The sequence below is a fragment of the Gossypium hirsutum genome, chromosome D01 (genome assembly GCF_007990345.1).
Source record: "Gossypium hirsutum isolate 1008001.06 chromosome D01, Gossypium_hirsutum_v2.1, whole genome shotgun sequence".
In the NCBI taxonomy this organism is placed as follows: domain Eukaryota; kingdom Viridiplantae; phylum Streptophyta; class Magnoliopsida; order Malvales; family Malvaceae; genus Gossypium; species Gossypium hirsutum.
This window is the reverse complement of record NC_053437.1, coordinates 52,480,366-52,552,454: the sequence shown is the minus strand read 5'-3', so window position 1 is coordinate 52,552,454 and position 72,089 is coordinate 52,480,366. Positions and strand designations below refer to the sequence as shown.

Below are 72,089 nucleotides of genomic sequence, written 5' to 3'. Positions count from 1 at the left end.
TTCTGATCCAACAGGCTGACCAAAACTATTTCTGCATACCTTGACACACTCGACTGGATCTAACTCGTACAACTCTTTAAGTAGCGTATGTCCTCGACCTCTGCGCGTCCCACCATTTTCAACTACAAATGGTATATTATAATATAAGAATTTGAAAAATAAATCAACTATAAGTTAACACGCATGTAAATTAAATGTAAAATTACTTTGAACTTCTATAGGATCCTCAGCTGGAATCAGAACATTCGAAGATCCAATTGCTGTATGTTGTTCAGTACTATTTGTTTCTGTCGAGTTTGGATCATTTTGAGCAATGCTTCCCCTTAGAATTTTTCTTCTAGGCATTTTATCTGCAATACACATAAAATAGTTGAAAACTTAATAACTAATTACAACAATAACAGCACATATAAAACAGTTGATATGATATAATAAGACCAAGATTTAAATGATGATATTACATATAATTAAACAATCGTAAAATCTTACTACATCATTATTCGTAAATATCTTCATCCGTATCCTGACGAACCCATTGAAATTGTGCACTAGTACTAGGGATATTATCGTTTAAGTTTTGTTCTGGAAATGGCAAAGTTTCTGATCTGTCGTCGATGTTATCTCTACTTCCACTGCCCATGTCAAACAAGTCTCTAGGGATGTTACGAAGTACAACGTACCAACCCTCATCAGTTGGATCTTTTGAGTAAAAAACTTGTTTGACTTGGCTTGAGAATACATACGGCTCATCTATCAGTTGTTGTCCTGTGTGAATCAATCGGTCAAAGTTCACCATTGTAAAACCAAATTGATCTTGCTTGATTCCACGAGCTGTATTAACATCGGCCCAATCACCTTGAAATAAGACAACTTTCCATTTGCCGTAGTAATCCAACTCAGTAATGTCAGTAAGCTGTCCGAAATATTCCACATTTCCCTCGATAGGATTATTGTCCCTAGCGCTAGCATAACTTGTAATTACAGAATTAACAACTATTCCATAATTTTGCATTCTCCTCAACCTCTCGTGATATTTTGTATAAAATCTGAATCCGTTGATGAAGAATGCACTATATCTTTTAACCACTCGATTTGGACCTTGGGATAGCCATTTAACTTCGTCGTTTACGCTCTTCCCACTCCAAACCTATTGAATGGAAAGTAAACTGACTAATTAAAAATCTTATGAGAAAGCATTATAATTTGTAAGCGGAAGCTCGAACTGCATACCGTTTGACACAACCATTCATAAAAAGATTCTGTAAACAACTTATTGATATCTCGATGTTGTGTTCTTCGGGAGTGCGAACGAGATCTCAATATTTGTTTGTACTCACTATGTTAAAAAAATGTGATCTTTGTTAGAAGATAAACAATTTTTAATTTGATAAATATTTATAAAATTTGTAGAACTTACTTCCGTAAAGGTTCTAATGATTCATGGTGAAACAGAACATATCGATGTGCTTGTACCCACGATAAATGATCTAATTCTGCAATTTCAACTTTACCGATTGGTTATCCAAAACTTTGGAACAAATAAATATCGGCTAAGTTATAGTCCGTGAGTCCAGCATTCCTATTTGGTCTGTTCAACCTTGTTTCGACATCTTCCAAATATCTTGAGCAGAAGGTCATACATTCCTCTGCCAAGTAGCCTTCAGTAATCGATCATTCTGGATATCGCTTGTTGCGGCAGTAAGACTTTAATTTGGATAGGAACCTAAACACAATATACAACATTATCAAAAGTTGTAACTAAAGGCATAGAGGCGAATGAAGAAAAATTTTAAAAATACTTCTTTAACACCTTTCTATGGGATACATCCATCGATAGAAAACGGGTCCGCCAAGAATTGCTTCGTGCGGGAGATGAATTATCAAGTGAACCATAATGGTGAAGAAGGAAGGTGGGAAGATTTTCTCCATGTTACATAAAGTCAAAGCGGCTCGATCTTGTACCTTCTGAAGTTCTTGAACATCCAATACTTTGCCACAAATAGCTTTCATTATGTTGGATAGTTCAATGATACAAGACGTCACCTTCTTGGACATACAACATCGTAGAGCAACTGGCATTAAATCTTCCATCAAGATGTGATAGTCATGTGATTTTAGCGAATATAATCTTCAATCTTTAACACTAACACATCGAGATATATTTGATGCATACGCATCCGGAACCTTTATATCCTTCAACACCATGCAAAACAGTTCTTTCTCCGTCTTGGACATTGAGAAAATAGAAGGCGGCAACCAATTTTTCCCATTCGGAAGTGGATTGAGATGAAGATCATGCCGAATTCCCATTTGGACTAAATCAAGTCGACTCTGAAGATTGTCTTTTGATTTTCCGTCGACGTTCAAAATTGTACCCACAATGTTCTCGCAGACATTTTTCTCAATGTGCATAACATCAAGATTGTGTCGTAAAAGGTGATGCTCCCAATAAGGCAACTCAAAAAAAATACTTCTTTTTTTCCACAAGTCCGCCTCATTAGGATCGTCCTCTTCGTCGGAGTTTTCATCAGCTTCATCATATGATCTTCTGTTTCTCTGCGTGTTTGGCGGTTGGTTCATCTTCCCATAAATGAAATTCATATCTTCTAACATGAACAATATTTCAGAGCCACTGGTCTGGGAAGGAGCTTCTCTGAACTCTTCAGTACCGTCAAATACAGAACTCTGAAATCTAAATCTATGATTTTCTGGTAACCACCGACGATGCCCCATGTAAGAGAACTTCTTCCCATTGTACAACCATTGCGAACATGTTTGTGCAGCACAACAAGGACACGCGTAACGACCCTTGGTACTTCAACCGAATAAATTGGCATAAGCAGGAAAGTCATTAATGGTCCACATCAAAGCTGCACGTAAATTAAAGTTCTCTTTTCTCAGCACATCGTATGTCTCGACACCAGCCCATAATTGTTTTAACTCTTCAATAAGTGGCTGTAAATAAATGTCGATATCATTCCCAGGCCCTTTCTCCCCAGGGATAATCATAGATAAAATAAGGGAAGATTGCTTCATGCAAATCCACGGAGGCAGATTGTAAGGAACAAGCACTACTGGCCAAGTACTGTACGCAGTACTCATGATCTTGAAAGGATTAAATCCATCAGATGCTAGCCCAAGCCTCACACTCCTAGGATCGCTTGCAAAGCTTGGATATTTATTGTCAAATGATTTCCAAGCTAAAGAATCTACCGGATGCCTCATCTTCCCATCATCGGTTCGTCCGTCATGGTGCCACGTCATAGACTCCGCTGTCTTCGACGACATGAAAAGCCTTTGAATCCTTGGTATCAGCAGAAAATATTGTAAAATCTTGACCGACTTCTGACTTGGTTGTGCAACATTTTCATCGTCGTTCCCACCTTCTGTGTTTTTACTTATCCAACGGGAGTAGCCGCATACATAACAGCACTGTTGATTTCTCCGATCGCCCCAATACAACATGCAGTCATTTGGGCAACTATGGATTTTGTTGTACCCAAGGCCTAAATCTTTTATCATTTTCTTCATATCTTTGCATGACCGAGGGATTTTTGCAAAAGGAAACATTTCTCCCAAGAACTCTAACAGCATTGTCAAAGAGTTCCCGGTCCACCCTCCCAAACATTTTAATTGAAAAAGACGAACACAGAAAGACATTTTTGAAAATTTGGATCCCTCATACAGTTCTTCGTTCATGTCATTAAGTAGCGCATAGAACTTTGCCGCTTCTTCATTCGGCTCTTCATGAGGTACACTACTTCCCGGTTCGGTAAAAGCATTTCTCCCAATATTACAATCATCAGAAGCCACAAAGTCCGCTGGGAACAACTGGACGTCATGATTATGCATATTAAATGCATCCCGCAACATACCTTCCATGTCATCCCCTCTATCAGACTGATGGTAAGCAGTACCAGAGTAAGATACATCCATCGTTGAAGAGGAAGTACTACGCGGGCATTCTCCATGAAATAACCATTGTTTATAACCCTGAACAAACCCATCAACAATTAGATGCTCGTATACAACCTCACGATAATGCCAGTTTATGTTGACACACTTCTTACACGGGCAAAGAATCATGTTCTCTTGGCTTTCATATTGAAATGCAAAATTTAGAAAATACTGTACTCCATTTCGATAACCATTGCTAACCCTTGACAAATTCATCCAAGACCGGTCCATTTCTTAATTCTTGAATTCTGACGTTCACAATAATTTGCACGGGTAAGTTAAAACGCCAGTTATAACCATAAATGAATTTCAGAAATTTGTGATATGATATATTTTTATGTATTATGTAAGTTTACCAAATTAATGTATGTTATGTAAGTTGTAAGTTATTATGTATTATGTAAGTTATGTATTATGTAGGTTATGTAAGTTGTGTAAGATATTTAAGTTATGTAAGTTTTGCATTATGTAAGTTATGTATGCTATGTATAATGTAAGTTGTTATGTATAATGTAAGTTAATATGTAAGTAATGTATTATGTAAGTTTATATAAAAATTTTATATAAGTTATGTATTATGTAAGGTAACATATACGTTTATGTAAGTTATGAATGTAAGTTATGTATTATGTAAGTTATTTAAATTATTTAAGTTGTGTATTATATAAGTCATGTTGCTATGTGTAATGTATGTAAATTATGATTTATAAACGCTTTAAATTTTTCAAATATATCAATATAATTTTAATAAATATATTAAAATTGTATATAAATATATATATCAAAGATGTTTTAAAATATAACTTTGAATACATTTCATTTAAAATTTAATTTTGTAGCTATAATCTCCGGAAAATTCAAAGATCGTTACGATATGATGTATATTTTGTAGCTTTTATTAATTCAAACAACAAATTATGTCAGTATTTATAAAAAAACATTGACTTCGAATTACAAGATATAATTAATTTGTTTATATTTATGAAAACAATTTTTGTTATTAAAGAAATAATACTTTGAATTGCCATTACAAAATAAATATATTTCGAAAAAGTATATTTTTATTTAATAGAAAATGTAAATAAATATACAAATTTATTTGTATGTAAAAGATTATTAATCATTAACATAAAACCATTATGTAAGTTAAGATCGATAATTAACCATTAATTTGAAGTAAAATTTATAATTGCAACACATAATATCGGAAATCGATGATTTATAAACACTAAACCGATTAAACGATTCACCCATAATTTATTCAATTACTCAAATATATAAAGTTGTTTAAGAGTTGTATTCCGAATTTTAATAGTTTAAAACATTTGCCTTTGCCGAATATCTTGAGCAGAAAATTTAAACATCAAATAATGTAATAAGCTGCAAAGTCAAATGCAAATTTAGCTAAAATGGTAATTAAAACTCCCATCTAAAAATGAAAAATAATAATTAAACTATACAACTAAAATATAACAAAAAAATTTAACAATTTGACTTTTTTTAATAAGAAACCTAAATAGAGAAAAATAGGAATAAATACCTTAAATTGCCTCAATTCCGAAGCAAATCCTGGAAAAAAAAAGACTGAAATACATTAGTACCAAAAAAATAGAAGTAATTAAAGCTAAAAAACTAAAAAAAACAGGAGTTTATACTCACAAAGTTAGCTAAACTAAAAAAACTAAAATTGAACATATATATGAATACATATATGAATTTATGTTGAAACATGATAGTGAATTAGATGATAGTTTTTATACTCACAAATTCCGCTAATGCCCATTTTTCTAGCGTTTTCTACAAAAACGCCACTAAAAAATTAAATTCTTCTCCTGAAACGACACCGTTTTTTAGATATTTTAAAACATTTTTTTTAATTCATATTTAAAAACACAATATATAATTACAAATTGCGGCGTTTACGAATAAAACACCGCTAATACCGTTAATATGCAATAGAAAACGACAATGTTTTGATTAAAATACAGAGCAACTTTGCGGCGTTTTCTTCCTAGCGCCTCTAATACCCAACCTTAGTGGCGTTTTTGCCCTTGCGCCGCGAACGCCGTTAAATTCTCAGCCAAAAACTACACCGTTTTTACCAAATTATTAATAACTTTTGTGGCGTTTTTGCTCAAAACGCCGCTAAATCTCACATCTTTTACTTAGTATTATTTGTTTCTTTTTTTCTTCTATGTTTCATTAGAATTTTAATTAATTAATTATTAAAATTTTAAGTAATGTTTAAAACTATTTGATAAAATTATAAATTTTAGTTTTTTTATTTCATTTTTATATTTTTTTTATTTTTTCATATATTTTGATCCTATCCAAATTAAATATATATAATTACTATATATATATAAAATATCGAATTGTTAATATTAAATATTTTTAAATTTAAATTTTAGTAATTAAATGTATCATTTAACAAGCTGTCTAAAATAAACCAAAACCCTAATTAATGATCACTGAACCTCCACCAATTGTAGGATTCTTGACATGTGCTATCGGTGCCCTAGGAACATTGCCAAAATACCGAAAGGGGGCATCTGCTAGCTTCCAACCCTCCAAATCCCGTCGTTCATCAATAAATATTTTTAAAACGATCATTTCTACTATAAATTAGAAGGCTGAACCAGATTTTGTAGAGTAGTGAAAAAGATTTGGAGAAACAAAACCGGACGGTCACTACTTAATATTAAATTTATTATTATATATTTTACAAACATATAAGAACATATTTAATATATAAATTAATAAAACTAATTAATCTAAGCAACCATGATCCCTAACTTGAGTAGTACCCTTAATTGACACCCTAACCCCTAAATCCCTAACCCCTAACCCCTAAATCTCCTAGCCCCTAAATTCTTAACCCCTAACTCCTAACCACTAAATCCCTAACCCCTAACCCCTAAACCTTATATCCCAAACCCTAATAATCATATATAGCCCCTATATATATACCTTCCAAAAAATTCCCTAAATCTTTAATAATCATATATATATATATATAGTTGAATTGGTGAAGTGATAACAAAAGGAATGATAACGAGTTAGGACGTATATATATATATGCATATATTTTAATTAATTGAATGAGATCAATTCAAATTCACAATTTGATTTAAGTATTTAATTAAATGTTTGTCATGAAATATTATAATTAGTTGAGTATTACGTACTATTTCAACCTTGAATTTAAATTAAATAATATATATTATCCATCAAATTTTTTAATCCTAATAAAAAAACATAATTTTAAAATTTTAACCTTTTTTTGGATGTTGATCACATCCACAATATATAATCAGATCATTTGAATTAATTAGCTTAATACTATATTAAATTAATAATCATATATATATATACCTTAAACCTAATTAAACCCTAAATTAACTATACTAATAATTCAATAATTCAATATTTTAAATTTAAAATCATACTATATCTGTTTTTCGATTATATAAAAAAATTTTACTATATATAATAATGTAAAAAATAAGCAGTATTAATTCATGTATCCAAAAATCTTAAAAATTATTTTAAATAATAGTATTTTAATTTTTTTCCATGTGATTTATTTCAAATTATTTTTATGTGTTTTTTTTCTGAATATTTTAAATATTTAATTAAATTTAAGTTGAATTTTATTTAATTAATCTAAATAATAAACCAATTAAGATAAAATATTTTTTTGCGGCGCTTCAACAAAAACACCGCTAAAACCTTAACATTAGCGGCGTTTATCATAAAAATGCCGCTAAAAATCTTAACTTTAGCGTCGCTTACATAAAAACGCCGACTAAGACCAAATATTCGCGGCGCTTCAAAGAAATCGCCGCTAAATACCTTAACTTTAGCGGCGGTTGATTAAAAACGCCACTAAAACCCCTGACCATTAGCGGCGAGATCCTAAAAACTCCGCTGAAAGTAAAAGCATTAGCGGCGCAAATACAAAAACGCTGCTAAAGCCCTCCGGAGACCACCAAACGACGTCGTTGGGATTTTTTTTGGCGGCGTTGTTGACAAAAATGTCTCTAATGCATATTTTCAGCGGCGTTTTCTTAGTAACGCCGCGAAAGCTCATTTTTTAGCGGCGTTTTCTGTCAAGCGCCGCTAATTCCTGACTTTTACCGGCGTTTTTTATCGAAACGCCACTAAAAGTGCCGCTAAAACCCTGTTTTGGTGTAGTGAAAGCAACTGCATACCTTCACATAGATAAAAATCAACCCTCCAAACTGATCACTGACAGGTCCAACAAGAACACCGTGAATAAACCTGCATGAGTTGGGATATAACAGGCTGTCTAGACCATCAAAGGCAAATAAAACTGGTCCTATGATCAAGCACATCAATCAAAGGCCAAGAGTCGTAGGACATCAATACGGCTAGAAGACAAAAACAACCGTGGAAGATAAGCATGCGTTGGAATTTAAAGATGTACGCACGAAGAACACTTGCTAATACATACGTAAACATAAATAGAGGCAGAAAGGATAGATCTAAACAAAGATGCAAACTTTCAAGTAAACACTTCATAAATTACAGTTCATAAGTAGAGATAATGATCCAACATACATCTAGCAGCAAAAGAGCCTTGCTACAAACATTGCATGGTTGATAAGGTGCATATTTTATTTATCTAATTTTCTCTCCATCCATTGCTTAGTAAAGTTGAAAAAAACATATTAAAGAAAATGAAAATTTCAAAAAATAAAATATGCACACTTACTTTTTATCTATCTAATTTTCTCTCTTATAATTCCAATTTAGAAAGATTTATGCATTAAAAATAGTCATCTTTCATATTTTCTTCTTCCTTTTCTCTCTTATCACGCATGCTTAAAATTTATTACTTTTCCATCTTCCCACTCTACTCTTTCCATCCTTCCACTTCCCCATTCAATCAAACACACCCTAAATATGATTGAATGCAATTTTTTTTATCAGTCAACAGTGCAACTCTGCAGACTCTGGACAGGGCTCCTTTCACTCACTTGAAATTCATATTTGACAATTCAGGCATGTAGACTGTTGGAATATGTGTGTTTCTGCACACATCTCATGCATGAATGTTAAGCTTTATTTACTAAATAAATTTAAGACGGTGCATTACCAAAGAGGGAAACTTCATGTAAATATTAATTGCAAATGTTTCCAAATACTGACGAACAGAAGGTAAGTTGTTTCTCTCCAAAAGAGACATGACCAGAAATTAGTGGAGATATGTTACACAATCCAAAGTCAAAATAATTAATTAAAGACCATTCAGTATTATCAGTTTCTTCTAACTAGCAATGGCAGCCAACGAATTAATCTACAAAGTGCACCATATAGCATAACAAGTACATTTACCAGTGATATGCAACAAAATAAGAAAATTAATGTGTTAACACTGCCTGATTTATGGAACCACCTAACAATAACCTCTGTCGACACCAAATAGAAGCATTCAGTGTTTTGGAAGTATAAAGTAAACTAAACATTACATACACGAACACAGAGCAGACATTCAGGAAAAGGAAAAATATTTGAGATAGGCTTTCATGAAATTTCTATCAAAACCAAAAAATTACTTGTTATTCTCTCCTAAACAACTTATCAAACTTACCATATTATCAAACTTAAGCGAACTATAATAAGTTAAGAAAGAACTATCAGATTTTCTAAAAGAAGCAACAGTTACTTATATAGAGAGCTATTTGCAAGCACCGTGTGACTTCTCCAACTATATCATCATCAACAAATTGTGACAAAACACATATCATTTTCCAAGCACATATTTTTCGCCTATGGATCTGTTGAAACATTCCGACCAATATGAAACATAGAATTAGGAACCCTGAATTGAATGAAGAGAAAAGTATCAGCTACCGCGCTATACTTCTTATACAACTCTTTTGCAAGCTCCGTATCAATTAGCTGCATAAAAAATGAATGCCATGAGAACTAGCATCCAAACATATTCTGAGGAGAATTTTCTCCTATAAATAAATGTAGAAAAGTAGAATGTACTTTCTTTTTAAGCAAGTTTGGATCGAAAATCCTTTTGCAATGGACGGAGCAGCGCCAACGAAAGAGACAGAGATCGATGGCAAATGCACTGTCGACGGCGATGCAGCAGACGGATGACCGGAGAGAGACCAGCAGTAGATGGATGGGAAAGAAAAAATTTAGGAAATTGAGAAAAAAAATTAAGTTAGGAATTTGGAGAAAATGATTTGGAGGAATAAGGGTTGCAAGGGTCAGCTATCAAAACGGCGCCGTTTCAATAAAAATTAAAAAATATTTGCAGCATTTATGGGTAAAACGCCACTATTACTTTACCTTTAGCAGCGTTATCGTTTTTAACCTTTTGCGGCGTTTATGGGAAAAAATGTCGCTAATGCTGCTCCCATTCGGTGTACCTTTGCGGCGCGTAGCATAAAACGCCGCTAAATATGTACTATTTGCGGTGCTATTTCCACAAACACTACTATATAACGACTTATTGTGGCATTTTTCGGTTAGCGCCACTAATGATATATATTTGTGGCATTTTTCAATACAGTCATCGTTAAAAGTTTGACTTTGCGGCGTTTTCGATCCAAACACCACAAAAAGTTTAATTTGCTGTAGTGCAAGCTTCTGATGGTTGGCAATCTTGTAAACAAAAAGGGAGAGAAGTATTGGAGTAAAGGGGAGAAGAAAAATGTTGGTTTATATTTTGAACTTCTTTATTTTTTAACAGTTTTTGGATGATTTTATGTTGCTAATTTTCTATTGTTTTGATGGTGATGAACTTAAAAGGTTTTCTTCTATGAATTTCGTTTCTTTGATGCAATTTTACATTGCTTTCTTAACTTGCTTAATTATAATTATTTTTGGTTAGTTGTTAATGCAATCTTACTCTGACATTTGATGATTAATTACTTAATTATTTCTAACTTGAGTTGAGTTAAGCTAATGGGAAAATATACTAAAGGGGAGCTATTCTTGATTGATGATTCAAGTTTCCTACATTTTGTGTGTTTTGTTCAACAACTTGCCAAAAGGAGAGATTGTTGAAAAATATGAAATTGACTATTTGGTGTCAAAGGAAGTACCCACTCGCCTGCCAACCAAATTTGTGGAAGACAGTTTCCATATTTAAGATGTTGCCAAATTTATTGAATCAATGATTTGGGCTATACTAATTTTATGGTTGATATCTAGTCCATTATGGAAGACTCATATTACTTTGGGAATATAATATTAGTGATTGGATTGATTCGAAATTACCCAATACAATCCCTTGGATCATAAACTTTGGATTGGATCGTTATTCTATTGGATAAGTTGCCAAAATTCCATATTTTCTTTATCCTATTATAATGTATTATTCTTGTTGTATTATTGTTTTAATGGGATTGGGATTGAATTATATCTTCATTTGTAAGCAATTCTCAAAATTACAGTTTATGTATTTGATAGACTTGCCTAGGTGGATGCACTGAGAGTTAAGTACTTAACTTGTTCTTGTGATAATATTATCATAAAAGTGTCATTTTGATAGTAAAACCTTGTGTTGTCATTTTACTTGCTAAATTCACAATGGGTAAATTTAGTGGTGAGAGTATCAATTCTTCAAAGTACAAAGGTAAGGGAAATTATCATGGGGTGTGATTGAGTAGGTTCACTTTATGTAACTGTTAAAGAGAGTGAATATTTTTCACTGTGCTAGACTATGCAAAAGTAGGGAAACCGAACTGTATAAATAACTTTTTTTGTCTTGTGTGTTTTCTGTTTTGCATTTAGTGCTTGAAGAAGTGTCCGCTATCTTAGGCACCATTTTAACCATATAACTTTGATTCAAAGCAACATAGAAGTTATTTAAAAATCTTTATTTTATATTATTTTTATTTCTTTTAATCACATCATGAATGTCACATAATCTAAGGATTAATTTTTTATGCAGTGGAATAAAAAAATTTTCATAAGCAAAATTGTAACGTTGTCACATGTATTTTAATTATATTAAAATTTTAAAAAAAGAAAAACACATAACAGATAGTTTTTTTTATTGGATTATGCACCGGTTTTTAATTGTTATAATGATTTTTTTACCCTTCAACTTTATAAAAAAATCATTTTAGTCCTTCATTTAATTTATTATTTTTTAGCCCTTAAATTTGTTCTTTTTGCCAAATTACCCCAAAATGAATGAAAAAGTTAACGTTTTTTAACTTTGCTAAGGTTGCATACACAGTTGCCACGTGGGTGACACATCAATATTTAATTAATTTTTTAAAAATAAAAAATTTTTAAAATTAAAAATCATTAAAATTTTTAAAATTTTTAAAAAATTATAAATAATTTTATATAAAATATTTTTTAATATTTTTAAAATTCTAAAAATTAATTAAATACTTAAGTGATAATCTAAGTGTATGTCATGTTAGCAAAGTTATCAAACGTTAAATTTTTCATTAATTTTAAGGTGATTTGAAAGTTTAAATGAAAAATTAGAAGAGGCGGAAAAATAAATAAATGGTTAAAATAACTTTTTTTTTAATAAAGTTGAAGGGCTAAAGAAATTATTATACATTTTTTATTCCACTGCTAATTATAAATCCACCAAAAGGAAAATGAAGAGAGTAAAAAGTTATAAGGATTATAGGATATCCAAAGTTTACACAAAATATGGGTTAATGGTAGAGAAAAGTTATAACGAACAAAAACTTGGCATGAGAAAATTAAAGGTGACAGGTAGTTGTTCAAGCCCAATTTGCCCGGGCCATACCAGCAGAACAAACCAAAATAATGGGGTCAACAGTAGTAAAGGCCGAACGCATTGCGATATACTTAGATGAATTTGGATGGGCAGTGCGTTTACCTACGGTTAGTGTAAAAATAGCGGTGGCGATGAGATTAGACACTGTAGCGATACTGTAGCGTGAGACAAAAAGTAAACTAAACGCACCGCACCACACCCAATCGCCCATCCAAACCCACCCTTAGAATTTTATCACCTATTCAAAGGAAAGACTAGCCACTTGGATAGGTTAAGAAAAAGAGGTTTTATCTGAATTCATTTGGAGCCTTCAATCCATACTTTTCAAGACGTTCTAAAAATGGAATAAGCTTAAACATGCTGTCAACTTTTCCTAGATACGTTCCACTGCTCTTCATGTAACGACGCACTTCGGCTAGCTCAGTCATCGCTAACTCCGCACCTGACAATCGTGTCAATGCGCCAGCAGACTATGTATTGCCGGCAAGTTGAGCTGCCAACACACGATCATGGACCAAGAAATACTAATCAGTAACCAGAAAAAAACATGTAAAACGAACATTAGTTTGTCTATATATATACATACATAAGTATGAATTGTATGAAACTGTGATTCCATGTCATCCCTATTTCTTTCTAATAGAAGAATGACAAATCAAATTTTTTCTCCTGATTTTTAACTTTTTCCTATTTTTTCAAATTCAATTAAAAATACTAAAAATAGGAAAAAAAATCAGATTTGTCATTTTCCTATTAGAAAAGGATAAAAATAATGTAGAATCACAATTTCACACTCTCAAACTGTGTTGGTCTAATTTATAATCCTTAAAAGACCGAAAATTCTTCTTCTTATTGAAGGAACGGAAAATTCTGTTCGTGGTTAAGCAACCGGCTTGAAAAATGATTAATTATAATACCCAAAGTTGCTTTCAACTACGTGTATATTGATGGAATTCTTTTTATCACCTACCAAAGTTGCTGGACAAAAACATCTAGTTTGAAATATTATCATATTATCACTTAAAAACCATTAATGGAGGTTTAATTTTTTTTAAAAAACAAAGTTTTGATTTTGATTTCATGGATGAATAATAAAGCATGCAATTAAGATTAAATGACATTTTCTTTAATCTATATGATAGGCTTTATCATATACGCATGGCATGCTTATTGGTTTTATCAATCATTCAATCAAACACAATATTCATAGATATCATAAATACAATTGAAAATTAAAATCAATTATGATCACTCAAAAATTTCTATCCTAGAAAAAATAAAATAAAGTTATAAGAGTTTTCTAAAAACATTTTTTTGGGTCTTGAACCTTTTTGGTTATCAATGCAAATAATCTCTATTTTTTTGTGATATTATTTAGATACTATTTGTTTAAAAATACTTAAGTGTCTAATGTTATTTATAACGGTAAATCTTAATTTTCATTAGTATATTTATAACGGTAAATCTTAATTTTCATTAGTATAAAACAATAACACTAATTAAACGATAATTAAAATAAAATATTTTTATTGCAGATTTAAATTAAAAACAAATATAGATCTTTCCATTAAGTAGTCTGCTTTCTTAGCACGTTTTTGTCTGCCACCATTGGCAAGTTCTTATTTTTAGGTTTATGTTTGTTTTATGGTTCTCTTGAAGGATTTTGACGGTGCTATTTGTATCAGGGATTCTGCTTTTATTATCTTCGTCGTTGGCCAGTTTAGTGATAGATCTAGTTCAATGGAAAGAAATTTGGCTGCGTTGTCCTTGGATGACGAGGAAGAGGAAATTATGCATATTCAGAAGGAACCTGATTCGAGTATGGAGGAAGATGAATTGTGTATAGCGGGGTGTTTTTTAACAACAAGCGTTATACACTTTCCAGCGATGAGGAGTACAGTGGCAAATCTCAGGCATCCGGTAAAGGGGTCCAGATCTCGGATCTAGGGGAGAAAAGATTTTTGTTTAGATTTTACCACAGAATAGATCTAGAGAAGGTACTTAAGGGGTCCACGTGGACTTTTAATAATAATTTGTTGATGTTGCACCATTTGAGGAAGGAGAGGATCCGTTGAAGGTGCCACTGATCTCTGCGAATTTTTGGGTACAAATTCATGAAGCACCCCCGGGGTTTTTCTATGAAGCGTTGGGAAGTTAAATTGGGGATTTTCTTGAAAAAGTTTTAGAGTATGATGGTTCAAATCTGGGGAAGGGAGTACGAAATTATTTGTGAATGAGGGTTCAGCTGGATGTGAGACGACTTCTGAGGAGAAAAAAAGAAAGTTCTATTTTCAGCAGGACTTTGCTCTTATTTTAGTTTTAAATATGAACGATTAACTCTATTTTGTTTCTTTTGTGGACGGTTAGGGCATAGTAATACTTTTTGTCATTCTAAGATGGAGTTAGGATTTAAAGTTGCTGAGATGGGATGAAATTTGTCACTACAAGCTCAATCTAGAAGAGCTCTTGCAATGAATAGCGTGTGGCTACGTGATGATAGGGGAGGAATTCAAAGGGGAGTTTTATTGAAGGGTATGACTTGGGGAGATGCGCATAATAGAGAAGTTTCATGTAATTTGCTGAGGAATTTAAGTCAATCACAGGGTTTACTTGGATGGTATATGGCAATTTTAACGAAATTTTGTATTCTTTTAAAAAGGTGGGAGAGGTACCAAGGGACGAAAGAAGAATGGAAGCTTTTAGGGATGCTTTAATGGATTGCCAGTTATTGGATGTGGGGTATACAGGAATGTGGTTTACTTGGGAAAGAGGAAATCTGCCAGAGACTAACATTCGTGAAAGGTTGGATTGAGGAGTAGCGAGTATGGAGTGGCTTAATTTGTTTTTGTTTGCAGATATTCAACATATGCCGCATTCTTTTTCAGATCATTGTTCTCTTCTTATTCAAACAGACACAAGAATGAATAACTTATCTAAAAGGAAAGCTCATTTTGAGTCGTGATGAGTGAAGGAGTATTCTTTTGACGAATAGGTCAGAAGCTTATAGAGGTCCACTAGAGCCAAATTCTAAAAAATTTGAACGAGTTACAACAGGGTTTGGTATGATGGGCAACCTCAGTTAGACACAGAAGAGCAGGTCGTAAGAAAGAGTTGACAGTAAATTTGGAGATTCTGATGGGTAGAGAAAGAACTGATGAGAACTTAGCAGAATTAATTGATGCGAAAATCCATCTAAATCTCATGATTGATAAGGAGGAGATGTACTAGGAGCAAAGGGCCCGAGCTAATTAGTTGAAGTTGGGAGACAAAAATACGAATTTCTTTCATAGTTACGCCTCGCAAAGGAAAATAAGGAATACTATTCAGAGTTTAAAGTACGAATATGGGAGAGACAAGTGATGTGGGGGATATGGAGAATATTGGTCGAAATTATTTTCAAAACCTTTTCTCATCAAAGGGGTGCGGAAACTTTGATCACATCCTTTCAGGAATTGAGATATGCGTCTCAGAGGAGGTAAATTCAAAGCTAATTGCTAAATTCACGAAGGAGGAAGTTGTGATGGCACTGAAGGAAATAGGTTCTACAACGACTTCTGGGGATGATGGATTTTCGGGTTTGTTTTTCCAATAGTTTTGGCATATTGTTGGAAAGGACGTTGTCGACTTCTGTTTGGGCATCTTGAACAAAGGTATGGTTGTGGATTCTATTAATGTTACGAATATTGTGTTAATCCTTAAAGTTTCCCATTCGACGAACCTTGGTAATTTTAGACCAATTCGTGTATGCAATGTTTTGTATAAATTGATAGTGGAGATGATTGTTAACCATTTTAAACACGTATTGGAGGATTGCATTGAGAGCGCTCAAAGCGCCTTTGTACCAGGTAGACTTATTTCGGACAATATTCTTTTTGCTTATGAGATCTTGCATACGTTTCGATAAAAGAGATTAGGCAAGAAAGGGTTTATGGCACTAAAGCTGGATATAGTAAGGATTATGATAGAGTTGAATGGTCTTTTCTTAAGGCAATGATGCTACGAATGGGGTTTCATATTTCGTGGGTAGAGATTATAATAAAATGCATCTCGACTGTCTCTTATTCTGTTATTGTGAACAAAAAAGTAGAGACAATTTTTAAACCGATTAGGGGTCTTCAAAAAGGTGATCCTCTTAGTCCTTTTTTGTTTTTTATTTACAATGAGGATCTCTCATCACTTATGAGACTAGCTTCGAGGGAAGGTTTGATAAAAGGTGCAAATGTTAGAAGTAGTCCTCCGATTTCATATTTATTATTTGCTGATGATTGTATTTTGTTTGGTGAAGCAAGTGAAGGGGTGCAAAAATTTTGAAGTCAATTTTGAGGGAATACAAAAGTTGTTCTGGGCAATGTGTAAATTACGAAAAATCCACTGTCTTTTATAGTACAGATACTTCTGAAAGGACCTAAGGTGTTGTTTATGATATTCTTAGGGTTAGGCATTCGAATAATATGGAGTGATATCTTGGCTTGCCAAACGTGGTGGGGAATAATAAGAAAGCTTATTTTTAGATTTTAAAAGATCGCATGATGCAAAGAATTAATAATTGGAGTGTGAGATTTCTTTCGCAAGGGGGAAAGGAAGTCTTTATAAAGGCGGTTTTGCAAGCCATTCCGGCTTATTCTATGGCATGTTTCCTGCTTCCAAAATCTTTTTGTGGTGATTTAGAAAGTATAATGGCTCGATTTTGGTGGCAAAAAGGTCATGAAAGAAAAGGGATTTATTAGTGTGGTTGGGACCGGCTTTGTGATTTAAAGAAGAATGGAGGATTGGGATTTCGTAGTTTGACCAAGTTTAATGTTGTATTATTAGCTAAACAAGGGTGGCGTATTATTAATCATCCAAATTCATTATCATCACGAGTCCTAAAAGCTAAGTATTTTCCAAATACTGAATTTTTAAATGTTGAGTGAGGGAATCTACCTTTGCCTGGAAGAGTGTGTGGGCTACTAAGGGCTTGCTGAAGAGATATTTGTGTTGGAGGGTAAGAATTGGGGAGAAATTTTCAATTATGGCTGATGCTTAGCTTCCGGGGACTTTAAACAATAAAGTGTCAACAAACATTTATAACGGTGAGGTCAGTTTGGTTTCAGACTTAATTAATACACAACTACGAGAATGGAAAATTAAGCTTATTCATTCTACCTTCTCAAAGGACGATGCGAATAGAATTTTGAAAAGCCCATTGGTTGTAGAAGCTCATGATGATATGAAAGTTTGGCGAGGGGAGCCTTCAGGGGAATTTTCTATGCAAAGTGCTTACAAACTATTACATGAGGGTAATATTGATCCTAATTATTTACAGATCGAGATGAAATTTTTTTACAAAAAACTATGGAACAGTAATATTTTAACCAAAATTAAGATTTACATTTGGAAAATTTCCTAGAATTTCATTCCTAATCTAGCTAATTTATCCACAAAAAGAATGGTGATGGAGACTGTGTGCCCAATATGTGGAGGGGTTGATGAGAATGTTGATCACCTTTTGCATGGCTGTCCTGTTACACGAGAAGTCTAGGTAAGTTTAAATCTTGATTGGGTATTAACAAGAATAAATATGAATTGCTAGGAATGGCTTACCTAGGTTTTTAAATGCTATACCAGGTCACAATGTCATTTATTCTGCTGCTTCTTGTGGGCGATCAGAAATAAGGGGTTATTTGAGGGGAAGAGAAGTAGGGGCTGTGATATTGCTGCATGGGTTTTAAGGTATGCCAAGGAAACAGAAGAGTGAAAGACTAGTAAACTAACCAAGGAAACTGTGACGGTGGAATGGTGCCCCTCAAATGGGTCAGATATTAAATTGAATTTTAACGCAGCCTTTGACAAGGCACAAGCTAAGTCAGCTTCAGGGGTGGTTGCGAGAAATGCTTCTAGAGAGATTCTCACCTCTAAAATAGTGGTATACAAGGTGGTTGCTCCTACGTTCGTAGTAGAGACAAATGTGTGTCTCCAAGAAGTTTTATTGGGGAAACAAAAAGGATTTACATCAGTTATAATCATAGGGGATTCATCTTCAGTTATAAAGAAAAGTAAGCCAGATCTGGTGGACAGACGATGATAGGGGCTTTAATAACGAACATAAAATGTCAAAAATGATTCTTCCGTTAGATATTATTTAAACACATTCCTAGATCAGCGAATATAATGGCTCACGAACTAGCCAGAAAAGCGATGAGAAATTGGTCATGTGTAATAGCCCGTTTTTAAGGTTAACTGGAACAGTGGTTTCAAGACCACAAATCCAAAGTCAAAATATTTATTTTATTATTTTATTATGGTTTACAGCATGATAGAATTATTGTGTGAAATTTTCGTAAAGAAATTTTACCGTTTAAAGGCTTAATTTGGTAAAAAGGACTAAATCGCGTAAAGTGTAAAACTTGCATTCTATTAGAAAAAGGTGTCTAATAGCTATGGATTATTAAATTAAATACCCTTAAGTGGTAATAAGTCCATTAGTAAGATAGTGGAAGTTAGTAGCATGGTATTTGGAGTAGTTATTAAAGTTATTAAAGGTTAATATTGTAAATTGGTAAATAAAAGCTAAATAAAATAAAACAAAATAATTTCTCCTCCATTCATCTTTTCTAGCCGAAAGTTGCTAAAGAAAACAGCCATGGGAGCTTGAATATTTGGCCATCTCCAGGTTTAATTGTAAGTTCATTTTTGACTCGGTTTTTAATAATTTCTATGTTTTTGATATCGTTGCAGCTTAATCTAAATAGCCCGCATCTCCGATTTCAAAACTGTTAAAGTATTTAAATGTTGTCATTTTTGAATACATATGTGTTTTGATGTTTGATGATAGATTATGAAAGTTTTTTGTGAATTATACAAGTTCTATAAAGTGATTTTTAGTAAAAATGCAAGATAGGGATTAAATTGATAAATGTGTAAAGTTAGTGGTTAAAATGTGAAATAAATGAAAATTATGGGCTTCTAGGGGCATTATGGTAGTTCAGCTAGCATGGGTCTGTTGGGAATTTAATTAATTTATGATTTTTTTGTAATAAGGACTAAATTGCAAAAATGTGTAATAATAGGGGAAAAATGTAATTTTACCAAAATGTGTAAATTGTGCTAAATGGAATGAAATGTTGATTAAATAAGTAAATTTTTATATTATATAGATTGAGATAAATGAGATTTGGATCTAGAACTGGGGAAAACAAAGTATCGGATTAGTCGACCTCATTCGTCGTTTCAGCGAATAAGGTAAGTTCGTATGTTTAATAAACATTAAATTATACATGTTTAAATGCTTAATTGAGATAATTATGGTGAATACTTGAATATTTAATTCAATTGTGATTACAATGCTTTTCGAAATGTTTGACGGAGATTTGACAAAGTAAAAGTCCCAGTTGAACCTTAGGAATAGAAAGGATACAAATGTCATGACATTAGGGTTACCGAGATTACGTGTAAGACCATATATGGGATATGGCATCGATATGAGACTTTATGTAAGACCATGTCTAGGACATTGGCATCAATATGTGATTTCGTGTAAGGCCATGGCTGGGCTATTGGCATCAATACGAGATTACATGTAAGACCATATCTGAGATATGGCATTGTTACGATACTATGTGTACAAGATTCTCGAGTATCCTTTAGTATTCCAAATGGTTCAACGAGAAAATTGGATGAAACATGGTTATTAGTGATGGTACAATGAAAGCAAGGTATTCGTAACAGAAATCAATAAATAAGTGAAAGTTGAGAATGAAAGTACAATCGAGTTAAGCAAGACAGGTACGTACAGAACCTATGTGAAAATCGAATGAAAATGAATTGGTGAGTTCATACAGTATCATGTATATGAAATGAGAATTAAATTGTTTAAATATGTTGTATACCAAAATGTGCTCATTTGGCTATATGGAAGTATGAATTGAATGTTATATGAGAATTAAATTATTAAACTTGTGAAAGCTAAGGTTAGCTATGTAAGTGATTATGTGATTGAATTTCTGAGATCATATAAATTGTATTATATTTTATATAATTACTTAAAATGTGTTCAGTTGTTAATATGAGTTTATTAGCTGTACGAACTTACTAAGCTTTATAGCTTACTTTGTGTTATTTTTCTATGTTTATAGTGTTTCGAAGGCTCGCTCGGGTTGGAAGTCATCGGAGATCCCATCACACTATCCATTTATGGTTTCTGTACTTAAAATATTTGCAATTTTGGTTACGTGGCATGTATAGGCTAGTTTGTTTATTAAGTGTATAAGTGATTTTGGCTATTGGTGCTTATATGTTTGAAATGTATTGAACCATGATATTTGGCTTGCTTATAATGTGAGGTTTGATATGTAGATGGCTTTATAATTGGTATGTGATTGTGTTTATGTGATAAGCTTTAGTAAAGTTATTGATGCATTAGTAGAAGTGTCCAAATTGATATTCACGATTGATGAATAATGGTATTTATGTGTTTGTTTATATTGGTATTGAGAGGTTAGGTTGTAATTGAGATGATGAAAAAGGAATGGAGTATTTTAGGTCTAAAAGACACTGATTTACGTGCCTTGTTAAATTGGTTTAAATGATGATCGTTTGGTTAAATAATAAATCATATCAATTTGGTATGTTTGTGTTTAGGTAAAAGTTTATGTATGAATAAATGAAATGGTTGGATTGGTATGGCATGTTTGATGAAATTGTGGTTAATGTTTGATGCATGAATTCATAATGTTTAAGCTACCCATTGTGTATAAAAATGGTATATTTTGTGCTTGTGTAGGGTTGACCCTTTTGGGTGGCAAATTGGCCTTGCAAATGGCCTATATTCTTCCACCCGACTGTTCACACGGGCATGTGAAGTCTGTTACTTAGAAAATTCTTAAAGTTTTGAAAATTTTTATGTGTAACCAGTTTAGTCCCGAAAATTTTTATGTGATATGATGATACATGATCAATGTATATGAAATGGTTGTATAATTATATGAATTGTTCAGTAATTCCTCTTAACCCTAGTCCGGCGACGGATACGAGTTAGGGGTGTTACATCACAGACTTACTTTTTCAGAGAATTGCCTGAGCGAGACGCAACGGAAGATGGATCGTGCAAAAGGAGAGAACCAGGTTGAAGATTGACTGATGAAGGCATTTGGTTTTAGGAAGAGATAAAGGAAGTAAATGATGGTTTGTTGGTTTTTGGAAACTACTTCGTGGGGACTAGAACCATCGATATTAACAATGATGACATTTAGTAGGTGCTAGCTATGAATCAGACTGAGGCGTTTTCTTTATTTTGTTTTGTTTTATTTCTATTTTTGTTTTTTTGGTAGGCTTAGTTCAAAGCCCAAATGTTTAGTCTTGTTCTATGGGCTTCATTGTTTGTGGACCTGTTTGGTAGGCTTCTTTGGTGTTCTTTTATCATTTAATTATCAGTCTAATAATTTCAAAAAAAATTAAACGATAATTAATTTAAAATAATATTTATTATCAATAATTAATCAATATACTTAATTTTGTAGTTCAAACCAAAATAATCTATGTAAAAAATAAAAAAAAATTATTGATATGAATTTTTCTATTATTAATAATGTCGAAACCATTTTTAATATTTGAAAAAAAAAACGAGGATCGACTTTGAAAATAAAATGGGAGTTGCCACCGATCCTTTATTGAGGTGTGATCGGATCACCTTGAAAATAATTTTAGGTCTGCGAATTTTAAGAAAACAGGCTCGAGAGTCGGTTACGCACGAGGAAGGGTTAGCACCCTCGTGATGCCTAAAATTGGTACCGAATCGATTGCTTAATGTCTTAATGTCAAAATTTTGAAAAGACTTTAAAATACGATCCTTTAAAAAGAAAATTCAAAAAAAAAAGAATTGGATGATAAAACTCACTTATTTCGAGGGGATAAATTGCTACACTCAGTAAGTTAGAGTGCGACAGTTCAATCTTCGAAATTAGGTTTGTCCCTTTTTTAAAATTTAAAATTTCATACATTTTAAGAAGGATATCTGATTATTTGGGTCAAATGAGAAAATCAAAACCTAGTAAGTTAGGGCTCGATTTCACAAAATTCCTAAATATCGAATATTGCCTTTATTTTTATTTGTTAGAAAAATCCTCGTCTCGAGAAAACAACATGTCATATCCAATGCGTTAGGACACAACATGTCGAATTCCCGATAATGAGCTTTTTATTTATGTTTTAATGGTTTCATTGCAAAATAAATACTTGGCTATCTAAATTCGTTGTAAAGAATTGAAGCCCAGTAAATTAGGGAGCAATCCTCTCGAGAATCGTGAAAACCGAGCACTTTAAAAATTTATGAAAATAAAATGATTTGAATGCTTCAATGAAACACCATTTTAAAAAAAATGTAATATGATTGAATGTTGAAGTATGATGTACAAGAAAGTTGAATGAGCAATAGATAAATGCAAATAAGAATAGCAAAAATGATTTTAATCACATTATACAAATAATAATATCAAAACTCAAAATCTAAATAAACTTATCATCCATTTTGAAACGTACACTAAGACAAAAACAATATAATTAATATATTCTATATATAAGACTTTACAATAAATTATATACATGACTTCCAAATAGACTTAAGGAGAAAAATAACAACATTGAATAATAGCATTTAAAAATAAAAATTATTATACAAACATTTAGCATATAGATATACAAAAATGAACATTAAGATATAACCTAAAACAAAACATTAAAATATATACAAATTATATCAAATTCTTATAGAAATATATATATTAGTAAATAATGAATCAAATAATAACATGTTAAGTTTGAAAATAAAAGTATGTAATGGACTAAAAAAATAATGCATGATAAACTTAAAACAAGTTAATGATGATTTTAAAAAAAATAACAGCATACTACATCTTAAAATTATATTAATAATAGGTTTAAAAGTAATGTCAAACTAAATATTAAAATAGGCCGTAAATAAATATATTAAAATAAGTACTAGTGCGATTTAAAATTATGCTATTAAAGACCAAGCTAAAATTAAGACATAATCTAAAATATAAAGAAGAAATAAGAGTAATAATAATAATAATAATAATAACCGAATGACTGATTTTGAAATCAAAATTGAAATTTGAGAGCCAATTCAAAATGAATACAAAGATGCGAACCCCATTGAACAGCGCATAATAGTGAGGGATCAAAAGGGAAATTAATCCCTGCTCTCCCAAAATGTCGTGTTCCAATAGGGATCGAATTGCAATCAGCAGAAAATTGTATGACCAAAATTAAAGTAACAAAAAAAACTAGATTGAACTACGATACAAAAGCAAAAGGACTTGATGCGCAAATATCCCTCCCCCGCCAAAACGCGCGGATCTAGCCGCATTTGGGTCGGGTCATCAGGTTAATGGCCGCTAAACGGCGTCGTTTTGACGCTAGGGACCCTAGCTCAAAACGGCGTCGTGTTATACTATTATTTAAACAAAATTTTCTAAAAAAAAAACATTAGCAGCTTAGTTTTAAAAAAAATTGCTTCTTGTTTTCTCTGCTAGGGTTCCATCCTATTCTTTTTACGCCGCCCCTCCGCCTTGATTCCACCGTGAATGGTGGTCGAAGCTTCACCCTCTAGGGCTTTTTGGCTCCTTTTTGCGTGGACTCGAAGGCGTCGCAAGGTAAAACCCCTTCTCTTCTCTTTATTTTTCACTCGATTAATAGAACAGAAAATGAAAAGTCTAGAGAAAAAAAACGGAAGAAAGAAAAAAAGGGAATCGAGTCACCTTTCGAAAAACTCTCTGTTCTTCTCTTCTTTTTTTGTATCTTGATATTGTGTGAAAAAATGGTCCTTTTACATTGTTTTCTCCCTTTTTGCTATTACTTTTTTCCTATTGCCTATTTTCTTTGCTGTGTTTTCTGTTATTGTCTGTTGCTGTGTGTTTGTTGCGGGTTGTTGCAGGTGTGGCTGTACGGAGGTGCGGACGTGGTACGTCCGTGGGGAGAGGCGTGCTCTTTCAAAGGTGACAGAGGTGACAGAGGCTAGGGTAGGAGCGGCGGCTAGCTAGGGTTTGCTCTTGGCTGAAAACTAGTTTAGGTTTTGGGCCATTCGGGCTTTAGAGTTTTAATTCTTATTGAGCCGTTCGGGCCATTGTAATTTTGGGTTTAAATTTTCTGTAAATGGACTGTTTTTGTTTTTATCATTTGGGTTTGTTTTGCTAGTATCGGCCCGGGCAAAAATGAGCTCTTACAAATAATTAATTGATATTACTTATTTTAGTACATTGAATTCAATTTCAATTCAACTATATATTCAAATTAATAAAAAATCTATTATTTTAAAAAAAATTAAACTTATTTTTTTTAATGTTAGCTTAGTAATATAAAGAAAACAATAAAGAACATTCTTGTCGGTTCAAAAACTTTCTCCAAATTCGTACTTTTATATATATACTAGTTCTAATGTCACATGCCTTGCAAGTGGTTTTACAAATTTAATATTTAACCAAACTTTTAAATATTTTATTTTTAATTGAAATAATTACCATAAAATGATATTTCTTATTTGAATTATGGAATATTATTAAGATATATTAGCCTATCAAATCAAATATTATAATAGAAAATTTTCAAATCGTAATTGAAGCATTTTAACTTATTTAACATACAATATAGTTTTATTTTATGTAATCAATGCAAAGTAACATTATTCAAAACAATAACTAATTAAATATAATATAAATTAAGTGATAATTAATACATTTAGAATTCTATTCAAGTAATAAATCTATTTTACATTAACAAAATTAACGCAACTTCTTTTTCATGTCAAAATTTTTAATTAATAACTATAATTTAAATTATAATTATAATTATCACAATTTTTTCCTTATATTTTATGCTTAGAGTTTCCTTCAAGTAACAACTCTATTTTAAAATTAGCTCAACAAAAAGACTAACAATCGGGATAAGGTCTACTGCATAGCATGTTTTTTTTTCTTTTTCATAATAGGGTTTTGGGCAGTTGGGGCTCTTTGCAATTTAGATATGTTTTGAGCTTTCAAGGGATATGGAAGAGGAATTGGCGAATTTTAACATCTCAAATGATGAAGATGAGATTTTACAAGGCCAACTGTAACACCCCTAAGCCATCTCTGTTGCCAGATTAGGGTTACGGAGTACTACCGTACAATCGGAAACATTTGAACATTATATCATTCACTAATTTAATCAAATCATAAATCATTCATAGTACATGCATACTATACATGCATACTGTCCCAAAATCGAGCCCTCAATTCCCTAAAAATAGTTTAGAAGCAATTGAAGACTAATTTTAAACAAATCAGAAAATTTGGGAAAAAGTAGCAAAATTTGAAAACAGGAATCACACAGCCATTTGGAATTACCCTAGGCTGCGTAACTTTTGAACAAGGGACACATGGTTGTGTCCCAGCCCGTGTCCTTACCCATGTAACTCACTGAGTAGGGTCACACGACCGTGTCACATGTGACACGGCCGTGTGAATCCAAAATTTACCTAAAATCAAACCATTTCCTACCTAATTCAAGTACACATTCAAAGGTTTCAAGCATCATTCAAACATGCATAAACATGACATTTCAAAATATCCTAAATCACCTAACCAATATGTCATTCAAAGGCACCACAAATATACCAAAACTAGTCAACAATTCCTTATTTCAAACATTATATATCTTAGTTCAATTACCTACCAAAACATATCACAATGGACCATTACATGAAACCATAAAAAAAAGACCATTTCCAATTCATCATTTACATACTAAAAAGCCATATATACAATTACTTAAGGATGGTCAATATGACCTAACTTTAAACAAGCATTAAAAGCTCATCAAGTTCAAACTTAAAACTTCACAAGTATGATCATATCAATTCACCATTTACACATTCACAAAATATCATAATACTAAAGACTCCTCCTATTACATGCCACTTTAAACCAACTTCAAAAAAGTACAAAATGACTACCAAGGTATAGATGATAGTGTGTGTGAACTGATGATAGTGTGTGAGCTTCCAAGCCAATCCAATCGATGCAACGATTCCAAAAGTCCTAAAAAATCAAATTAAGCGAATAAGCCTACTTATTTACTATAATTTTCCAAATTCCCAAGGGACGTTACATTTATTACACCAGCAATAAGTCTGAATAACACCGGCACTAAGCCTGCTAGGCACTAAGCCTGAATAACACTGAAACTAAACCTACTAGGCACAAAGCTTGAATAACACCAACACTAAGCCTGCTAGGCACTAAGCCTGAATAACACCGGCACTAAGCCTACTAGGCACAAAGCCTGAATAACAGTGACACTAAGCCTGCTAGGCACTAAGCCTGAATAACACCGACACTAAGCCTGCTAGGCACAAAGCCTGAATAATAGTACAATTCAACGTTTAAATATCAATACATAACAAAATTTAAATATTAAATCACTAATAAGAAATTGAAGTCAACTATACATAACATAAAACGAACTTACAGGACTGGTTTACAGTAATCGCAAAAGCACAGAACTACTCCACAATCTTTTCTTTTCCACAATTGTCAACACGCTCGTGATCTAAAACAATAGTGTCATTTAATTAATGAAATCAACAGCCAAAATTAATCATTCTATACAATTTAGTCTTTTATTAACATTTTACAAAATTTCCCTCAACTTTTCATCTTTATTCAATTTAATCCTTAAGCCCCAAACATGCAATTTACCCATTTCTTTTACACAAAAATCTAGTTGATTCTTCCATGGCCTTGTACCAGCCCCTACTTACATTTATTTCCTTTCAAGTATAAAAAATTTCATCATTTTATTAATCTAGTGCTTAAACCTTAAAATCATCAAAAACTACTTTACAAAATAGTCTAATCTAACAACAAAACTTAGAAATCTTTCAAAAGTTTCAAGAAAAGCACTCAACTCAACAATGGCACAATCACATAGTTTGACATTTTCACAAATTAATCCTCGAGCATGCTAGATTAAGCTAATATGAGTCTAAAAATATAAAAATTACTAAAAACAGGCATCAATACACTTACCAAATCAAAGCTTCAATCAAAAGTATGAAAACTCTATTTTCTTTCTTCTATTGTCGTGGAGAAGAAAATGAAAAAGAATGGCATTTTTAATTTTATTTTCTTTGGTTTAATATATATGCTTTGGTAATTTTGTAAATATTATAACTTTCTTAATTAAACCTTAATTAATACTAGATTAAGCCTAATTAAACCATTTCCACTCATGCAAAACATCATTCCATTCCAGTAACTAGAATTCATGGTTTAATTATCCTTTTAATCCTTTTAATTTTACCATTCAACTTTTATAATTTTTACGATTTAGTCCTTTTACTTATGAAACCATTTAAATGATAAAATTTCTCAACCAAAATATAATATTACACTAATGACCTCATAAATATTTTAAACTAATAAATATTTACAAACTGGCACGTCAAATTTGTGGTCCTGAAACCACGTTTATCGTCACCACTAAAAAATAGGTTGTTACACTAATGGATTGAATATGTGCGCGAGGAAGACTATAGGATGAGTCTGGTAGGGAGAGTTTTAATAAATAGTGTGGTTCACTTCCCATCAATGAGAAACACTCTAGCAGATCTGTGGCATTCGGTAGGAGGAGTATCTATAACTAATATTTGGGAGAAAATGAGTCTATTTCAGTTCTACCATGAGATAGATCTAAAGAGGGTTCTTCAGGGTACACCTTGGTTCTTTAATAGGCATCTAATACTATTCCATTGATTAGAACAGGGGGAAGGTCCATTGCAAGTTCCGTTTTTCTTTACGAAGTTTTGGGTTCAAGTTTACAATTTATTGAAGGGATTTATCTCTAAAAGAATAGTGTGTCAATTTGGTAACTTCATTGGAGAGTTTGTAGAATATGATGCTGCTTTGGTAACTAGGGGCTTTAAAAAGTACATGTGAATCAGATTCAAATTAGATGTTCGATGGCCTCTGAAAAGGAAAAGGCGAATAACCTTTGACCAAAATCATTCGACTTATGCATTGTTCCAATATGAAAAAATCACACTTGTTTACTTCTTTTGTGGGAAAATAGAACATGGCAGAATTGAGCAAAAGAGGACTTCTTGATGGGTAAGGAATTTGTAAACTGAAGTTCTGTGAACACTGCGATTTTAGGAAGCAAAAGAGAGTTTGATTCACCAGAGGAATCCATAACACGAAGGGAACATTGAAGTATATTCAGTCTGATCTGTGGGGGTCATCCAAGTACCTTCGAGATGTGGAGTTAATTATATGATAACTTTTATTAATGATTTTTTTAGAAAAGTTTGGGCGTTCTTCCTGAAGCAGAAATACGATGTGTTTTTCGCATTTAAGTCTTGGAAAACTATGATTGAAAACAGACGAAAAAAAATAAAATACCTCCACACAGACAATGGCTTAGAGTTATATTCTGATGAGTTTAATAAACTGTGTAAGTCAAAAAGGATCGTGAGACACTTGACAGTTCGCCATACTCCACAGTAAAATGGTATTGTAGATCGAATGAACAGAACGATCATGGAAAAGGTTCGATGTATGTTGTCAAATTCCAACTTACCAAAGTCGTTTTGGGCTGAAGCAGCCTCTACTGCATATTTTTTATCAATCGATCTCCATTCGTTGCCATTGAGAAAAAGACTCCACAAGAGGTATGGTCTAGTAAACCTACTAACTATTCTAATTTAAAGATCTTTGGGTATCCTACGTATGCTCATGTTGATAATGAAAAATTGGAACCGAGATCCATTAAATGTGTTTTTCTTGGTTATAAAGTTGGTGTAAAAGGGTATAAGTTATAGTGTCCTGAAAATAGAAAAGTTGTGATTAGCAGATTTGTTGTTTTTGATGAAACTGCTATGCTACCTAACTTATCTCTTAAAGACTCTTCCAATAAAGAAAATAAAAAGCAGGTGAAGCATCAGATTAATCCAGAATCTACAAGAGAGTCGACTCCTTAAGCCAGTACAAAAATTCAAAATAGAGTTGCTTCTTCACCACAATACTCTATCGCCAAAAATAGAACTAGAAGAGAAATTAAACCTCCAAAGAAGTATGCAGAGGCTAATCTAGTTGCTTATACTTTAAAGGTAATTGAAGATATAGATGCAAACCAAGAGTCATCTAATTATTCTGATACGGTTAGCTGATAAGACTCAGAAAAGTGGATGTTTTCTATGCAAGAAGAGATGGAATCACTCCACAAAAACAAAACATGGGGTATTGTGAAACTTCCTAAAGGTAAAAAGGTTGTTTGTTGTAAATGAGTGTTTAAAAAGAAAGAAGGGACTCTAGGATTTGAAGAACCCAGATATAAAGTAAGGCTTGTTGCAAAGGGTTACAATCAAATTTCAAGAGTGGATTTCACAGATATGTTCTCCTCGATTGTGAAGCATAGTTCGATTCGAGCTTTTCTTGGTATTGTGGCCATGCATGATTTGGAGCTTGAACAGTTAGATGTAAAAACTGTATTTTTGTATGGAGAACTTGAGGAGGATATTTACATGCAACAACCAGAGGGTTTTACAGCCTTAAAAAAAGAGGATTATGTTTGCTTGCTGAAAAAGTCCCTTTACGGTTTGAAACAGTCACCAAGACAGTGGTACAAGAGGTTTGATTCCTTTATGACTTCTCATGATTTCAAAAGAAGTAGCTTTGACAGTTGTGTTTACTTTAAGAAAATAGTGATGGTTCTTTTGTGTATCTAATCATTTATGTTGATAGCAGTGAAAGATAAATGAGAGATAAGAAAGGTCAAACCCAACTAAGTGAAGAATTTGAGATGAAAGATTTGAGACCAGCAAAGAAGATACTTGGTATGGAGATTCTCAGAGATAAAAAAGTAAGTAAATTGTACCTAAGTCAGAAGGGGTACATTGAGAAAGTTCTTTGCAGATTCAGTATGCAGAATGCTAAGCCTGTTAGTACTCCTTTAGCAGCCCATTTCAGGCTTTCATCGGCTTTATCTCCACAATCAGATGATGAGATTGAGTACATGTCACATGTTCCATACTCTAGTGTAGTGGGATCTCTCATGTATGTTATGGTTTGTTCACGTCTAGATTTATCATATGCAGTCAGTGCAGTTAGCAAATACATGGCAAATCACGGTAAAGAACATTGGAAAGCAATTCAATGGATTTTAAAATACTTACAAGGTCCTACTGATATTTGCTTACAGTTTGGAAGAACTAGAGATGGAGTCATTGAGTATGTTGATGTTGATTTTGCTGGAGACATTGATAGAAAAAGATCTCTCACAGGTTATGTCTTTAAAATAGGAGGTTGTGCAATCAGTTGGAAAGCCACTTTGCAAACTACAGTTACTTTGTCTACCATTAAAACTGAGCACATGGCGATTACTGGGGCCTGTAAAGAAGCCATTTGGTTGAAGGGACTCTTTAGCGAACTCAATGAAGACCTTCAAATCAATACAATATTTTATGATAGTCAGTGTGCCATCTTCCTTGCAAAAGATCAAATGTTTCATGAGAGAACAAAACACGTTGATGTTCGGTATCATTTTGTTCATGATATTATTGCTCGTGGTGATATTGTTGTGAGCAAAATTAATACTCATGAAAATCCTGTAGATATGATGACTAAGTCACTTCCTATAACCAAGTTTGAGCATTGCTTAGACTTGGTTGGTGTTCATTGTTGAAGTTAAACCCTTAAGGAGTTTTATGGAAGAGGTGGAAAACTTGTTCGTTGAGAGTTTGCGATAAAGAACTTGTTCATTGAGAATTCGTGTTAAGGTGGAAATTGTTAAAATTAAGTGACCCGAATCCTTATTTAAATAAAATACATTGGTAAAATAAAATAAAATTAAAATCCATATAGAACTACACTTCTTTTATTTTATTTTAGAATAAGGTTTTTTAAGCCTTATTAAGCTCCATCTATTTGATATTGATTAGAATAAGGTGTTTCAATCTTACTACACTCCTATTAGAATATGGTTTTACAAGCCTATAAATAGACATAGTCTACTCCTCTTGTAATTATTCGAATTCGACATAGTGAATTATCTTCTTCTCTGCCCGTGGTTTTTTTCCCGAAAGGGTTTCCACGTAAAATCTGTGTGTTCTTTATTTTTCTCTCTTTCTCTTTGCGATAAATTGTCATTACCGACATTCTATTTTTTTACAATTCTTATAAAAAATAGAGAAGGGCTTATTTTAGCCGCGTGTACTTACCCGAATGAGAACATGATGGATTCGACAGTGGTAGAAATACGAACATGTGTACAAGCCCTGATTTTTGCGAAGGCTTTGGGATTTTGGAAAGTTATGGTGGAAGGAGATGCGTTAACTATCATTAAGAAGGTGAATTACTCTGAGAAGGATAAATATACTATTAGTGCCTTAACAAAAGAATGTAAAGAAAGGGTCAGTAGATTCGAAGCAGTAGATTTTGGATATGTACCTCGACAAGCGAATGAAGCAACCTATGGTCTAGCAGATGAGGGAAGACGATACGAATCCTCTATGTACTAAATTGAGGAGGCTCCGGCGAGAGTGGAAGAGTTGGTAGATCTAGACAAACCGTTGTTAAATAGGAAAGAGGAGGGGATAAATGACTGAGAATGGAGGAAATGAGAATATGAGGACTCCGGGGAACTCAAGCCGACAAAGGAGGGAAAGATCTAGAAACATCGTCAAATATATTGCTGAAGGAGGTTGGGAAGGATCTGCTCTTGTTTAGCACTGACGAAGATTCAGAGATGAGAGGAGGAGAGAAAGCTAGGGAGTTTTACCCACAGTTTTATGATTTTTTTTATTTGTTTTATTTTAATTTTATTTTGTTGATTTTGGACTGTTAGTGTCTGTTCATTTTTTTTTAGTACGTTTTTTTTTTCTTTGATGCACCAACCAAATTGACTAATAGGAGGATAGCAAATGTATAGTTGGATGGATGGTGGAGAAATGTAATTGAGTCTTTCCACTTAATGGAGCATCAGAATTTTAATTTAAAAAAAATTAGCTCAAATTTTTAACTAAATATTGTAATTTGAAGTATAATTATTTTTAATGTGTGATTATCACAACTTCTACTAAATTATAAATATTTTCAAATGTATAATTATCACTACTTCTATTTTACTTTAACATTTTTTTAAATGTGATTTTAATAATATGATGAAAAATAAAAGAAATTTTCGTCAGTTCAAAAGTTTTTCTAAACTCATGCTTTTATATATATATTGGTTCCCGTATCACGTGTTGCATGTGATTTTACGTATTTATTTTATAAAATTACTTTTAATCAGGTCACATGCTTTTGTATGTATTTCATATATTTTTGTATTATTTATATTTGTGTTGAATTGATTTGATTTGATAAAATTAGTATTTATAAAAAATATATTTAATTTAATTATAAAATATTTTTTAGTGGGGGTTACATATAAATTAAGAAGAAATAAATAAATTTATACATTATAGACTAGAATATCAATATACCGATACTATCTGTTAAATACATAATGTTAATTTCACACATTTAATTTTTATTAATTATTAACATATTATATATAAAATTTAATTAAATTCACATTAGTATATTATTCAATATTTAATTAACATTACTTTTATTATTATTATATGATAATACTAATTAAATATTATTTTAATGTCAACTTAGTAATATAATTAATAATAAAGTATATTTTATGAGTTCAAAAGTTTTTCTAAACTCATGTTTCTCTATATATATTATATATTGTATTGTATTTATATTTATATTTATATTTAAATATATATTGATTGATTTAGTTAATTTATTTAAATTATTATATACAACATTATTTTTTGAAACTTCATTTTTTTTCCCAAAGTAATCATTCATATATTTTATAGCAGATCTTACTAATAAAAAAATTGTATATGGATTCGATTACCGTTATTAAATAATTGAGAAGACAATGATATATGTGTGAAATTTTAATATTGTGAAACAAAATTAACGACAAATTAAGCAGCATCCAGAAAATGGAGACATAAAAGAGAAACAAAGATGGAATCTAATGGGAGGAAAAAATCATATATATGAGATGTATCGGTGGTAAACGGGACAAGCAGGTGAGATTAACAAGTCTCTACCTTGAGTTTTTTATATTTTAACATTTTTGGTGGATAAATTTATAAGGCAACAATTATCGTTATTTTAGATTCAACCAAACTCTTATACGTCATGATAAAATCTCTATTATTTTCATTGATATTACATTAAATACAAATCCGTTTTGTTTATTTAATGACAATTAGGACTTAGTTAATAAGATGATAATCAATTGAGTTTGTGAGTTAATTAGACTTTAGGTTGTGAATTTAGTATCTGTACTTTAATTTGATCATTTTTAATCTCTATACTTTTTAAATTTTGAAATTTTAGTTCTAACCAAATGGTAGCAGTTGGATCTGTTTGATTAAACCATGCTATTAGTTCTTTATTATACTTAAAAGTTATAGATTTAGTCTAAGCTCTCCAATTAAATTATTCTTAGTCGCTATATTTTTTCAATTTCAAAATTTCAGTTTTAATGCAAAGGACATTTTTTAAATCTATTAATTAATTTTTTGTAAGTAATATGTGAAAATAACAAGCTAACATAGCATTACAATCATGTGACCAAGGCTAAAATTTTCAAATTCTAAAAGTACAAGGATTGAAAATGATCAAATTAAAGTACATGTACTAAATCAACAATTTACATAAAGTAAAGGATCTAATACCAAAATTTAATGTAAGAGTAATAATTAAGTCCTGAAATAACAAGCAAACGACATATGTAGAGAAAATGGTTGAAAGAGCGTTAACTTTATGTGTCCATGGCATCCGAAATACTAGATTCTCCCTTTAAACAGGGTTTCCAATATCAAAAGTGTAAATTACGAGGGCAGTAAAGCAATCGACGAGGATTTTCCTAGTACAAGAAACTCCCAAATAAATCAACTGTCAGAGTTCCTTTCTATGTTGGAATTTTTGAAACCAACAATCCTTTTACAGCAAACAAAGCAAGGGTTAACTAGTGCCGACTTAATTTAATTAAAACATGATGATAAATAAACCTTCCATCTGAAGCTATAAGTTGAGTTCACCTATCTACAAAGATCAAAAATCAAGTGTTATGGCCAACAACGGTGGTGGGCTGTTCCGGTATGCTGATGGGGTAGACAAAGTGCTGTTGTTTTTGGGAACTTTGGGTAGCATTGGAGATGGAATGATGTCCCCTGTTAACATGTACATACTCAGCGGTGCACTGAACGATTATGGATCCTCTCATCAGTCTTTCTCTAATCAAATAGTCGACAAGGTACACACACTATGCACTTAAAACAACCTTAAATCTTATACTGTATTAACAACACCGTTTCGTTTGATTTACAGTATGCACTTAGGCTACTTTATTCTGCAATTGGAGTGGGAATATCTGCTTTCATCGGTATGTGCAAATGTAATTTCCAAGTTAAAATCAATGTTTCATTTTAACTGCTTATATGTTTATATTCCAGAGGGAGTTTGTTGGACAAGAAGTGCAGAGAGGCAGGCATCTCGCATGAGAATTGAATACTTAAAATCAGTTCTCAGGCAACAAGTTGGTTTCTTCGAGGATCTAACGGATTCTTCCTCAACATTCCAGGTCATCTCTACTGTCACTTCCGATGCTCATTCGATCCAAGATACCATTGCCGACAAGGTTTGCGAGATTGCCTTCTCAGCTCTTGAAAGTTGCATGTTTCATCTCATAATGGTTTTGTATTGTTTCAGATACCAAACTGCCTGGCCCACCTCACATCATTCATCTTAAGCCTTGTGGTAGCCTTCAAACTTTCATGGCGACTAACATTGGCTGCTTTACCATTCGCACTGATGTTCATTACCCCGGGACTCGGATTTGGTAAGGCACTGATGAGTATAGGAGCAGAGATGAAGGCTGCTTACGGTAATGCAGGTGGGATTGCGGAGCAAGCAATCTCCTCGATTCGAACAGTTTATTCGTATGTTGCTGAGCGCGAAACGCTGGAAAACTTCAGCAATGCTCTTCAGAAAAGTATGGAGCTAGGGATGAAGCAGGGTTTTACTAAAGGATTGCTGATCGGAAGTATGGGAATCATTTATGCAGCATGGGCTTTTCAAGCTTGGGTTGGTGGTGTTCTTGTGACTGAAAAAGGAGAAAACGGCGGTGATGTTTTCGTCGCCGGGATCTGTATCATCTTGGGAGGATTGTGAGTTTCATTCTATGATATTGCCCTTTTTTCTTTTTCCTGTTTCAACAACATTAATTCTCAAGATTTCTTGTCTGCTTTCATGTTGAACATTAATTCAGGTCTGTTATGAGTGCACTTCCAAATCTATCATTCATTTCAGAGGCAAGACATTCTGCCTCGAAGATTTTCGAGATGATCGATCGAAATCCGAATATACACTCAGAAAACGGAAAGGAAAAACTCTTATCACACGTGAGAGGAGAAGTTGAATTTAAAGAAGTAGATTTCAGTTATCCATCAAGGCCAGAAACCCTTGTTCTGCATGGATTCAATCTTAAAGTGCAAGCAGGAAAGATGGTAGGCCTCGTTGGAGGGAGTGGTTCAGGCAAGTCCACAGCCATTTCTTTGCTTGAAAGATTTTATGACCCTGTCAATGGAGATATTCTCCTGGATGGACACAACATAAAGAAGCTTCAGCTTAAATGGTTGAGATCCCAAATGGGACTGGTTAATCAAGAACCAATTCTCTTTGCAACATCCATAAAAGAAAACATTCTCTTTGGCAAGGAAGATGCGTCAATGGAGCTTGTCATTAAGGCAGCAAAGGCCGCGAGTGCACATGATTTCATTGTGAAGTTGCCCAATGGATATGAAACTCAAGTAAGTCCCAGTATCCTTTAATTGATATATATATATATGGTTTTAGAATATTCTTGTTTTGCTGAGTTAATGGGTTACCGCTGCAAATCAGGTAGGAGAATTGGGGCTTCAGTTATCAGGAGGGCAAAAGCAACGGGTCGCCATCGCAAGGGCTTTGATCCGTGACCCCAAGATCCTTCTTCTTGATGAAGCAACGAGCGCATTGGATGCACAATCTGAAAAGATAGTGCAAGAAGCCTTGGATCATGCCTCACATGGAAGAACTACCATTATTGTTGCACATCGCCTTTCCACAATCCGTAAAGTGGATTTGATAGCGGTTGTTCAATCAGGAAGAGTTATCGAATCCGGTTCTCACGATGAACTTATCCAAATGAACAATGGAGCAGGAGGGGCCTATAAGAAAATGGTCCAGTTGCAGCGAACAGAAACACAAAATGAAGAATCTAATGGTCTGTTTCATCTAACAGAAGCTAGACACAACCTTATGAATCGAACTCCGGGGACTCCAGTAAGTGTGAGATCTAGCTATCAAAGCAGCCCTGCATATCCTCTTAGCCCAACATATGCTTTCAGTCCAGTAATTTCCTACACTATTGCGAGCTCGGTCGAAATGCATCTGAACGAAAACCGAAATGACAAGAACATAAACAAGTCTTCACTCTCAGGGTGGCGTTTGCTTCAGATGAATGCACCTGAGTGGAAGAGAACCTTAATGGGGTGTTTTGGAGCCGTTAGCAGCGGAGCAATTCAACCAATCTATGCCTATTGCATGGGAACAGTTGCCTCCGTCTACTTTCTCGAAGATAGTTCCAAGCTGAAATCAGAAATCAGATTGTACAGCTTGATTTTCTTGGGACTAGCAGTTGCAAGTTTCTTTGCTAATCTCCTGCAACATTACAATTTTGCAATCATGGGGGAACGGTTAGTGAAAAGGGTTCGAGAAAAAACACTTGCAAAAGTGCTGACCTTCGAGATTGGGTGGTTTGATGAAGATGAAAACTCAAGTGCCGCCATTTGTGCACGGTTATCTACTGAAGCCAGCACATTTCGGTCATTCATTGCAGATCGTATGTCATTGCTGGTTCAGGTTTTCTTCAGTGCTTCGTTAGCCTTTCTGTTTTCTTTGATTGTTACATGGAGGATTGCCATTGTTATGATTGCCTTTCAGCCATTACTCATTGGGAGCTTCTACTCCAGAAGTGTTCTAATGAGAAGTATGTCTGAGAAAGCCCAAAAAGCACAAAATGAAGGAAGCCAGTTAGCAAGTGAAGCCATTGTTAACCATAGAACTATTACTGCATTTTCTTCTCAGAAAAAGATATTAAATCTCTTTGTAGAAACAATGAGAGGGCCCCGACAACAAAGCATCAAACAAGGCTACATTTCTGGGTTTGGTCTGTTTAGCTCTCAATTCCTCACAACAGCCTCCATATCACTAACATTCTGGTATGGGGGAAGACTGATAACTCAAGGATTGGTGACCCCAAAGCATCTCTTCCAAACATTCTTCATATTGATGAGCACAGGTAAAAACATTGCTGACACAGGAAGTATGACTTCGGATTTGGCTAAAGGTGGCGGTGCCATAAAAAGAATATTTGCAATTCTGGACCGGAGGAGTGAGATTGAACCTCATGAAGATGGTAAAGGGATTGAAGTGGAGGAAAGTAATAAGGGGGAGATTGAATTGAAGGGTGTATTCTTTGCTTACCCTGCAAGGCCTAACCAGATGATCTTCAGAGGCCTGTGTCTCAAAATTAAAGCAGGCAAAACGCTGGCACTTGTGGGGCAAAGTGGATCCGGGAAATCCACCATTATTGGGTTGATTGAAAGATTTTATGACCCACAAAGTGGATCCATATTCATAGATGGTTACGATATCAAGAGCTACAACTTGAGGAATTTGAGGTCACAGATTGCATTAGTGAGTCAAGAGCCCACTCTTTTTGCAGGCACCATCCGACAGAACATTGCCTATGGAAAAGTGGAAGCCAAAGAAGCTGAAATCAGGAAAGCTGCCATCCTAGCCAATGCTCATGAATTTATAAGGTAACTATCGATCACTATTTAGATTAACATCAAATAACTATGAATATCATTTACAAGCATGTGTTTGCAGTTCCATGAAAGATGGATACGAGACTTATTGTGGTGAAAGAGGAATAAAGCTATCGGGAGGGCAGAAGCAAAGGATAGCATTGGCTCGAGCCATACTAAAGAACCCAATGATCCTGCTCTTAGACGAGGCAACCAGTGCACTTGATAGTGAGTCAGAGAGTCTAGTCCAAAAAGCATTAGAGAAGATGATGGTTCGAAGAACAAGTGTAGTTGTGGCTCATAGATTCTCAACCATAGAAAAGGCAGATTCAATAGCTGTGATAAAGAATGGGAAAGTGGTTGAGCAGGGATCCCATTCCAGTCTGCTAGGTATTGGTCGGGCAGGGGCTTACTACTCTCTAATCAACCTTCAAACTGGTCACTCTCCCTACCGATGAACCATTGCTGAATGGGAATTGCTTTCTTTCTTATCGTCTTTATAGTGTTTAACATGAAATGAATGGTTGCTGAAAGTTGATAAATTGTTATAGTTAATATGAGAAATCGGTTTATTGTGTGGAAACCCCAAATTCTCAAAACGACGTAACACTTCTACATCGAAAGAATTAAACCCATGGTGAAGAAAACGGCTTTAATTAAGTTCTTAACAGCCAAGAGGAAGCCGTATCTGCAATGTTGCACTCCTACATATCCAGAAACACGAGAATTAGCTAGGATATATACGATGGCGAAGATACGGAGCCAGCGCCTAAATACTGTTTGAATAAAGTTTAAAATATACCATAAGTACCTATAGTTTTTACAAACTTGGAATTTAGTCTCTATTCTTTTATAACTAGTCTCTCTATTTTTCCAAAAAAAAAATGTGAAATTTAAGTTTATTATAACGTTATATTTTTTGTTACATTGCTACCAACCAAGTGAGCATTTTTTTATTTCAAAATGTCACACTAACAAATTTAACAATGTTAATAATTGGATCTAAATTTTGAAATCTATAAAGTAAAGGAACTAAAAATAAAAATGCAGGGACTAATTTCAAATTTGTGAACAGTATGGGGACCTATGAAATATTTTAACCTTGAATAAATGTGTAACGATCCAATTTTTAATTGTGTCGAAAAATATGGTTTCGGAATCTCATTTACGTAAATTGGGTAAGTAAAGGTAAAAAGAGGGTATTTACGGAGTTATTATGAAAATATATTGAAGATCAGTTAAGTAATTTAACCAAGAAAATAGTTAATTAAAGCTTAGTGACTAAATTGTAAAACTTCAATCGCTATTGAATTTTAATTAAGAAAATACTTGAAGACCTAAATGGCAATTATCTGAAGGATTAAAATGGTTACTAAACCAATATTCTTTTAAAGTTAGCGGATGATGATGGTTGTCCACTTTGTTTAAATTAAAATTGAATTAGCTGACGTTGTCAAAATTCAAGTTATTACACGGATTCTTCTAATCCACAAGACTGCCAGGAAATTAAATCGTGGAAATTGCTTTTCGGGGTTATTCGCTAGGTAAGAATTAATCATCGGGTTGTTCCCGCGCTTAATTTACAATTAAAGTCTAATCACTATAGTCAACTTATCTAAGCAAGAAGACATCCATAGTCCATGTTCAATTTAGAATCTGAGGCCGATGTTGTACTCGAGGCTAGAACTTTCATCAATTTGATTTATCTCATTTAAAATCACTACTTATTTACTATTTCACTACTTTTCAATTACATTTATTTAATTTCATTATTCTTTAATATTCCTTTCTTTATTTTATGTAAGACTGAAGTTTCATGGGTTTGAAATTACCCACGAAATGCTCTGGTTGTGAGAAATTCAAACACCATCATATCAATTTATGTGGGATTAACCCTACATTTTATATTGCGAATTTTAATTCTATTTTTAAGCGTGAGATTTATTTTTGGTAGATTCAACACCAATTAATGATTGTTTGCTAGCGCACTCTCAATACTGAAGTCATTTGTTTTGGGATTTTTTTTTCTGTAAAAATCAAATTAAATCTAAAATTATCAACGCAGAATCAAATTTAAACATAAAACACCGTAATTTCTAAAACCGTTTCATATAAAATTTCACTTATCTTCTAAAAGAAGTCCATAATGTATTATTTCCATGAGTTGACTCGGCCCGAGACGTGTTATATGGAGTTGCATTTGGAATAGAGAAATCCTTATTCTTTGGGAGCCCATTGGTTAGTTGGTTTTGGTATTTGCTCCTACACAGAAACTCACTGCATCATCCAAGTATATTGTATCAGCGTCAATGAGACCCCACACTCCCTAAACTCTCATCCTTCCCACTTAACAGAGTCAACAACTTTTTCAAAATATTAAAATATATTTTTAAATTTTATAATTAGACGAAGCTTAATATCTAAAATTAAGTTTCATATGTTTGTTATAAATATTTGTATAAAATTAATTACTTTTGAGGAGAGCAAATTATAGATAATATATAAACCTAAAACAGAAATATTATTACGTTTTAAATGGTAAAAATACTATAGAAGAGTTAAATTATATTTTGTTTTTTTTACTTAAAATATAAGTAACCTAGTTAATTTGTATTAGATTAAAGAGTAAATTGGTCATTTCTATTAAAAATTCTATTCATTTCTACCGTTAAAAATTGGTGTGACTGATAGAACACGTGTATTTCATTCAAACATATAGGAATTAATTTTTAACTGTAAGAATAGATAAAATTTTTAATAAAAAAATTAATTTACTCTTTAATCTAATACATAAAAATTAATAAAAAAATATATAATTCATCCGTTAAGATAAAAATTTGTACCATACTTTTACGATTTTAAAGATAAAAGCAGTGATGTATTTAGAGCAAAAGTTTTAATATCATTGTTGGGCTTTTATTTTATCTATTTTCAGGAAAAAAGCCAGCTTTAACTAAATTATAGCATCTCAGGTAACGTATGCAATCATGATTATTACAAGTTGCCGAAATTCGCCCACACTCGAAGGTTGCCATTTTGGTTCAAGAACTGAGAAATCAAAGAAGAAAATTCCAAGTTCGCTGGTTTGGGACGCGGTTATCCACCCCAGCTTTTTCTCTTTCCCAACTGTAAAGCACCAAGTTGGCCCCTAATCCATTTCTTATTTTTTAAAATTTTTTTATAGTTAAAACATATTGTAAAAATGAAAAAGAAAATTATTTTAGTTATAAGATTAAAATAAAGATTTTGTATTTAAATTATTAAAATAAAATTTATAACACTCAATCTTTCTTCTTCTTCTTTTTTCTCTTCATCATGCAATTCTTAGAATGATTTTTACTTATATATTTTGTCTCACTGCTATTTTTATATTGTGGTTGAGCACTCTTTTTTATCATGTTTGAGTACAATTTTTTTGGTAATTTTTTATAATTCGGTGGTTATTCAGCTGTGGAAATATTCCAATTAAACTAAGTGATAGATGAGATTATCTATCAATAATTTAGTTGCCGATGACTTTCTATACTTATTTTATATCCTTATTTAATAGTGTCATTTCATTCCAATCATCAGTGAAATAAAGAATCCAAAATTTGTTGCACCAAATTCTAGCTTCATTGACACAAGGAAGTTGAGATTGTGAAAAATATATGGCTTAATCCATTTTTCATTTTGAAACAAAAGAGGGGGAATTCGGTGTTTTTGTTTAATGATGTAAACTCTTTATTTTGATTTAATTATATGTGGAAATTTAAAATTTGTTAAACTTTATGATACACAAACCAAAATAATATTTACTGTCTCATTGGAATATATATAAGGTGTGTAATATTAATTGAATTTAGGTGTGATTGTTTTGAAATATATTTGGATAATTATCATAGTTAATGAATTCTTCTAAATTTAGTGTAATTGACTCTAATTACATTCTCCAATTTTTTAGGTTGAGAATTGAAGTAATTACATTAGTAACTTAACTCAAATTTAATTATCTTATGGCTTTCCAAATACACCTTTTCATTATTTAAGTTTAAGAATATATTAATGTTTGGGATCTAAAATTTTTATTGTCGAGAGATAATTTATTTTCTCATACATTTTGATTTGAGATAAATCTCAAATTTATACATGAACTTTGACAAAAAAAAGTACAATGTGATACGTGAACTTTATTTTGGTGGAATTACACACTTGAAAATTTTATTTGTGTTCGATTGTATACATGAAGTTTAAATTTAGATTCAATTGTATACTTAGAAAAAAATACATCTCTTTATTTTCATATTTGATATATATAATTGTTTAGGTAGGCAATAGATAACTATGAGATAATTCTACGTTAATAAGTGTCAGTAATTTGTAAAAAATGAGTTAAATCAAAATCACATGTATACATTTTATACATAACATTGCACATTGAATAAAAGTTCAAGTATAGTTTTAATATTTATCCTTTTGATTTACTAAATATTTAATTAACTTACATAGTATTTATTACTAATTATTTATATTTGTCCAAAGAAAACAAAAAGGTATATATTAAATATCCAAGAGAAAATAACCAATAAATATGATTTGTTAGAGTAATTAGATAAATTTGTTTAATATATTTATTTTGCATATTAGTTTTATTGGTAATTATATTACCGACACTTTCTTTGATTAAAATTATATAATTGTATAATTAAAATTCATAATGCAAAACATAATACAACAAATTACAACCAATTTAAAAAATTAAAATATTTGATAATTACTACTAATAATTATATTTTCACTAAATAAATATAAATTATAAGCAATCATCTAATTACGGGACGTTTGAACCTGGACAAACCGTACATTATCCTCCCTCTCTAGTCCTAGTGGCATCAACTTCTTTTTCTCTCCCAAAACTTCCTATATATATAAACCGCAGCCAAGATTCTGCTTCACTGGTCTCTCAGGACTGGAGCCAAAATTCTGATTGGTTTTTTACATCCAAAAAAGCGGATATGAAGGTTGGATCATGTCTACCCACATGCTTGACGAGCGATGACTCTGCCGTTCCATTCCCCAGAAGCCCCTCCCACTCCGACAATCGCGGGAGCACCACCTCATCTTCTAACTCTTCAAGCGACACCAGCTACGGCGGCCTCCACACCAACCCCTCCCTCCAGACTCTGCCATCTGTCCCTTCCTTGCAATATCTTTTCCCGGAGACCCTAGGCTTTTCCGTTTCTCATGTCACCGTTACTTCTATTAATCCCCGACCGGAGCACCCCATCACCTGCATTGCGGTTCAGGGTAACTTCTTGTACGCTGCTTCTATCAACGAAGTCAACGTCTACGATCGCCAAACCTCTACTCTTCTTGATGTATTCAACAGCCAGGGTTCATCCTCTGGTTCTGTCAAGTCCATCACTTTTTGTGATGGAAAAATCTTCACTGCTCATCAGGACTGTAAGATCCGCGTTTGGCAGATGACCGTGGCTAAGAAGCACAAGTTCTTAACAGCTTTACCTACCGTTAACGACCGTTTACGTCGTTTCATTCTCCCCAAGAACTATGTCAACGAACGCCGTCATGTCAAACGGTTGTGGATCGAACATGCCGACGCCGTTACAGGACTTGCCGTTAATAAATGTCTGATCTACTCTGTTTCTTGGGATAAAACGTTGAAGATATGGCGCGCTTCTGATATGCGCTGTTTGCAGTCTATTAAAGCACACGACGATGCCATTAACGCTGTCACCGTCTCCGGTGACGCCACCGTTTATACAGGGTCCGCTGACAGGCGGATCAGAGTGTGGGCAAAAAGGACAGGTGAGAAGCAGTACTCGTTAATGGCGACCTTAGAGAAGCATAAATCAGCGGTTAACGCACTGGCTTTGAACGCCGACGGATCGATGCTGTTTTCGGGAGCATGTGACCGTTCGATACTGGTTTGGGAGAGGGAGGATAGCAGCAATTACATGGCGGTGACGGGAGCGATGAGAGGACATGGGAAGGCGATATCGTGCTTAACCAGCGTCTCCGATTTGCTTATGAGTGGATCCACTGATCAGACGGTTAGGATATGGCAGCGTGGAGTGGAAGGGAAATATTGGTGTTTGGCAGTGTTAGAAGGTCACCTGAAGCCAGTGAAGTCATTGACGGCGGTAAAGGATGAGGAAGAGAGTGATGTGATTTGGATTAGTAGCGGAAGCCTTGACGGGGAGATTAGAACGTGTAAGGTGTGGCTTTCCAAACCCAGTAGCCCGTTGTCATCCACGACGGATATCCTAAAATGGACTTTGTGAATTAATTAATCAATCTTAATTACATCATAAAAATCAGTGTTTTTTCTTTGTCCTTTCTAAATTGGTCCCGTAGGTTTCACCAACCATTATTATTTGTTTTCTTCTCTTCTTTCTTATTTATTTGTTGACTTTTTATTGGACCAACTTTTTTTTTTCTTTTTAGGCTTTATTAAGAAATTTTAGATAAATAGATAATATTTTAAAAATAATTAAAATTAAATATTCAATTGAATGGCGTAATTATTATATTAATTATACTAATAGTACAATCGATATTTGACGAAGTAGTTAGGCTTACGCATTTAATATCCATATCTATGTAAGTAACAAACTTCGAAGTAATTTGTAATAAAATATTTATGTCTGAATTTTTTCATTGAATTGAGATACTAAACTAATAAAATTGATTAAGTAGACCTTTTCGGTAACATTGATTAATAATAATTGATGACAACTCAAATATAATTGTTAACAGATGTCATGTCAATATCGTTTGTTAACATGACAGTGTTACATCATCACTAATCGCTCATATAACAGTGTCACATAATCATTAAAGATTAACATAGAAATATCATGTAATTACAAAAAATTTTCAAAAAATAAATTTATTTTTGAGTTAAATATAAAATTAATACATAAATTTATCCATTTCTCCTCAATTAGTACCTATAGTTTTTTTTTCTAAATTAGTATCCCAACCTTATTTTGTCTACTAATTTAGAATTAGTACATGAGTCTAACAACATTAAGGGTGCGTTTGGTTCGCTGTATTGGATTAGAGGTGTATTGGATTAGAGGTGTATTGGATTAGAGGTGTATTAGATTAGAGGTGTAATAGCTAATCCACTGTTTGGTTGAATGTAATGGAATAGAGGCGTAATAGTAATCTTGTGTTTGGTTGAATGGAATAGAGGTGTAATAGCATAATGGAAAAAACTAAAATGACTAGAATACCCTTAGCATAAAATTGTTTTGGTAAATGATTATTGTTATTGTTATTTAAATTGAAATAAGATTATTATTATCAGTAATAAATAATTTAATCATATTTTAACATAATTATTATTAAATATATTTTAATTAAAATATATAATTTATAATTTATAATAAATTTTCACATTATATAATTATACAAGTTTAGATACAGATGTAACATAAAGTTTTATGCATGACTATTTATTTGGTGTGTTAATAATGAAGTTTTTTAATTTCATATTGGGGTTAATAAATCATTAAGTTTTCTTAATTCATATGTTTTTTTTAAAATAAAAAAAAATCGATATAGCTTTGTTTGTGAAATTGGACTGTAAGTGTACTAAATAATAATAAGATGCAAGTGGTGCAGAGTGAACGTAGAAGTTTTATACGCGTAAATTTGTTGAATCGAATAAATCCCGATAACAATAGCCGTGATTCAAATAAACTCAGCTTGAATTCAAAATGATTTTACCCAAAAATTGATTCTAACAATTAATCTTTTTAAGGATGTCTACTTAAAAAGTGCAGATATAAAAGTTGTTATTTTGATGAATTTGGAGACGTTAAATATTCGTCTCGCGCGCACGTTTAGTTCGGTATTGTGATTTAGTTAAAAATTTGAAATTATTACTCTTTTTTGGTAAAACAAAGAGTTGGAACAGATGGTAAATAGCATAATCAGACAACAAAGGTCAATAATCATCCAACATTTGATTCCTATCATTCCATTCTCAAGCTAATTCGAAAAGAAGACGGTTCCTCAAGCTTGAAAGCTCTTTTCAGTCAACCTCCTATTTCCTCTTGTCCGTTTATTTACCTTGGATTTTAAATTTAAGCGTCCAATTATACCTTCCTTCTGGGAGCGGTATGGATTTTGGCATCCGTAATTGCACATCAAACAGTCCAAATGTTTCCAAAGGTGTTGGAAGGTGCAGATTTTCAGGATCAATTTGAACGCAAAGCTGCCTTCCAACCTGAAATGGAATAAACGGAGGAGATTAATCGAGTGCGTAAATGGAAATAACAAAATCATAACATTTCAAGTCCACATCTTAAACGTTTTATGATTAAGCTATGTCACTTGGACTTGAAGCAAGTGTTTGACATGGGTTTATTCAATTTGCTCCAAGTTTACTCACATATTTGGAGGATATAACCATGTACATATCTAAATACGCGTCGAACATAAATACTTCAGAAAAATAAGAGTCCGAATAACATAGCATATAACACAAGGAGATTGTCTATTGTAGTGACGTGAGAGAAACTATTACTATCAATAAATATCATGGCCATACCTCAGCAACAATTTCATCTTTTGTCACAGGTGAGCGCAATTCAATTGGGTCATCTTTGGTCGATTGGGCACGAAACTTTTCAACATTGATAGATCTCCTCAATACCTATAAAATGCAATACAAGTTACACACTCGTACCACAAAGAGCCTGACATAAATACAATTACTGTTTTCAAGCTTCAACAAACTTTTGAAAAAGATTCACCACTAACAAGTTGAATCAATTATGACTAGTCTAGTGGCAACTTGTTGTATGTGGGTTCAAGTGTTGGCATGCTATCTAGGGTTTGAACCTTGTGAAACCCCATCCTCCTCCCACTTAGAATGTAATGTAAGCTTTGCTTGTACCAAAAAAGAATTTAAACAAGTCTTAATTTAAAATTTGACACCATTGTTATCCCACATATGCCTAGTTCCACTATTGTTAGCCTAACCATAGAAGAGGCAGGTCCAATGTTTCAGTCCCACACACCTTGACCTTGTTTCCCCAAACCCTTTAAAAACACACACATACAAACATTGTTGAGAGGCTGTTTTTTGTGTATTTCCATGTGTTGGGAGGAAGGCAGATAAAGTATCAGACATTTAAACCAGAAAAAAACATTTACGAAATTAAGGGCTTCATAGATGGGAACTAACCAGCCGGCCATTAAGTAGACGATATGCAGCCTTTTCATATACTTTGCTCTTATCTTCCACATTCTTTGTAACTACTTGAACCTCTTCTTCCTTCGGTTGATAAATCTGATGAGGAAGTATACCACTGGTAAGTTATCATTTAACTGAAAATGAAAAGCACAATATCCCACATATCAGAAGTGACTCCACCAAATAAAGACTTTCAAAACAGTAACTTAATTTGACAAAACTACATAAGCAGAATGTGCATCTGAAATAAGGAATGGATTTTTACTTCATCAATATCTAATATCCATACGCAACATATGAATCCTCAATAAGAGTGAGAGAGTGAGAGAGAACGCAAGATTTAATATACTTGCAGTTGGAGACATGTTTCCTCCTTAAGGCTGAAATAGCAGATAATACATGTCTAAGAAAAGGCATTACTTATATCATAACAAGCAAAATCTAACCAAAAACCAACAGCAATATGAAAACACTGTTACTCAGACTCTTCATTTTCCTAAAAAACCTGTGTCAGACACATTCGGATATAAATATGTGTATGATCTTCTAAATATACAGAAAAACTTAGAAAAAACAAGTATACTTGTGTCGAACACTTAATTGTATCTAGCACTCACCCCCTATGTTAGATGGACTATTCATTTCCGTAATATATTTTTGTCTGATACATATACAGACATAGTATAGAGATATACTCCTCCAAATACAAGAAAAAAAACCTTAAAAGCAACATATACTCATATCGGTCACATTCACATATCCAAATCCACTCCCAAGTCCAGCCAACATAGCTTACCCCATAATCCGAGCAACAAACTGAAAACGTTCTACCTTTATGTCAAGCTTGTTTTTCCTTGAACGTGTCATGACAAAAGGTTCATGAGAGACTTAGGTAATGCATACAGATGTGTGTGTTTAAGGGAAAACAAATTGATGCATATTTGTTTGTAAATTAACAATACGATTATGATTAATATCAACTGAAAAACTTCTTTTTATAAACAAACAGTATTGCAAGAACACATGTTTTAAGCATCAAACACAAACTAAAAGAGAGAAGAAAGCGACCTTACGCTGCTCCTTAATGAGATAAGCGAACTTATCAATATTAGGAACAGCAAGCAATTTTGGCATCAGATGATTGCGAAAATAACCAGGAGCGACTTTGACAGTCTCACCAGCTTTGCCAAGTTTCTCAATGCTCTAAAAAATGGAAGCAAAAGCAAACGTGAATGATATTTTGCAATCTGAAACAACAAAAAATTGAGAAAAGAAAAAGATTATTGGATCGAAATGACTCACCGTCGTAAGAATCACATCCAACTTTCTGTATCTAATTCCTTGACAAGCATAGAACAGAGGTTGCATCAAACGATCATGGCTTTGCTGGACATTCGTTTCTTTGATAATTTGCCGAAGGGCATGTCTTCCATACTGGATATAAGCCATTAATTTCCTAACTTCAAGTACCTAATTTGGCGGAGGGGCGAGAAAATGGATCGCCGGCTAACGGCGAGTGGGAAACTCGGCGAGCGGGAAAATGGATCGTACGGCGAGGTGGGAAACTCAGATGGGTTTAGGGTTTTTCGAGTGGACTGAAAAAGCTAAAAGCCTCTTCTTGCCTTTCTCTATGGCATGCTCGACAAGAAATTGGGGCTACTGGCCGAAGGCGAAGCAAGCAATGAAGGAGATAAAGAGAGACAGACCCAGGAAACAGAGGGCAAATTAGGGCGTGAAAAATAAAACGGATGTAAACTGAGGAGAAGCCAGGGATTAGAAAACAGAGAATTTCGGGGATTAGGGGCGTAACGTATTAGGGGTGTATTAGGCAATACATTGAACCAAACACCTGCTTAAGAGGGGCTTAAGTGGGGCCCACGGATTAGGGGTGTATTGGCTAATCCAATACACCCAACCAAACATAGTGTAAAATTTTACTAACATGACAGTAATAGCTACTCGTGCGCTGCTACGTATCGCACTCCCAAGACCTTTTGACTCGTGTTTATTTTTTTTACTCGCGCACTAATTTTGCATAAAACTTATCTCGCCTTCTCTCTGTTTGCCGCATCTTCTTCTTCCTCTTCACTTCACCATATACCCTCTCTTCCCTTATCCCTTTCCCTTTTGGTTTTTTCTTTCCCTTTCATCACCATTACGCTGCTAATCCCCATCCCAATATCTGGGTAACCTATTATTCTTTATTAACCCTCAAAATATGGCAATTGCTTGGTCTGAAACCGTTGTTTCAATGGAAGCTTTATCTTTGTCTCCTCTTATGTCCCCACCTGTCATCCTAACCCAAGACTAATTGAAAAAAATCGCCGCTTACAAAGCTGTTGAGTTTGTTGAGTTGGGTATGGTTTTGGGTCTGGGCACAGGTTCGACAGCCAAACACACCGTGGATCGAATCGGGGAGTTGCTCCGGCAAGCCATTGTTCATTTACCACACCAAAACCCTTTCAAAGTTGAGAAACGCCATTGGAAGAGAGAAAAGAAAACAAAACCCAAAAGGACATAATGAGCGGTTCTTTGCATAGGTTCGCTACCATCACCCACCTGTCACAAAAGCAACCATTCGCCGACTTGGCTGACCCGATCAACAGAATCCACCCGTTTCTAAGGAATCGAACCAAGATCCAAGCCAGGGAGTATGTTCGGCTCCCAAATGTTGTACGAAAAGTAAGAGAATATGAGATCTCCCCCTCCCTTTTCAGTTCGTTTTCTTCTTCCTTTTCGTCTTCAACGGCATCGTTTGGGAAGATGGGCTTTGTTGGGTGGTATTTAGGAATTGTGAAGTCGTGGCCCGTTTTAACCAAGAGCGTTACTTCATCAGCTATTTATGTAGCTGTTGATTTGTCTTCTCAGGTAATTCCCTTTTTTTTGTTCTTAATTTAAATAGCGTTTTTTTTGTTTTTGGTTGATTTAAGGTGTAAACTTTGGGGCAAAATATCAAAAAAAAATCTTATTTTTTAAAAATTTATTGAAATGAGTCCGGTATTTTATTATTTATCGAAATGAGTCATTTTTTTTGAAATCGCGTCCACATCAGTGCGATGTCAGGGGACGTGTCAGAACATCGCGTCCACGTCAGCGCGCTTTGCTTACGTGGACACAAATCGCGCCTACGAGAACGCGATTTGCTGACGTGGATGAACAGTTTATATTTTTTAGCTTGGAAAATTTTGAAAGGCCATAACTTTTCGCTCGGTTGTCCGATTGAGACGATTTTTTTTATTTCGAATAAATTTTTGAGATCTACGCGCTGACAAACTGCCGAAAGCGGTTTGCCACAGTTTTCGTCGAAAAGATCATTTTTTGCCCCTAAATTTCAATTTTTTTCGGTTTAAAATTAAATTTTGAAACATTCAAATCATTATTTTCCTTATTTATTTGAATTAAACTTCGGATTTTTTTACAGAATTGTTGTATTATTTTTTCTGATTTGACACGTGTATGGAATAGGTCCGATAAATCGTTAAAACGTAAGTAATATAATTAAGATAATAACAGTATTTCTATAATATATCAATTAATTAGTTTAGTTTAGTTGATTAAGATGCTTGTTCTTTTTCCTTAGTACCTTGGTTCAAATCTTGTTGGTAACAATTTTAAATTTTTTTTGTACTTGTTGCTATTGATGTAATATTGAAGAGTTAATTAATTAAAAAAATAAATACAAGTACAAAAAGATTCAAAATTTATTTTTTCAAAATACTAAAAAAGTCCTATATTTTTAAAATTTATCGAAATGGGCCTGGTATTTTGTTTTTTTGACCGTTGAGTACTGTTCACGTGCGGGCCAAAATCGCGTCCACGTCAGAGCGAGATGCTGACGTGGAAGGAAATCGCGTCCTTGAGAGCGCGATTTCCTTCCACGTCTGCATCTCGCGCTGACGTGGACGCGATTTCCTGACGCGTACCCTGACATTGCGCTGACATGGACGTGATTTTCTGAAAAAAAGACCATTCCGGTAAATAATTAAAAAACGGGCCTATTTCGATAATTTAAAAAAAAACTTTTATTAGTAAATTACCCGTAAACTTTGTATTTTGATTTTTGACTTTTATTTGGTTGGTGATTTGACTTTTATTTGGTTGGTGAGAAAAGTGGAGGAAAATGAAATAAAATCCTCTAGGGTTCTTTGGAAACTTCACTTTTTTTTTCTTTTATTGAAAAGAAAAGGATGCCCTTTCACACCAAATACATGGGAGCCTATATTTGAATTTTTTTGACAAGTCAAACATGTCTAGTCTGATGCAGTAAATGAGTATTTCATTTAAAACTTATGCATGGAAGGGTCGGGATTTTTATAATAACATAGAAATGGAAGTTTGTTCTTCAAGTTTCACCAGGAAGGTATGTCAAAAACCCAAAGAAGCAAAGAAAAGAAGTTTCTCTTTTTTAATGCAAAAAGAAAATATTTTAGATAAAAGTTTCCGAGAAATTTACTCGGTTTAAGAAAACAAAGGGCTAGAAGATAATGAGGAAATAGGTAAAGCTAAAATGAGTGTTTTGGCAGTGCGTCACGTGACGGTGTGTAAGTGGTCAACGCTATCACGTCAGCAAAATATTAACAGCGTTAGGCTTAAGTACTAAACTAATAGATGGAAAAAAACTGAGTATTAATTTAGAACAAAAAAATCATAGATACTAATTTGGGAAAAATAAACAAGTTCAAGTACTAATTTTATATTTAACTTTTTATGTTTTTTAAAAAATAAGTATGCAAATCCAGAGAAATGGTCACAACCATTTTTTTAGATTCATTCTAGAATTATAAAAATTATAAAAAAAATCTTTAAAATTTATAATAATTATTAGAAATTAATTAAGAACCATAAAATTTTATAAAAAAATAATTTAAATGTTTTATAAAATTTTATAAAAATTATTTTTCTCAATTTTATTAAAGTATAACCATTTACCATTAATTAAAAAAAATCCATTCATCATTAATAAGGCGTAATGAAGAACTTTCAATAGTTTGCATGAGAGAAAAAAGGGATTTAATGTTTAATATACTTAAAAAATTTATATTAGTCAAATAATTTAATAAAAATGAGAAAAATATTTTTTATAAAACTTTATAAAAAATAATTTATTTTTATAAAATTTTATGGTTTTTAATTAAGGGTAAATTACACCCATGGTCACTTTTGTTTACCTTAGGTTACGTTTTAGTCACTTATGTTTGGAATGTTACGTTTTAGTCACTTATGTTATCGTGTTGTAGCATTTTAGTCATTGAGCCATTAATTGTCGTTAACGGTATAACGATAAGCTAATGTGGCGTGTTAAATCATCATTTTAAACAAAAAAAATTAGGTTAAATTATACAATTGGTCCTCATATTTTTCATTTTGAGTAATTTAATTTTTTCTTTTATGTTCTTTTAACTTTTTTTTCATTATTTTCCATTCTCTTCTGCTTTTCCCTCTATTTTCCTACCTTCTCCATTTCTTTCAACATATCAAGAAGTCGAATTGGCAGTGAAGAAAAAAGCATGGTATGGGTTTAATGGGTTTTGGTTATAGGCAATGATGGTTCGACTTCCTACTTATTTCTTCACTGCCAATTCGACTTCTTGATATGTTAAAAGAAATGGAGAATGTAATAAAATATAAGGAGAAACATAAAATAATGGGAAATAATTAAAAAATTAAAAAATTAAATATGAACATAAAAAAATTAAATTGCTCAAAATGAAAAAAATATGAGGATCGATTGTATAATTTACCCTAAAATTTTTGTTTGAAATGATAATTTAACGTGCCACGTCAACTTACCGTTACACGGTTAGCGACAATTAATAGCTCAGTGACTAAAATGTTACAACACGATAACATAAGTGACAAAAACGTAACATTTCAAACATAAGTGACTAAAATGTAACCTAAGGTAAACAAAAGTGACCATGAGTGTAGTTTATCCTTTAATTAATTTATAATTATTATTATAAAATTTAATGAGTTTCTTAGAATTTTACGAATTTTTTATGTTTTTATAATTTTAGAATGAATATGGATAAATGTGTGTCCAGATTTAGACACTCATTTATTTAGATTCATTATGCACTTATTTAAAAATATTTTATTTTTTAAATTTTTTATTTTTGGTAATGTGGTAGTGCCACGTCAGCCACTAATGATGACGTTAGTGTTCTATACAAAGCTATATGGAGTATTTTGAATGTCATAGTGCCACATCAGCCACTAATGATGACATTAGTAGCGTATTTTGATTGGAAAGCCTTTGTGGCGTATTTTGAATGGATTCCCTTGTGGCGTGTTCTGCACAAAGTTATATGGAGTATTCAGTATAATTCTACAAAGGGCTCTGTAAGATCAGTATGGTATCAGGTATTTATTAGGTCTATGTAAAGTATTATACAAGGTTAAAATATGATTGAATATAATGAATTGATGAATCTCTCTATGACGGGTTTCGTATGACATAACATGGCATATCTGCATGGCTTTAAGTCAAGACCAGAAAGATTAAAATGGGATAGAGTATCTGATGAATAAGAAGAAAAAACTAAGTAAATTTAAAGAACAAACCTGATTAAAGGTTACGTCTGATCTTTCGATGAAGGGCATCTATCAATGAACAATAAAAAGAAAGGTAGTTGAAGAAAGATAAGGTAAGAAAAGCAAATTCAAACATCATTTTGCGAATAGCATTGGGTAAGGGAATCATGATTAAGATGAGCATAAAGGGAAGTTCTGAAAAGATGAAGCCATTGATGAAACTATGTTAAGGGGAAATCACCATGATATACTAAATAGAAGGAAAGACTATGTTTCGTTAATGGTAAACAGTTCTTGGTGACAAATACCTTAAGGGTTAAGAAGAGGAGTTGATGGTGATGACTATCCGCCCATTCTTGGAAATCAATGAATAAGGTATAAATGATTATTTTTCACTAAGTTCTTATGTACTTACATGGATTGTGTTCTCTGTGTTAGGTTGAATGTGAGGTTGTGCTTGGGGGGAACGATGCTAGGACTATGCCCAAGAAGCGGGGTATCGGATTACTATGCATATAGAGCAAGCTATGATGGTGTGATCGAGTCTATTTGGCACAGAAAAACCCTTGAATCGGGATAACTACATTAGACATGGACATCACTTTAGTAATACTTGTAATCAAATTCCCTATGTATTATAACCGAAATTCTTCAATGTTTATATTCATGTATTGCATTAAGAAGTCTTGTAATTAAGTAGTTCAAATCAATTGTAAATTGTTGATAAGTCTAAATTATATAGGTTTATTTAGCACATTTTTACTTAAAATTTATGCAAATTCTGAGCATGTGGATAGCTAATTGTGTAACTTTAGTTCACATTGAGACATTGGGCACAATTTAAGTAAAGTTTGTAATTTTACATAATTAAGTGTTAATTTTACCTAATTTCACTAAATTATGCTACATGAAAATTCTTTGTTAAAATATTTCAGTATGGATCATTAAAATTACTCAACGTTGGGAGTAAGTAAGGGAACACATGCAAGTGAGCTAACTATCCAATATTATGGATGGCAAATTTGCCTTAACCCAGCTTGGAAGATGGTGGTTGAAGAGAATGAATTTGCTTTCTAATTGAGTTGCCAAACCGTCCAAAAAGGAGAAGAAAAGCCCAAATTCGGCAAGACATCAAGAGCAGCCCAAAATCAACTTTGGAATAATTAAAATGAAGGTTCCTACATGTATGAAAAAAAATCACAAATCACTCCCCAACTAATGCCTTGATTGCCATCCAACTCCACACCATAATCAAGGGAGAATCAGTCACAAATCAAGCAACCATCAACCCCTTATCCCACAAATCATGGCCAACCATGCTTAGGAGATGCTTAGGAGAATCTCAAGGGATGTGCATGCTACTTTTAGCAAACTCCCAACCTCTCCCTCGAGTATAAATAGGCCCTTCCATTCCTATTTCATTAGATTCGGGATGTGATATGGTTCCGAAGGATGAACTGGGCAGTTCCAATAAGATTTCATTCTCGAACAAAAATCCATTTTTTGATTTATTTCATCTATTCCATGACCAGAACAGGAAGGGATACACGTTACACCACGATTTTGATTCAGAAGAGATATTTCAAGAAATGGCAGATCTATTTACTCTATCAATAACCGAGCTGGATCTGGTGTATTATAATGGATTTGCACCTTTCATATCATCCCCCATATCCCTAAACACAAAACATTCTCTCATCTTTCTCTCCTCTCTTCCACGCCTAAAGCTCCCCATCTCATTTCTTTTATCAAGCATTTCCTTGAGAAAAACTCTCTTGGTCGACCACCTTGAGGAGCAATTTGTGAATGAGCAACCACAAGAATTGGAGGAAGCCACCATGATTAGTCTTCGTGAAATCACCGAGTGATGCGGTCTGGCTTGGTGATGAGTCGAGTCGTTGATGTGCCCCATCGTTAAAATAGAAAAGTATCGCTCGATCTTGAAATATGATGGAAATTAGGCTAAGTTTAGATGATGGTAACAAGGATAGACTCGAAATAATGAATATTGAGGAATTATATGTTCGGCTAATCAAGAAGATAAATAAAGAAAATGGTTGGTGAAAGATAGAAGTGAATGAGCTTAAAGATCAAGAGTGAACCAACATTATAGTTGAGTGTCGACCCGAAACTTATAGGACTTTAAGGTGGTTTACGGAATGGATAGGATAGAACCTTGACCCGTTACTTAGTGAAGTAAGAACCAAAGGTATAATTGGGGTGAACGCCACACTCGGGGTTGAGTGATAAGTTCAAGGAAACAAGGTAGATGCCACTAGTTATGCTAGATAAGTCAGCGTGAGTCTAAAACGAAATAAGAGAGTTGAAAACTCACAAAATGTTATAAACATTAATCAAAGGTTCAAAAGTCCTTTTACAATGAAAATAAACAACTATTTATAGCCTAGGCACTAGCTAGCCGAATGGTCACAAATAAGTCTTAAGAACTAAGTAAAACTAAGCTAGAATAAGCTGAAAAATTCCAGAATAAAAACCATTAAAAATCTTTAGCAAGATTCGGCTGAATGGAATCCAAAAGACAACTTCTAGAATGGGCAAATGAACTTGGAAATGTCAATGGTGCATGGCAGCAGCTAGGTTCAGCCAATTGAGCTTAAATGAGCTCATTAAGATGAAATTCTTGGATGAAAAGATACCAGCATTACAGGAGAACGTGAACAGCCTTGAAGGTATGAAAAGTCAGCTTCTAGATTGAGCAATAAACTGGGAAAGATGAATGCTTGAGGGAGGCTAATGGCCATGTCCATATTCAGCCACTTGGGATGCCAATGGGCAGCTTAATGATGAAGAAAAATTCAGCTGGATGAATTTGGCTGTAGGGAGGTTAATGGCTTTGTCTAAATTCGGCCAAGGCTTGAAGGACACCTCCAATAGATGCCTCTTGGTCGAATGGTCACCTAGGAGATTCAAAGGATCAGCAAAATTCATGTATCTAGACATGCATGCATTCTTACATTCATTGTAACTTGCTGTTCATGCATCTAGCTCCTTCATGAATGTGTTTTAATTTGGTAGCCATTCCTTTTTTAATGCCATCCATGCATGTGTTGCACAAATCAAATGAACAAAATTAATTACCTTAGGACACATTAAATTCGGCAGCAAACAACAACAAAAAAAAAACCTGCACATTAAATTTTATTATGGCACCTAATTAAGTTGTCTTATACTGAGACATATTGAATGGCTGTAGGAATTAAGACAAATTAAATGGCCTTAAACTCATTAATACCGAAATTATTCAAACACACTAAATAGCTTAAAAACACATTTAACACTTAACTAAATTAATTAAATACTTTAAACTAATTTATTCCAGCAAATAAAATTAATGAGCTGAAAAGAAATTAAACCGAGCTCAAACGAGCTGAATTAAGCTCATGTGAGCTGAACCGAGCTAAATAGAGCTTGAGGAGCTAAATTCAAGTTGGGAAAACTAAGATTGAGCTCGTTGAGCTGATGTTGAGCTTCATCTTGCACTTAGGGCCCTCGTGTTTACGCCAATCTTGATGGCAACGAGTGGTGCCATAACATGATGCGATTGGGATCGCATCATACCCTCCCTCTTGAAGACGATTTGTCCTCAAATCGAGCCATTTGCTCGAGAAAAATTTTACAGCTTCACCAGCACCTTGGTTAGTGACTTTGACAAAATTGCTCCCATGAATTTGACAATCAAACATGACTCGAAAAGAAAGTAATTGATTTGTATGCCCTCTCTCTTTACGAGGCAACCATTTCAAGGTGTCACCTACGAAATAATAAAACCAATTAGTAACACGATGAAGGTCAAACACAAAGGAACTTTTTGAGAGTTTATTCACAACTCGAACAAGTAAACCAATACTGGGATCAAAAATAGAAATCGACTGTACCTTAACATAATGAATCAAAGACTTCACCAATAGTAACAAGCCAAAATCAGAAAGCATTCGAAGGTTATAATATAGGAAAATGAAATTCTCGCAAACAATGAATTGATTTTGACTATGTACACCAGCTGAGTTCACATGTGTTGTTTTCGAAACAACTGATAAAAAATGGAACAAATTGAAGGGTTCAGAATGTTCAGTCAAAAGAAGACTACGATGCTCACATTCTCTTACCAACAACTTAGATAAATATGCTCCAGGGTTAAACACATGATTTGGGTCATTTAAGTTCGAAAACAATGCAAAGTCATAGTCCATAAACAATACAGTCATGCTTAACAAATGAAATTGAGACTTTGCTATGTGTGAGTAGTCGAGACTTTCAAAACTCCATTTTACAAAAAGCAGTGTTTGCAAAGCTTTCTGACATAAAATTAAAGAAATCTCACGGCATGTGAAACCGAATAAATTGAAGTTTTCTTGTGTCAATTGCAAATCACATACGACAGTCATTTTTGAAACAAATTCACCAACGAGGTTCACGTTACCTTGCACTTTAACACATATCGAAAGATGAAGGAAATTCTCCAAATCATTGTTCAAATCAAATTCGACAACTTCAATCAATGTATAACAACTAAACAAGTCTTCGCATAGAATTTTTTAAAGTCAACAATACGAACAAGTTTGTCAATGAAATTTAAAGGATTCCAATGTGATTGAATCACAAAAGATGCCTTACCTTGCTTACCTTGAAAGATTGGAAGAATGATATCTTACAATTGAACGTGATGTGAATCAATAGGAAACAAATGACGATTAGAGCATTGCAAGACTCCTTTCAAAGGAAAATCAACATTTTGATTCAAGGTTAAACAACAAAACAAACGTTTGAATGGACTTTCTCTAAGAGCAACAAAATGGCCGAATTGGTCAATAGAAATCAAACCACAATCAGATTGAAGACCAAAAAGGATTCTTACCTGACTTACCTTCGAAAGTTTGAAAATTATTCACAACATCCAACTGACCTTTTTCAATCAATTGAAATCGCCGTTCGTGGGGTCGGTAATGAAGTTGGAACTTGTCTTGGGTTGGAAATTTACAAACCTGTAACAAAGAAGATTCAGAAAGCAAACTCGAACGGTGGTTAGCAAAAATATTCCTCACTTTTCCTGGATTGCTTTCTTCACTCGTTTCTTTTGTAAATTTTCTTTCTTTTTCACTTGATTCTTTTCAGGCTCTCTTTCTTTTTCTTCTCTTTCAATTTCTTTTTCAATCTCTTTTCCTTTTCACTCGCTTTTTCAATTTCCTTTTCTTTTGCAATTTCTTTTTCTTTTTCAATGTCGTTTTCTTTCATTTCTCCAAACTCACCTTCTTTTTCAATTTTCTTTTCGTTCTCACACTCATCTTCTTTTTCAATTTTCTTTTCATTCTCACACTCATCTTTTTTTTCTTTCATTTCTTTTTTCCGTCTCTCGATTTCATTCCATATTCGCTCATTTTCTTGCATCAACATTTCTTGTCTTCCTTTTCTTCTATTTTCTTTTTGTCTTGTTCTTTCATTACAAGAAGATGATAACTTATAAGAATCATAAAGACAAGCTTCTCATTGGAAAGAAATGGTAGATTCTTCATGCAAGTCACGATCATCTCTTTGTGAATAACCCTCCGTGGGCAAATATCTTGATGCATAAGAAACTCGTTCATCTCTTTGTGTTTGATCCTTCGTGGACGAGTACCTTGGTGCATACAAAGACCGACTTGTGATTTCTTGTTCATCGCCTTGAAAAACTTCATTCTCGAAACTTGATTTTTGTCGTCTTGAATTCCTCGCTGAATAGGAATCAAGATATAAATCTCTTCTTTAATAATCGTTAGATGTATGCTTTCGTGATGATCTTGTCTCCGTCTCTTGACTCGGTGAAATTTGCTTTCGTTAGGTTCTTTTCTCTACTCGGTCCAATCGTCTTTGTAATGGACTGAGTTTTTCCTTCAACATTCGGCCCATCTCATTCACCAAGTATTGAAATTCATCGGCAGAAAATTCTTCTCGTGACATGATTTTTTTCTGAAATAAATAAATGTTAAAAAAATAATAATAAAAGAAAATTAGTTATCATACCATAAAATCTCGTAAGTCACTCGGAAGGAAAATTTCACTCCACTCGTGTTTTCACTCATTTTGGCTTTTCCTACACTCTAATGCTCTCTCAACACTCGTGCCTTTTACCACTCAATTCACCCTTCGAACTTCATAAAAAACTCGTTTTGACTTATAAGCAAGCTTAGGGGTCGGCTTCAAAAGGCTTGCAAGGGTATTGATGATTAATGGGTATAAGGTAGGCTGAAAAGAAAATATGTGGTGCTAAATGTGGCGATGTGTTTGTTTTTGGTAGAAAGTACTTTGAAGATCGGGAAAACTATGAACACTTTCAAATAACTTCCTTTTTTTTTTAAATTTTGTAACTTCTTTTTTTTTTCAATACAAAAATGCTGATTACAATAGAGAAATTTGAATACAAAATAAACTCTTTTTTTGAATTTTTTTTGAATTTTTTTGAATTTTTTTCACAATGGCTTACTCCAGTAACTTCATGAACATCCGTACTCCTCGATTTTGGCTAGCTCTGATACCAAATGATGCGATCTGGCTCGGTGATGAGTCGAGTCGTTGATGTGCCCCATCGTTAAAATGGAGAAGTATCGCTCGATCTTGAAATATGATGGAAATTAGGCTAAGTGTAGATGATGGTAACAAGGATAGACTCGAAATAGTGAATATTGAAGAATTATATGTTCGGCTAATCAAGAAGATAAATAAAGAAAATGGTTGGTGAAAGATAGAAGTGAATGGGCTTAAAGATCAAGAGTGAACCAACACTATAGTTGAGTGTCGACCCAAAACTTATAAGACTTTAAGGTGGTTTACAAAATGGATAGGATAGAACCTTGACCCGTTACTTAGTAAAGTAAGAACCAAAGGTATAAATGGGGTGAACGCCACACTCGGGGTTGAGTGATAAGTTCAAGGAAACAAGGTAGACGCCACTAGCTATGCTAGATAAGTCAGCTTGAGTTTGAAATGAAATAAGAGAGTTGAAAACTCACAAAATGTTATAAACATTAATCAAAGGTTCAAAAGTCCTTTTACAATGAAAATAAACAACTATTTATAGCCTAGGCACTAGCTAGCCGAATGGTCACAAATAAGTCTTAAGAACTAAGTAAAACTAAGCTAGAATAAGCTGAAAAATTCCAGAATAAAAACCATTAAAAATCTTTAGCAAGATTCGGCTGAATGGAATCCAAAAGACAACTTCTAGAATGGGCAAATGAACTTGGAAATGTCAATGGTGCATGGCAGCAGCTAGGTTCAGCCAATTGAGCTTAAATGAGCTCATTAAGATGAAATTCTTGGATGAAAAGATACCAGCATTACAGGAGAACGTGAACAGCCTTGAAGGTATGAAAAGTCAGCTTCTAGATTGAGCAATAAACTGGGAAAGATGAATGCTTGAGGGAGGCTAATGGCCATGTCCATATTCAGCCACTTGGGATGCCAATGGGCAGCTTAATGATGAAGAAAAATTCAGCTGGATGAATTTGGCTGTAGGGAGGTTAATGGCTTTGTCTAAATTCGGCCAAGGCTTGAAGGACACCTCCAATAGATGCCTCTTGGTCGAATGGTCACCTAGGAGATTCAAAGGATCAGCAAAATTCATGTATCTAGACATGCATGCATTCTTGCATTCATTGTAACTTGCTGTTCATGCACCTAGCTCCTTCATGAATGTGTTTTAATTTGGTAGCCATTCCTTTTTTAATGCCATCCATGCGTGTGCTGCACAAATTAAATGAACAAAATTAATTACCTTAAGACACATTAAATTCGGCAGCAAACAAAAAAAAAAAACCTGTACATTAAATTTAATTATGGCACCTAATTAAGTTGTCTTAGACTGAGACATATTGAATAGCTGTAGGAATTAAGAAAAATTAAATGGCCTTAAACTCATTAATACCAAAATTATTCAGACACACTAAATAGCTTAAAAATAAATTTAACACTTAACTAAATTAATTAAATACTTTAAACTAATTTATTCCAGCAAATAAAATTAATGAGTTGAAAAGAAATTAAACCGAGCTCAAACGAGCTGAATTAAGCTCATGTGAGCTAAATTAAACTCATCTAAGCTGAACCAAGCTAAATGGAGCTTGAGGAGCTAAATTCAAGTTTGGAAAACTAAGATTGAGCTCGTTGAGCTGATGTTGAGCTTCATCTTGCACTTGGGGCACTCGTGTTTAGGCTAATCTCGATGGCAACGAGTGGTGCCCTAACATTATGCTATTAGGATCGCATCACTGAGTTCATCAAGGATTTCTTCTTCCTTTATATATAAATTGTTCTTAGTTATTCAAACATTATTGCAAATTTTTTAATTGTTTTTCCGTTAATGATGATGACTAATTTGTTTTAACTAAAATAATTGCAATGATTTGATTAAAATCATTAGACTCATGTTTATGTTGTTATGTGTCTTAGTTGTTCATGTTTCCAATTAAAATTATTCATGTTATTCATGCATTAAAATATGTTTGGATGCATTAGAATTAGTTACTTAATCCTAATCAGATGATGATTAATGGACACAATAATTGGAAGGTGCATGCTTAATTTATATTCGATCCAGAATAAATTAAAGGTTCGTAATAATTTGAGAGAACACTATTACCTTGCATAACTTTAGGTTAGTAAAATAAGAACTTCAAGAAGATGGCTTTCACCTATCCAGCCTTACATCTTTGGCCTCACAATCTAATGGTGGCCAAGAAGAACTGCCTTCTTCTTCTCCCTTATAATTCTACCTTGTTCTCAATCGTTATACTCTATTCTTGTCCAATGAAAATTTTTTTTCAATGGTCTCCTCAACCGTCTACCTTTTTATTTTTATTTTTCGGTTTTATATCTCTTCCTTTAGATTAGACCCATAATCCCATGATCTTTTTCCTCTTTTTAGGCTGATTTTTCTGGTACACATACAGCAGGGCTGATAACGGTTAAATGTTGACTGGGTCGCTTCCAAGCATTGGCACGACATTCGAGTTGGCAAACTGTCCAACCTTTTGCCAAAAAAAACCTTCATTCTTTTACTTATTTTCCTCATTCTGCACCTGCCACTTAACAAACAAATCCTTCCCGCAAACAATTAGAAGTAACATGTAATAACATTTAAGCACAGTCCTAGCCTTTTAATGCAATTTCCTAAAAACACTAATGGAAAATCCTAAAATGCAACTAAACTTACCTAAGTACAAGCAATCAACCAAATCTAAAGGCGTAACATATAACTCTTTTCAAGAGTTATCACGAACCAAGTTTTTCGAGTCGTTGTCGGGGACTATTAATTTAATCAATGTTCTGAAATTATTTCTTGCAATTTGGTTTATTTATTTTTATTTTTATTTTTATTCAATTATTTTTTTGTGATTTTCTTTTCAAGTGTTTATGAGCATAGATCGAATCATCGATTTACTCCTTGTAGACCATGAAATCGAGAGGACATTTAGACATAGGAGATGAGAAAGGCTAGCCTAGAGACAAGTCGTAAAAATGGACCTTGAAAATCAAAACAGAGTTTAAGGGAATGGAGCTACTAATGCTCGTAATCCAATCCTTATTGTTGACGATATGGATCGAGTTATAAGGCAGTACGGTGTGCCACTTTTTAATGAGTTAAATCTTGGAATTAGGAAAATGGAGATTAACGCACCACAATTTGAATTGAAGCCTGTGATATTCCAGATACTTCAGACAGTGGGCTAGTTTAGTGGAATGCCCATAGAAGATCCACACCTTCACCTTCGATTATTCATGGAGGTGAGTGATTCCTTCAAAATAGCCGGTGTAACTGAAAACACATTGAGATAGAAGTTGTTTCAATACTCGTTGTGAGATAGAGCACGAGCATAACTTAATTCTTTGCCACCAAGCTCACTTTCTACATGACAAGAATTAGCTGAAAGCTTTCTAGTAAAGTATTTCCCACTTAGAAAAAATGCTAAGTTGCAGAATAAGATCACCACTTTTCAGCTGGAGACATTTTATAATGGTCTCAACGCACACACTAGAATGGTGGTAGATGCTTCTGTGAATGGTGCTCTCCTTTCTTAGTCTTATAATGAGGCTTATGAAATTATCGAGAGAATAGCCAGTAACATCTCCTAGTGGCTGACTAATCGAGTAGCTTCAGGAAGACGAGAAGCAAGAGTACATGAAGTAGACACCCTTACTTCACTATCAGCTCAGGTATCTTCTATCTCTTTAATGTTGAAACAGTTTACCACTAATGGTTTTAATGATGTTGCAACCCAACCACGAAGTCAATTTGATGTTATTTCCTGCATATACCATTGTGACGAACATTTGTTTGAGAGTTGGCTGTCAAATCCCAATTTTGTTTATTCTATATGAAATCAAAATCAGAATAGAAGTGGATAAGGATCATAGACCAACTTTTATAACCCTTAATGGCAAAACCATCTAAACTTTTCTTGGAGTAACCAAGAAGTTGGACCAAACAACAACTACATGCAACATAGATCAAATCAACCTCTTGGGTTCAATCAACAAGTTCAGAAACCACCTCAAACTAAATCGTCTAACAGTTTGGAAAATTTGTTGAACGCGTACATGGCTAAGAATGACACCTTAATCCATAGTTAATCAGCAACACTGAAAAATTTGGAAAACCAAGTAGGTCAATTAGTTACGGCCCTTCGTAATGGACCACAAAGAGCCTTGCCAAGTGACACAGAAAATCCAAGGAGTATGGGTAAGAAACACTGCAAAGTAGTTGCTCAAAGTGAAAGGGCTTCAGAACCTAAGGAAGTTAAGGTTGAAGGTGAACCTGTCAAGGAAAATGAAAATCAACCAACAGCTGAAATTCCTACACCAGAAAAGCCAGGAGCTAAAAATTCTGAAGAGGTAAAATCTAAACTAGTAAATTCTGATAAACTAACTTATTTGTTAAATGCAAATATATTAGCTCAGAAAAGTATTCTAAACCAAGTTAAGGTTCCAACACCTCCATACCCACAAAGATTCAAGCAGCAGAAACATGAGGTGCAATTCAAGAAGTTTTTGGATGTTCTTAAGCAGCTTCACATCAATATCCCATTGGTAGAAGTCTTAGAAAAAATGCCCAATTATGTTAAGTTTATGAAGGACATTTCATCCAAGAAGAAAAGGCTTGGCGAGTTCGAGACGTAGCATTAACAAAGGAGTACAGTGTGTTCTTACAGAACAAGCTACGTCCAAAAATGAAGAACCTTGGAAGCTTGACTATCCCTTGAAACATTGGAGAATCTTATTGTGGTAAAGCTTTATATGATCTAGGAGTGAGCATCAACTTGATGCCAATGTCCATTTTTAAGATGTTGGGTATAAGTGATGTTCAACCAACAACTGTAACACTCCAACTAGTGGATCAATCTCTAGCACACCCAGAAGGAAAGATTGAAGATGTTCTAGTACATGTAGATAAGTTTATTTTTCTTGCTAATTTTATTGTCTTAAATTTTGAAGTAGATGAGGAAGTATCGATCATATTGGGGAGACTTTTCCTAGTAATGGGGAGAACATTAATAGATGTGCAAAAAAGTGAACTCACTATGCGAGTTCAAGATGACCAGATGACTTTTAATGTTTTTAAAGCCATGAAATTCCCTGATTTGATGGAAGCATGCTCAGTGATAGAGGAGCTAGAAACCTTAGTTTCTAAAGAATGTAAGTGCAATTTTGTATAAGACCCATTGGAAAACACCTTAAGATCTGAGCCATTGGAAGATGAACAAGGTAAGAAAAATATGGCTTTGATGGAAGCCAATTCAAAGGACTATGTTCGACTAGCACATTTTAAATCATTGGAGTTGGAAACTTGGTAACTCACACAACCAAAGTTGTCAATCAAGGAACCACTCAAACTTGAACTAAAGATAGTTCCTTCTCATTTGAAATACGTTTATTTGGGTAACTGTTCTACTTTGTCTGTGATTATCTTAATAGAACTAACAGAACACCAAGAGGAGTAGCTAATTAAAGTTTTGAAGAAATTCAAAAAGGCGATCGGTTGGACCATAGTTGGTATTCAAAGAATAATCTCGTCCTTTTGTATGCACAAGATTATCTTAGAGGAGGGAAAAAAATCTAAAATTGACGGGCAAAAGAGAATCAAGTCAATTATGAAAGAGGTTGTTCGAAAGGAAGTCATTAAATGGATAGATGTGGGAATTATCTACCCCATCTTAGATAGTTCATGGGTAAGTTCGGTATAGTGTGTACCAAAGAATGACATAATTACAATTGTGGAGAATGAGTGCAATGAGTTAATCCTAACGAGGATGATCATGGGTTGGAGAATCTATATCGACTACAGAAAATTGAACAATGCTACTTGGAATGATCACTTCCCATTGCCTTTCATGGATCCAATGTTAGATCGACTGGCGGGTAACGAATATTACTATTTCTTACATGGATATTTGGGATATAACCAAATAGTTGTATCCTTGGAAGACCAAACTTAAAACAACTCAAAAGCAGAGTTGATGTGTGATGCTAACTATTTTGCTGTGGAAGTTATGATAGGGCAAAGAAGAAACAAAGTATTCCATCCAATCTACTATGTAAGTAGAACTTTGACAGGAGCCTAACTTAACTATATGGTAACTGAAAAGTAACTTTTTGTTATAGTTTTTTCTTTTGACAAGTTTCGTTCTTATTTTATAGGTACACAAGTCACAGTCTTTACTGATCACGCAACCATCAAATATTTACTTACGAAAAAAGATGTTAAATCGAAGTTGATTCGATGGATAATTTTACTCCAAGAAATTGACCTTGAGATCCAAGACAGAAAGGGAGTTAAAAATCAAGTAGCTAACATCTGTCAAGATTGGAGAAAAACGAGGTAACTCACTCATTTGTTCCTATCAATGAAAATTTCCTAGATGAGTATATTTTCGAGGTAAGTCGAATCCATGAAACTTCTTGGTTTTTTGATTTTTCAAATTATTTATCATGTGGAATAATGCCTCTTGGAATGACATACCAATAAAGGAAGAAATTCTTTCATGATAGTAGATATTACTTTTGGGAGGAGCCATTTTTGTTTAAGCAATGTACATATAATATAATTAGGAAGTGCATAGCTGGAAGCGAGATTGATGAGATCCTATACCACTGTCATTCATCTCCAAGTGGGGGACATTTTGATGGCTCCCGTATTGCAGTAAAAATCTTTCAACCTAGTTTTTTTAACCAACAGTGTTTGAGGATGCACATGAATATGTAAAAAATTGTGATAGGTGTTAGAGGACTAGAAACATTTCGAGGAGGAACGAGATGCCCTTGACAAATATTTTAGAGGTAGAATTGTTTGACGTGTGGGGCATTTATATTTTAGATTTGTTCCCTTCTTCTTATAGTAACAGGTACATCCTAGTGGCTATTGATTATGTATCCAAGTGGGTGGAAGTCAAAGTATACCCAATGAATAATGTTAAAGTAGTCTTGTGATTCGTACATAAGCATGTATTTACACGGTTTGGGACTCTGAGAGCTATAATTAACGATGAAGGATTTTACTTTGTAAATAAATGGCTTAGGTGGTTTCTTGAAAAGTATGATGAGAAACATAAAATAGTTACTGCCTATCATCCGCAGACAAATGGGCAAGTTAAACTTGCAAACCGCGAGATCAAAGGAATCCTTGATAAGGTAGTTCGACCTAATAGAAGAGATTGGTCCCAAAGGCTTAATGATCCTCTATGAGCTTATCAGACAACATTCAAAATACCGTTAGGAATGACTCCTTATTGATTAGTCTTTGGAAAAGTGTGTCATTTGCGGCTTAAGTTGGAAAATAAAGCTCACTAGGCTTTGAAACAATTAAATCTAGATCTAAAGTAAGTCGGTAAGAGAAGAATGTTATAGCTTGATAAGTTGGAGGAATTGATATTAATTTCGTACAAGAATGCCAAGATGTACAAAGAAAAGACTAAGAGATGGCATTAAAAATGAATACAACCTCGAGAATTCAGATAAGGTTAAAGAGTATTGTTGTTCAATTTAAGGCTAAATTTATTCCCTGAGAAGTTCAAACCCCGATGGACCATACAATACACCATTCACAAAGTCTATCCGTATGGAGTTGAGGGATTACGAGATAAAAAGAGAGGTACATTTAAAGTTAATGGTCAACGTCTCAAGCATTATTGGGATGGTGAAGTTGAGTGAATTGAAAATTTGTTCAATTTAATAGACCATTGATTTTTTATGTAATTAATTTGAATAAATTGAATACTTAGAAATTCTCTTTCTTAAATTAATACATTAAGTTAATTATGTCTAAGAAGATTGGAACTTAAGCATGACTATTTGTGACCCCTCCAACTTTTCTTAGAAATTTAATTTGAAGTAATCTTTTGAGAAAAAAAATTCTAAGTAGCCTTAAAAGGAATTTTTATTTTTATTTTCAATTTTATTGTTTTATGTTCAATAAGAGAGTCAAGTTGACCCAAGTACTAATCAATTTATTTTTGGTTCAGTTTAATTTTCAATTCAGGAAATAACTACAGCTTGGGCTTGAGGCCCAGTGCAGTAAAAAGGAGGAAAATACCCAAAATTTTGCCACCCATAAGCTTCCCTAAACTCTAGTTGTGTCGCCACATATTTACCTCCATACCTTGCCGCCCAAGTATTCCCTTTAGCTAAATTTTTGCTAAATTTTTTTGTCTTAATTACCACTATAAAAACCCCTTAACACCACATTATTTTTCACAACACTCAAGCCATTAGCCCTAATTTCTCCCTTTATTTTCCTTCATTTAGCCGCCGGCCTCAAAGCTCAAAAGCTTTCTTTTAAATTTATTTTTTCCTTTCTTGTCGTCGTATTACCTTTTTCCGCTCTTCTTCATTGTAGCAACAATCCCCCTCCTAGCCAAGCTTTGTCACAACCTCCATATTAGACTTCTTCCCCTTGCTGCCACAAAGACCATTTTTATGACTCCATTTTAGTTTTAAGTCAACACCACTACCGTCTAATTTTTTTGCTCAACTTCTTTCGGGAAAAATCATCATGACTCGAAAGAGAACTAGATCTTTAAAGACTTCTGTTGAAAACTCAATTGTGATTCAAGATGAAGAAGCAAGATAAAGATATGATTCCATCTTCAAAAATCAACCTATGATGCCATAAAAAGGTTTCAACTTGGAAAGCAATGATAAGATGATTGTGTCGTTGTCAATTCGGAAAACAATTGAGGCTACAAAGTGGAATAAATTTTGTGACGCATGATCACCTCCTAAAGAGGAATTAGTACGAAAATTCTATGCCAACTTAACCACGCCAGATGCTATTAAGGTTCTTGTTCGTAAAAAGAACCTCTTACTTCTAAATCCATTAACGAGTTGTTTAACCTGCTTGATGTTGAATAAGATGAATACTCTACCATGATGAAAAATATCAATTAAAATTTTCTTCAACAAGTGTTTAACTTTGTTGCAAATCTGGGATCGCAATGGATCATAAGAAAATACAACAGTCACTCTTGCCAAATAGAGTACTTAAAACCAATGGCTACGGTATGATTCTACTTTGTACGATATAGCTTCATGCCTATCTCACATAGTTCCACCTTCTCGATGGAACGAATGCTTTTGTTGCATGTAATTATGACAGAAAAATCAATCAATGTGGGAAAAATTATTCTCAAGGAAATCCAAGATTATGCTAAGAAAAAGACAGGAAGTGCTTACTTTCCATCATTGATTACTTCACTCTGTTTGCGAGCACAAGTTCATTCAAAAGCAAACTTGAAAGATAGTTATGTTCAAGGCTGCATAACAATACACAATCTCGAGAGGTTAGAGGAGAATGTTGAACAATTGAATTAGATTGAACCAGACAAGCCAAAACTTAAAGAGTCATCAACCAATTCTGAACTTGATGCCGATTCAGTAAATGAACCAGAAGAAGCAGAATCTGAAGGCGAACCAAACAACCCTAAACCAGGAATAGAACCAAATGTTGCTGAACCAATAGAGCCAAATGTTAACCCTCAGTTGACCATTTCGATAACCACTTCTTTGAACACCATCAATAAATCAGAATTTCCAATCATGTTGGATATGTGAAAATTTATGCATAACCAACAACAGGATTATTGGAAACATGCAAAAAATTAGAGATGATTACATAAGGAATACTTTTAAGAACTTCTCTAACAGTTTTGTTCCTGAGTTTCCAGATCATGTTTTCAAGTTATGGGAGATAGATTCAAAACAAGAAGAGTTCGAGAATTCAAGTAAGAAGGGGAATGAGCAAGACAAAGGGGATGATGTAAATTAATAAAATGGGGGTTTTTTTTCTGATAGTATAGTTTTTAAGAAATTTATATTTACTATAGGAATATTTTATTTTATGCACAATAAAATTGAATAATTTGCAATTTATGAATAAACTAAGCTAATTCCTTTCCATTAATTTTGTTCTCTAGTAAAATGCATAATAGTGTGGTAATACGAATGCATATGTCTAAGGATTGAATTTTCCAAGAAATATTTGGTATTTAAGCAGTTTTCATGTCTCACCTCTCTTTCTTGAAATCCTACCTAATATACAGTTCTCATTCACTACTTTGTTAATTTGCAATGATGACATTGCTTCTTTTTTAAAAGGGGGTAAGGGCCAATCTTGTATGATTTTTAAAATTTTCAATTTTCACGCTTAAGTATGTTTAAATGAATTAATGTTTAGAGAAATTTTTTTAATAAGTTAGCTCATATGAAAGTATAATTTCTTATTCTATTCAAGTTTTTTTTAAAGTATGTTAGCTTAATCATAATATGATTGTGTTTTCTAAGCCTTATGTATGTTAGCTAGGAAATTTACTTTTCCTTAGAAATTTGGCATGCATGAATGTTTAAATATTTAGAATTGTCTTAGTAACTTTCTTAAGGCGATATCTTAGTAGGAATGGGAGTCTAAAAATGATATAGACACATTTTGTTTGGCTTGTTTGAGCCTTTCAAGCCTACCATATTTATCATTAACCCTTGGAACCTTGCCATAAGGCCTTTGTTATTTGACTTACCTGCACCATAATCCATCTTACCTTATTTTCATAAGTTTTACCTTATCCTTTGCACCATGTTTAACTTTACTTACTTTGGTAAAAAGAAATCTTGAGAAAGAAGTTAGAATGAGGTATATGCTTTGAAAATAATTGATCAAATGTTGATGTATGATCAAGTATCATGATCAAAGTGTTCAGAAGTATGAGTCAAAATTAAGTTTGGGGTGTTAACCCAATTAGCAAGGTGGATTGTGCTACGAAGGTCCAAAGAAATTTTAAGGTTATTTAGCTTAAAAATCACTTCTCTTTATCCCTACCTTGAGCCTAGCCCCATTACAACCCTGTGAAAGACCTATTGATTTTGATAATTATACCGACTACATTAGTGGAGAGAAATTACTAAGTACAACATATGAAGACCATTGTTAAACCTTAGGATTGTTTCCGTAATTAAAAATAAGGAAGAATATTTGAATGGAAGATTTGCATCTGGTTTGGAAAAGCATGCGAATTATGATTGTGCTAACATATTCTTTTACTTGATATGAAAATTTGAAATTATATTTGCATGCGAGCAACTTATTAGAAAGAAGAGTTTGTGGGCATAAATTTATTGATGCATGCTTATGTGAA

General features: G+C 33.4%; 4 protein-coding genes and 1 long non-coding RNA gene across 6 annotated transcripts; 3 read left to right on the top strand and 2 right to left on the bottom strand.

Annotated features, from left to right (window-relative positions):
* Positions 1 to 26,394: 26,394 nt before the first annotated feature.
* On the bottom strand, positions 26,395 to 32,688 carry LOC121213942 (uncharacterized). Of its 2 annotated transcripts, XR_005909513.1 has the most exons (4): positions 32,194 to 32,688; positions 31,965 to 32,103; positions 27,218 to 27,298; positions 26,395 to 26,787 (listed from the first exon to the last, which is right to left on the bottom strand). It is a non-coding gene; the product is annotated as an uncharacterized lncRNA (long non-coding RNA). The 2 variants fall into 2 exon arrangements; XR_005909512.1 differs by lacking the exon at positions 26,395 to 26,787 and having other exon boundaries at positions 27,124 to 27,298; positions 32,194 to 32,684.
* Positions 32,689 to 34,590: 1,902 nt separating this feature from the next.
* On the top strand, positions 34,591 to 39,478 carry LOC107921450 (putative multidrug resistance protein). The gene is made up of 7 exons (XM_016851298.2): positions 34,591 to 35,083; positions 35,158 to 35,212; positions 35,283 to 35,467; positions 35,539 to 35,996; positions 36,098 to 36,638; positions 36,730 to 38,690; positions 38,761 to 39,478. Exons 1-7 carry the CDS (start codon positions 34,898 to 34,900, stop codon positions 39,134 to 39,136), a joined length of 3,762 nt encoding a protein of 1,253 aa, XP_016706787.1. The 5' UTR covers positions 34,591 to 34,897; the 3' UTR covers positions 39,137 to 39,478.
* A 3,936-nt stretch (positions 39,479 to 43,414) lies between these two features.
* On the top strand, positions 43,415 to 45,103 carry LOC107921092 (protein JINGUBANG). The gene has a single exon (XM_016850960.2). The coding sequence runs from the start codon at positions 43,673 to 43,675 to the stop codon at positions 44,957 to 44,959; it is 1,287 nt and encodes a 428-aa protein (XP_016706449.1). The 5' UTR covers positions 43,415 to 43,672; the 3' UTR covers positions 44,960 to 45,103.
* Positions 45,104 to 46,545: 1,442 nt separating this feature from the next.
* Positions 46,546 to 49,495, bottom strand: LOC107921342 (50S ribosomal protein L9). The gene is made up of 5 exons (XM_016851215.2): positions 49,189 to 49,495; positions 48,955 to 49,089; positions 47,878 to 47,982; positions 47,239 to 47,343; positions 46,546 to 46,914 (listed from the first exon to the last, which is right to left on the bottom strand). The coding sequence occupies exons 1-5, from the start codon at positions 49,333 to 49,335 to the stop codon at positions 46,750 to 46,752; spliced, it is 657 nt and encodes a 218-aa protein (XP_016706704.1). The 5' UTR covers positions 49,336 to 49,495; the 3' UTR covers positions 46,546 to 46,749.
* Positions 49,496 to 50,406: 911 nt separating this feature from the next.
* LOC107921575 (uncharacterized) lies at positions 50,407 to 54,939 on the top strand. The gene is made up of 2 exons (XM_041086391.1): positions 50,407 to 50,754; positions 54,859 to 54,939. The coding sequence occupies exons 1-2, from the start codon at positions 50,407 to 50,409 to the stop codon at positions 54,937 to 54,939; spliced, it is 429 nt and encodes a 142-aa protein (XP_040942325.1).
* Positions 54,940 to 72,089: the final 17,150 nt, after the last annotated feature.

Excerpts from the sequence above, each read along its gene's own strand:
- LOC107921575 (XM_041086391.1), top strand. The coding sequence starts at position 50,407 with ATGAGCGGTTCTTTGCATAGGTTCGCTACCATCACCCACCTGTCACAA. Across the intron at positions 50,755-54,858 it reads CTGTTGATTTGTCTTCTCAG|GTTGAATGTGAGGTTGTGCT; the intron begins GTAATTCCCTTT and ends TCTCTGTGTTAG.
- LOC107921342 (XM_016851215.2), bottom strand. The coding sequence starts at position 49,335 with ATGGCTTATATCCAGTATGGAAGACATGCCCTTCGGCAAATTATCAAA. Across the intron at positions 47,983-48,954 it reads TCATTAAGGAGCAGCGTAAG|ATTTATCAACCGAAGGAAGA; the intron begins GTCGCTTTCTTC and ends CTTCCTCATCAG. Across the intron at positions 47,344-47,877 it reads GTCTACTTAATGGCCGGCTG|GTATTGAGGAGATCTATCAA; the intron begins GTTAGTTCCCAT and ends TGCATTTTATAG.
- LOC107921450 (XM_016851298.2), top strand. The coding sequence starts at position 34,898 with ATGGCCAACAACGGTGGTGGGCTGTTCCGGTATGCTGATGGGGTAGAC. Across the intron at positions 35,997-36,097 it reads TGTATCATCTTGGGAGGATT|GTCTGTTATGAGTGCACTTC; the intron begins GTGAGTTTCATT and ends ACATTAATTCAG. Across the intron at positions 36,639-36,729 it reads CCAATGGATATGAAACTCAA|GTAGGAGAATTGGGGCTTCA; the intron begins GTAAGTCCCAGT and ends GCTGCAAATCAG.
- LOC107921092 (XM_016850960.2), top strand. The coding sequence starts at position 43,673 with ATGAAGGTTGGATCATGTCTACCCACATGCTTGACGAGCGATGACTCT.